Genomic DNA, 69,076 nt, shown 5'->3' on the forward strand with positions numbered 1-69,076 from the left:
TATCTATTCACTACTGTATATAATTAAAGCTAGTACCAGATGTTTTTTTTTATCAGCCTCAAAGCCTTAAACTATTGTCTGCAATGAAAATGTCCGTCATTATGAATGCATCAACTCTGCATTACTGTCAAGCAAAGACTGAAGTCAGAAATCTGAAGACTGGCAGTAACATAATACAATACTGCTCTCTATTGGTGGTCACTAATGATTACAATAACATGCAGAGTCTTACTTCAGATTCTATATATAAAGACCTTTTCTTGCCAAACATGTTTGGAAGATGTGACGTGAATACTGAACAACAACTGGGAAAGAGAAAATAGTTGAATTCAAGGGAATTTTAAAATAATGATTACAATTCAACTTATGGTTTTGCTGATTGTTGACAAATACTGTACATCTGCTTACAATTACATTAAAGTGTTAAACCATGTATTACATGTTTATGTAGTGCTGAAGATGGGGAGGTTAAATGAAAAAGTAAAGTGGGATTTCTTACCCATACCTCACTCTCTCCTGCAAACACTCACACACACACAAACACGCACGCATGCACGCACACACTCACACACCCTCTCACTCACCTGTAGGCCTCCTGCTGTCTGTAGATGTCTATGATGTTCTCCACCAGCAGGTTCCTCTGCAGCCCGAAGACCCCGTGGCGGTCCAGCACCACCTCATGGCGGCACGCCGGACAGCGGAAGCGAGTGCCACTGGAAGCCATGCTGGAGGAGCCGCGGGACTGCCACAGAGGGTTAGTTGACTGGAGAAAGAGAGGAAGGACTGTTTTCTTTCTACAATAGTTCCAACATCAAACATATGTTTTTGATTTTGGGGTGAACTGTCCCTTTAAGTAACATTTTGAATGTAGGACTTGGAGTACTTATAGACCATGGTATTTCTACTTTTACTTAGGTAAAGGATCGGAATACTTCATCCACCACTGGGTGAATGTTTGATACCAGAAAGATATTTTCTTGGACTATTCCATCCATTTAAAATGAATGTAAAACACCACCTGAATGAAGCTCGTAATTGAAAAATTGGTTGAGATGAAAATGGTCCAAAAAAATGAATTGTAACCCTCTAAGACGCCAGCCTCACCTGGAAGATGTCGTTGGCACACTTGCGGCAGAGGTTGTGCTGGCAGGGCAGGATGACCACGGGTTTGGAGAACATCTCCAGGCACACCGGGCAGATCAGCTGCTTTTCCAGGTTCTCCATCGTGGCTCCTCTGCCAGCGCCGGGCCCAGAACTGCCTGCTGATGGAGGCCTGAGAGCAAAGTTCATCCCCTCCAGGGAGCGGTGAGCAAAACCTCCACGAAGACAGAAGAGGGTAACAAGCAGTGAAACACAAGTTGGGGGTATATATTCTTGTTTTGTTGGTGTTTTTAAGTGATATTTTCTCTCCGTCTTCTGTTCTAACTTTTACAATGTCTCTTTCCCCAGCTGTCTATCCCTTTACTCCCTCTGCCAGCCTGTCTAACCCCTATGTAAAGACCCACCAATGCCCCCTGTCTCTGTCCCACAGCAGCCGGCTTGTTGACTGTTGGTATTTTTAGCTCTTCAGTTTGTTCTGGCTTGGGTTACTGTCTAAACTGTGTTCCCCAGTCGGATCACTGGAAAATATGGGCGTGGCAGAGGATCAGGACAGTGAATTGTACTGAACTGTATTTGTATAGTGCTTTTTCTAGTCTTAACGACTACTCAAAGCGCTTTTACATAGTACAAGAACCATTCACCATTCCATACAATGTGCCACCTACTCATCAGATAAACATTCACACACATTTACACTCCGATGGCACAGCATCGGGAGCAATTCGGGGATCAGTGTCTTGCCCAAGGACACTTCGACATAGGACTGCAGGGCACCAGGAATCGAAACCACCAACCTTCCGATTAGTAGGCGACCGCTCTATCACCCCCCCCCCCAAGACAGTGGTCTACCAGGGTTCAAATGATAATGTTTGTATGAAGTCTGATACTAAAGAGGGGATCCTGGTGACATAATGGAACCTCTGGCCGCCATGTTTGAGGTCATTAGCACTTTGGAATAAACAGCTCCATTTCCCAACTTAGACTTCTGTTTGTGACAACAGTACTCAGCACACGGAAGAACTGATACAACTTAGCCTATTGCATTGTTTGGCTTGCTAGAGTCATAGCCATAATAAAAGAATAATACCACACTGTAGAAGTATACTCTACAAGTACTACAAGCAAAATTCCTGCATTCAAAATCTTACACAATTAAAAGTACAAAAGTAAGCATAGAAAAATACTTCAAGTACCAAAAGTAAAAGTATATATTATATTATTGGATATTATTATTATTATTATTGGATTGATGCGTTCATGTGTTGTTGAACCAGGTAAAGGTGGAGCTCATTTTAATTTATTCATATTTATTTTGATATATATATATAATCGATACAATGTGATACGGTTGGCAGGTGTAGTTCAGTAGAAAGAAAATAGTTCCTACAGTATACGTGAAACAGCTCACAACCAGATCTGTGGATCTTGAATAACCGGGTCATGATTTCATGAAAGAGACATTGCTGTTGAGTTTACAAATTTATTTTTTTGCCGCTTTGAGCGCCACAAGCCGAGTGCCATCTAGTTCTATTATATTGACGAGAAGGCAGACATCTCTACGGTCGATATCTCCAACACTGGGCAACTCACACCTTAACTATCTAGACCGATAAATAGCCCTACAGGTAAGAGGGAAAATATGTATTTTTGATTTTGGGTTGAACTGTCCCTTTAAGTACAACTTTGAAGTACTTATACTGTACTTGAGTATTATTAATAAACAAATATGATCTATTATTATCGGTTAAGATAAAAGTTTATTGATCCCTGAGGGAAATTGATGAGCTAATAATAAAGTTGTATGAAGTAATTGTAATGAGCTCCACCTTTACCAGCTGCAACATTAAAGTGATGAACACATTAATGCATCAATAATTATAAGCCAATTATATATTATTCTGAAATGGGCCATGCATAATGGTACTTTTAGAATAGTTTGATACCAATGCTTGTGTATGTTTACATAGGTCCATTTTTTTAATGCAGGACTTGTAACAAAGTATTTCCACAGTGTTTACTTAACTAAAAGACCTAAGTACTTGTTCCACCACTCAATAATAATCTAATCCTATGTTGGTGACCCCTAAACTATTTGTGGTGAAACAAAAGACCAGCAAAAAAAAATTGATTCAGGAAATACTGTTTGGGACACGTTAGCCTATATTTACAACGTGAAGTGTGTTTGATTAAGTCATCGAGCCAGAAGAGAGAAAGAGAGCCTGTAGTAACTAGATCCTAATATAAAGCTGAGTTGAAATGCTGGCCAGGCTGGTGGTCTCAAAACAAACACAGCTCGTAACAAACATTCAACTACAATTCAGTAGTACAGGGAACATTTATTTGAATCAAGCACGCCATCTACTGTTTGACTCTCCAGACATCTTATCTCCACCAAGGTGGTTATGATTTTGGTTCGGTTTGTCGCTTTGTTTGTCAGCAGGATTACAGAAAAACTACTAGCCCTTGGTAGAAGGGTGTAGAATAGGCCAAGGAAGAACCCAGGGTCGGGGCTAGAAGGGCCCCCCCGAAATATGATTGGTTTTATTAAAGACAGACTGAGCCTATAGACAATATGTATTCTGATATACAATGTATTTAAAATAAAAACAAAGGAAACTAATAATGAATGTTTTATTAAGAATTACATTATGTTGTTCTATCCTATCCAATATTTCCTATATATATATATATTTTTTAACATATCTTTATTGAATTTCCAAGGGGCACATACAACATAAAGTAAGACAGTCACGGAGCAAAGAATAAAGCCCTCCTTTTAGCCCACCCGCAACCCCTTAAAAAACAACAAAGACAACAACAACAACAAAAAAGATTTGCACAATTGAGGCATACGCAACATAATTAGTCAAAATGGGTTACATTTGTATTGTATTTGTATATTGTGTGTCATCTGGAAATGTACTTTGAGATCTCAGACCATGCTAAACCATAGAGGCTACTCCGAAGGGTCCGTGCACCATCCTCCCCAATATAGTCCAAGAAGGGGTCCCAGATTTCGAAAAAAAGTGAAAAGGCATGTCTCTGAGCTAGAAGCTAATAGCTTCTAATGGGAGAAGCTCCATTAGAAGTTCCAACACAGTCCGAGTCCATTGTGAAATTGTGGGAACAGGGTCCAAGACCCATTGCCTTAGGATTTAACCCCAGAATACAGCCGACAGGAGTAAGAGCTAGTTTTTTCTTGAATATAACATCAATTTCTTTACATATTTTGACCCAGAAGTCATTAATAAAGGGGCATTCAAATATACAGTGGAAATATGTATCTTCAGAAATCTTACATTTATTACAAAATTTCAAGAGCAATGGGTTAAACCTATTGCGTTTCACCGGTGTGATTTGGAGCCTGTGTATGACCCTAAATTGCATCTCCCTGGCTTTGTTGGTAAATAAGCAACCTGCAGGGCCTGACCAAACCCCATCCCACACTTCGTCCAAGATAGTCTCCCCAAAATCTGCTTCGCAGAGAGAGCTCTGACATGAACCGTACAGTCACTGGTTGAAGTTGACAGGGCCTTGTAAAACCTGCTAATAAGTTTCCTGGAGTCAGGCTTCTGGAGAGCCTTCTCCACAACTGAGATGGAAAACCCATTAGGATACAACTTAGTATTAGAAAGAATGAAACTGCGTATTGACAAATACCTAAAAAAGTTATTCTGCGGAAGATTGTATTTCTCTCTGAGCTGATCAGGTGGGGTGAAGGATCCTCCAAGTGTCAATAAAATGTACATCCATGCAGCAGCCAAGTAGAGATCGACCTTGCCCCATATTAGACTGTACAGTTTTACTAGATCTGTCTAAGCACGGGTTTAGGCAACAGTTAAAGTCGCCAGCTATCACTGAGGACTCAACAATCCACTCAGAGAAGAAACTAAATACCTTGGTGTAGGGCTGGGCGATATGGAGAAAATCAAATATCACGATATTTTTGACCAAATACCTCGATATAGATACTGCAACCATATTGTAGTGTTGACTACTGGTGCTTTCACAAAATATTTACACAATGAGATTTTTGATAAATAATCATCAGTAATGTGGATATAATGACTAAGTGGGTAAAGAGTCTGGTAAGTTCAGAAAATGACATAACTTTACTGTAATGCAGCCTTTAAAACCAGGAAAAGACAACACTTATGCCATATTACGATATTACAATATCCAAAATCTAAGACGATATCTAGTCTCATATCACGATATCGATATAATATCAATATATTGCCCAGCTCTACCTTGGTGTAGAAATCAGAGGGACAAACCGGGGGAGCATACACATTTAAATAGGAGACAGCTCCCCCAAAGAGTGTCCCTTTAATCATTACATATGTACCCGATGTGTCAGCCCTAACTTCCACCTCCGTCAGAGGCAGAGATTTGAGAACTAGGATGGCTACACCCCTGCTATTACTTATGAAAAACGAATAGTAAATCTGGCCCACCCACTCTCTTTTTAACTTTAGATGTTCATTGTCATTTAGATGGGTCTCTTGTAGCAGTGCAATCTGTACTTTCTCTTTTTTTAAGTAATTAAGAATCTTTTTATTTTTACATCTTTAATAGGGCCCTGAATCCCGTGGACATTCCAAGAGCACAATTTCATTTCTGCACTATCAACCATGATCCCACCTTCCGATAAACATAATAACATAACTAAAAACAATGTGGCGAAAAGGAAGAGAGAAAAAGAAAAACAAAACAACCCAGCCCTACTTCCCAAAACGCTTCCCTGAACTAAGCGTCTACACCCTACATTATGCATCCTAACTGTGCATCAAACCAGTGCTCCACAAGTAACCATATATAGTTATAAACGTCTCTAAAACACGTTATAAAAACGCATTTAAACAGGACAAAGCATAAATAATATTCTGACTCACTACCTTCAGACACATTACTGGAATTGTTGGGTCTTTGTAAATTATAGTGTGGTCTAGACCTACTCTAGGCCTATCTGTAAAGTGTCCTGAGATAACTCTTGTTATGATTTGATACTATAAATACAATTGAATTGAATTGAATATAGAGAAGCCGTGTATAACAGAGGAACCTACATAATAAGTATCTGAGAAAGAAAAGAAAAAAGAGGAAACGGTCCTCCACCGTCAGTCAGAATGGTCAGCCTGTGTGCAGCTACAAAGAGACCGACATCAACAGATTAGTGAGCGCACTCTCCGGCGTGATGACGTGGCAGTGACGACAACATGTGTTAAAATTCCTGATTGAACCGAAAATAGACTATTTCCCTTTCAAATTAAAGTCCCACATGTATGCTAACTTTTTTTTTCTTTTTTACAGATTTTACATCACCTACACTTGGAGGCACCAAATCAACAAAAGTGGCTGTAGCAGGAATTACAATTGCTTATCATGTCCTATTAAAAGTAGTCTAATCTAAGTCTTGTCAAAATGGGATGAATGAGCTAAATTGATTGAGCTTTGTACAATGAACAGTTTTCCTGCGCACATTAAGGCCTACTGTAAAGATTCACTGTATATGAGTTCAAAATACACAAAAACAAATGCATGGCTTGCAAGGGTTGAACTGCACCTTAAAAACTGTCCTTTGTCTACTTCTTTGGTGCCGTTGTCAGGTAAAAAGTATCCATTACAGCCTGTAAAGAAACTGTGCAAAGGGCATAACGTGCATAGAAAGTGCAAACGTTTTCGGTCCATGTTGGACATTCCTCAGTGCTATGATAAGTCACCCTAGATGCACCTAGTCAATCATATCGGGGGTTGATTATGATTGCTTCACTCTCTGTACAGCCCTGTAATGTGTGTAATCTATGTTTGAGTACTCCCTTGCTGCACTACACAAAAAAATGTTTGAATTTTATATATCAAACTGAATAACCTGAAATGTAAACATAACTTAAAGTCCAAATTTGACTTCTGAATTCTTCACGTTTGGCAAGCACATGACATTACAGTTCTTATTTACAAATCAAATCAAGATTATTTGTCATGTACACAATCATACACAGTACAACGTGTGAAACTAATAGTTATATGTTATGTAGTCTACACATTTCTTATAGTGTCTTTTACATATTTGTTTTATTCTATATTTATGTTCTTAACTGTTAAAGTACTTTGCTCTTTTGTTTATTGTTCATTCCATTTCCATATGTTAATTGTATGCACCAACCACACCAAGGTAAATTCCAAGCAAGAGAAAACTTACAGTACTTTGGCAATACATCTCATTCTGATACTGCTTCATCAGTGTGGCTTTTATTTTGAAATGTCTCAACGGAAGTGCAGGGTGTTTCTGCGCCAAACTTAGCGGTCCAGGCTGTGGGCCGATTTCCACACTTCTAGCAACGTGTGTGGGACACTCACTTCCCCGTCCGACTAACCGGCAAATCATTTAACTAAACTCGCTTTTTTGTTTTATTGTGTACACATTTAAACTGGATTCACTAAGACGCGGGGATCTGCTCTAGGGTCAAATCTGGTCTCTATCTGTAGTGTTTGGGTCTCTTATTCTCCTGTTTTCCCCACGCGTCGTGAGTTTCACGTGGAGACCGTGGCTCGTCAGCATCACTATCGTAAACATCCAGCAATTTTCTGGTTACAGTAGTTAGCATTAGCTGTCTGAGACAAAAATGACGAAGATGGCGACACTGATTCTAGAAGACGGGGCGACGTTCAAAGGCCTCCTTTTTGGTGCAAATGTGTCAGTGTCGGGAGAAGTTGGTACGTCTTTTTTAAGCTAATTTATAACTTCAATGCATTACAGGTAACTTAGTTTAGCTCGGCTCGTACAAAGTCCACCTGCGATATGTGTTCGTTCTTTTAGACATTTGATGTTGGTTGCCCAAATGTGCCACGATGGTTGTTGGTCAGAGTTGTAAAGCGCCAACCCCCCCCCCCTTCCAATAACTCGACGTTACTTTCCCCTCTCCTCAAAGGAATGTGTTGCCAAACTCCATTTAAAAAATCTGTCAATTAAATGTTGAGTTAACTAACATCGTCATTAGGTATGCGTGTATATCACACGACATTTCCTGTCTTGTAAATGCCACTTACAGATACATCCTCATGCAGCATTTCATTTGAGTATCTTTACAACTCTAACGTTACTTGCTATTGTACAACCTGTGGTATGTTTTGGCTGACGAATGTGTAAATAAGAAGGTATGACAGGAACCACTTTCTGAAAGTTGAACTGTGTTGTAATAGATGCAGCTCAACGTGGTGCAAGCATGCCGAATTAAAGATGAGGCAATGTTGATTTTATACCAGGCCAGACTTTAGTCTATGGGTCGTGTAGGTGTGCCTATGAGCAAGGCAGCATTCAATTAATGGACTTTTCAGCGTAGTTTGTATCTCTGCTGGTAGTTAGTAGAGTTACTCACATATGTATGCCATAATTCATGCCCAGGTCAAAAATGAACATATGCAGACAATTACGGCCTTGAAATTAGGTATATGTTTATTTTGAGCAAATGATTTAGGATGTACTCAAACGCATGAAGACTGAATTTAGTTGTCAGTGACTTCTAAATACTTTTTGTGTTAAATGATTTTAGTGACACTGGAATATAACTGAATGTGTTGTGTGTTCAGTGTTTCAGACAGGCATGGTGGGCTACCCCGAGGCTCTTACTGACCCATCCTACCGCTGCCAGCTGCTGACCCTCACTTACCCTCTGGTGGGCAACTATGGTGTACCACAGGACGAAGAGGGAGAGTTTGGACTGAGCAAGGTGGGCTTAGGGTTTAAGCTTCTTTTTTTATGGTAACACTAAATCCTTTGGGTGTTTTTCTCTGTGATCATAGTGTTTATTTTCCTCATGCCACGATACATAGTGACGTGTTTCTCTGTATGTGTGTCGTCTTACTCAGTGGTTTGAGTCGTCAAAGATCCACGCTGCTGCTCTGATTATCGGAGAGCTGTCGGAGAGTCCCAGTCACTGGAGTTCAGTCAGGTCACTGGACCAGTGGCTCAAGGAGCAAGGTGTTCCTGGAATACAAGGTCAGGAAATCTATATAGACTAATATGTATAAATGAATGTGGAATTAAACTCATGATTTGATAGAACTGGAACGGGTGTTCAGGTTAAATCACAATTTGACACCTGAAATATAAGATTATGTGTAAAACAATCAGAGATACTTGCAAGCTTAACCACTTGTTTTAAATCTGTTGTTTACATGTATTTCAAGGCATTGACACCCGCCGTCTGACCAAAAAGATAAGAGAGAAGGGCACCATGTTGGGGAAGCTGGTGGTGGACGGTACTCCTCAGGACAGTATTCCATTTGATAACCCGGACAAGAGAAACCTGGTCCAGGAGGTCTCCATGAAGGTAACCCACCCAGATGCTTAAAAAACCTTTTTAAACCGAACCTGAACTTAGTAAGAACCCTGCAACTAAATCCTAAATTCTATGCTGTTCGTCTTTCTTTATATTAGCATCAAGTTATCTAAAAGTGTGTAGAAAGTAGACCCCAGACCGGTTTGTTTGATTACTTCCCGTTGGATTTGTCTCCAGGAGCCCAAAGTATTCAACCCGAGTGGTAGTTTGCGAATCACAGTGGTGGACTGCGGCATCAAATACAACCAGATCCGTTGCCTGGCTCAGAGGGGCGCCTGTGTTACTGTCGTACCCTGGGACCACCCACTGGACAGCACAGGTCTGTCACACACTTCCACTGCTAATAATGGACTTCATTTGGACTTCAGTGCCAGGCGTAGATCAGTAGTTGGTTGACTGGGGCATAAAAGTCAGTGACCACTATGTTTGAGGTGGTTTGCAAGATGTCAGTAATAATTATGGAAAGTTTTCACCATACCTTTTGCAGAACATATCACCAAAATATGGGACTATGCTTGTGTTTGTTTTAAGGAAACGCTCACACAAAAACAGTTATTTCTATAGTTGTGTTTTTTTTTTATAGTAGTTCTGCACCAGCACTAGAACGGTTTAAAACCCTTAACTAAGAACTGTCAGTTGTTGCAATGTGTTCTGAGAGATGAAGTAGTTTATTGCTGCAAAATTAAAAGTTCTATGCAACAAATTAAGTACCGGAAATGAGTTTATTTCCAGTCAGACACAGGCAATAAAAGGCTGTTATTGTTCACATATATTGACAGTGTGACATATTTGTCCAGTCTTCATCAGTGAGTGGTAGTGACAGGCATTATTTTTCTTCGTCTTTTTCTAGATTTTGATGGTTTGTTCATCAGTAACGGCCCCGGGGACCCCCAGCTCTGTCAGACCACCATCAACAACATGAGGAAGGTGGTGTGCGTGGACCGTCCCAAGCCGGTTTTCGGTATTTGCCTCGGACACCAGCTGCTCTCTTTACTCATTGGATCAAAGACCTACAAGATGAAGTTAGTACCCCAAATTAAATTCACCAAAAAGTAATGTATATACAAAAGGTTCCAGACAGAAGAAAAAAATCCCTTTTTTTAAAAGGCCAAAGTCGTCACAGGGTCAAATTTGATTTCTTTTTGAGCTTACTGCTGATATGCACTCACGTCTGGAGCTCAGTCAGTCTCTTGTCAAGCTTATAGAAGATTTCTGAAGCAGAAGAAATATATGTGCCCTCAGTGACCTGAACCAGGGAACCTCGGCAAAAAACCCTTTTACACTCTCTGGAAACACAAAATGTTTTTTTTTGGAGCGTTGTGATGTGAACTACAGATTTTTGCTGCTCTCAGCAGTCTGGCCTCTCCTGTATGAGCAGTGGAGTTGTTATGAGAAAGGCTAAACAAACAAGCCGACTCGCTCCTCACTGTCGAACTCCACAGCCACATCTGTGAGACGCCACTTGTGGCAGCTTTATCAGACTCCGTGTGAAGGTCACAGCGAATGTTCCCATTGCCCTGCTGGAATGTTATTGGCATCTCGACGGAGGAAAGGGATTGTGGGATTGCAGTACAATTCAAGTTACAGATACTGTAGTTCACAGGGTTTCCTTGTAAGAAACTAAAGGAAGTATATCAGTATTGGACCCCAGCACATGTTTTCTCTTCACCTGGACCTGGTAGTCCAACGCCCCATCTAAATGTACCTACATTTAAATTTGGGTTTGGTAAACAGTGAAATTGTGTTTTTCTGAGGCATACTTTGTTATCTCCTTGAAATTAAAAGGATTTTGAGGACTTTGATTTCCAGGAAGGTGCTTGTTACAGTTGTTTCCTGGTTGATTTCAGTGCTCTAAAATCTTTTTGTTTTCAAAAATGGATTGCAGAAACGTTGCATTGTTACAGTTAAGGATGAAAAGACAAACATCTCTTACTTTTATTACTTAAACGTAAAATTTGCACTGTTAAGGCTCTGACACACCAACCTGACGGCCGACCGTCGGCAGAATAGGCAGTCGGATCAGATCAGTCGGCTCCCGTCTCCCCGAGTTGGTCAAAAAAGTGCCTCAGAACACACTGAAGCGATCCCGACTTGAGCGTACGTTCTGCGCGTGCGCGAGACGTAAAACGTCTCCATAACAGCAGGCGGCGCTGATCTGTATTGTCACCCAAAAAAATGAAAACCGGAAATGACGGAACATCTCCCTAGACCTAGTAAACACAGAGCACGCTGCCGTCAGTCATTGTTTAAATCAGAGAGTGTTGATAGTAGTCAAGAAGGATCGTTGCTGTCATTACTCGCTGAACGGAAGAAAATACGATGGCTTGTCATAAGAAGATACTGGCGTTGTCAGCTCCGGTTTTCTCGTGCACTGATTCGCTAGTCAAGGGCTAGCACTCCACCAATCAGATTGGTCACTGAGTCCGACTTCCCACTGGCCGATTCAACAAGTCAAATCGGCCAAAATGAACGCTGACGGCTCCTCCGACTGACGACGGCACGGAACACGCCGAACAGACTCGAGTCACCGACCTCGCCAGACTGTGTCAGGGCCTTTAAGGGAAGCAGAACTCTCACAATGTTTTAGGATAATGGCAAAATAATGTTTTAGGTTTCTTTGAATGCATTTCGAAATGGAAAACGCAGGTAATCGTTTAAACCTAAAATAATTAATGGTTTGGCCAATATAGGTGTTTGTTGGCAGATGTTAATAAGAGTCACATCTACCAACTAAAATCAAAATCCCAGTGGATATGTTTTTCTTCTCACAGTGGAAAACCTCTGATAAGACACAAACAATTGGATACCCCATTAAAACCTAGAATGATATGACAACTACGGCTACTACCACAAATAATGTCTCATTAGAATCTGCAAGTTGAGAACACCAAATGGACCTGATACTATTTTGGTTTAAACGAACCAGCCTATAATCCCAAGGATTTTTTATTTTTCTTCTCTTGTCTTAGATACGGTAACCGTGGCCACAACCAGCCGTGCATCCACAAGGGAACAGATCGCTGCTTCATCACCAGTCAAAACCACGGCTTTGCTGTCGACCCGGACACCCTGCCAAAAGACTGGGACGTCCTCTTCACCAACGCCAATGATCATACTAACGAGGGCATCGTGCACAACACAAAACCCCTGTTCAGGTAACGGGCTCTGTGACACAGGGTGACGTGAAATTACATAGAAAGTCCTCGAATGGAACAAACTGTTTAATTTAATCCTTTTGTGATGCATTTTGTTTTCCAGTGTTCAGTTCCACCCAGAGCACATGGCCGGCCCCACAGACCTGGTCAGCCTGTTTGATGTCTTCCTTGAGACCGTGAAAGACCACAAGGAGGGCAATGTTACCAAATCTGGTAACAACAATTTTCAGTTTTAAAATTTTTTTTTAGTTTTTTTATTCTATTCTCATATTCTTATGTGAAACTTAAATTATGTGTTGTAATAGCATCATTATGAAATCTTATTAGCAATTTATTACTGAGAAATTCCCATTTGTCTGTCTATCTTTCGGTCTGTTTTTTTTATACAAAAGAAGGTTTTATGAATGCCCGGCTTGTGTGGAACCTTAATAACTTTAATTACAGTCCTTCCATAAAAATGCGGAGTTTTTTTGTGATTGTTGCGGGCAAAAATCCTTGATTATGCGGCACGTTTTCTTAAAAAATGCGATGGAATATGCGGGATATTTATGCAAAAACTTGCAAAAACTGCGGTTTCATCGTGACTTCATCGCGGGGTTTGCAGCTTTTCGATGATGTTCACGTCGCGTAATTACGTCACTTCATAACGTCACTTCATAACGTCACCACTTCATAACGTCACCACTTCATAACGTCACTTCATAACGTTCCCATGGCAACAGGGGAAAATGGCTGCTCTTGTGTGAAGTAAATGCAACATTTTTCTACTTTCTGCCAAGATATATGGGACTTTATTGCAACAAAAATGCGGGGATTATGAAATCTTGCAAGCCCCGACTATTTTGCGCGGAAATCAGCAATTTTTGCGGCGAAAGTGCGGCATATTTGGAAAAAATGCAGCCCCCGCATAAATATGTGGACTTTGGCTGATTATGCATTGAATTATGCAATCGCATAATCACCTTTTTCTGGAGGGACTGTAATTAGAATCAATTCAAGGCGTTTCATAGACGACCAGTTTGGTATTACATTGTTACACTGTAACACATTTGATGTTGTGGTGATCACTGCTCAGTATTGTTTTCTAGTTTACTGGTTGAAAAGAAGTGCGTTATAGTTATTCTATGAGTAGGACCAACAAAATGTGTGTGATTTTTATTTTTTTCTCCAGTGAAGCAGCGCCTCATGGACCATCTCACCTACACGGGTTCCCCGAAGCCTGAAGACGTATTCCGACCCAGGAAAGTCCTCATCCTGGGATCTGGAGGACTGTCCATCGGCCAGGCCGGGGAATTCGACTACTCCGGCTCCCAGGTCTGACAGGAATGCCTTCTGATAAATAGCAGTGCAGATATTCTGATGATGTTGTTGTAAAAACGACAAATGAGTTGTTTATGGATGCTGGGTAAATTAGTAGTCTGTGAGGGAGGATAAGTTGGTAATAATCAGGTATCGGCATTGGACTTCTAAAGGCTTACAGGCATTTCCCACTGGGCGTGTCTCTGTTGCGTTCCGGTTTTGTTTGGAAAAACTGTACCTTCCAATCCAAGCACTCCTGTAATTAAACTCCCTGTCTCTTTTCTGGCATTGTCCTGATAAAACGTATCTGTGATCTCGTATTATTTTCTCCCCCTCCAAGATGAATCTCTCGTTGTCCGTGGTGTTGTAGAGGAAACGTCTACGATACTGGGTGGGGTGTGTTTTGGTAAACTGACTGGATGCTCTCGCTGTTTCACTTCCTGTCTGGCTGACCGAACGGCCAACGGCTCGCGTGAAAATAGACCTGGAGTGTATCTACGCACGCTTCTGGGACACGCCATTCAAGCATTGACTTGAATGGCCCCGATTGCTCGCGGGGCCCTGCGGCGCCTCCGGAACGCAGCACAGACGCGCCCAGTGGAAAATGGTAACGGGTGCAACTTGCTACAAAGAACGTGTTCACGGTCACCTTTCGTTGTGGCTGCTGCACTTCCTTGAAGATTTTAACGCTGACAGCAAGATTTCACTGTTGCTATCACTAACATATGAAGTAGCCCATTAGGCTATTCTGATTCTATCTGATATCATTTTTGTTTTGTTTTCCAGGCTATTAAGGCTCTCAAGGAAGAGAATATCCAGACTGTGCTGATCAACCCCAACATTGCCACTGTCCAGACCTCCAAGGGCCTGGCTGACAAAGTCTACTTCCTGCCGATCACAGCGGAGTATGTCACTCAGGTAGGGATGAGCTCTTTTTGTCTGTAGTTGATTTAATGTTGTAACTGACACAGCGAAATTGGATGGTTGGAGCAGAGTTGTACTCAGTAAACGTAATACAACTTTGTTTCTGCCACATGGCATCGTTTTGTCATTGATTACATGCCACTTTGCAACACAGTAATACAACAGAGACCTTATTTATTGATATTGATTGATTTCAATATCGATCGATCCAACACCAAAGATTCTTTTGTACCTTAAAATAATTCATAGTTCATTAACTCATTCGAATGAGACCTAAGAATAATGGTAATGGTAACAGTAATGGACCATTCCGCTTCCAACCTGTAGGGGGACCGAAGAGGAGAAGTGCTTTGGTGCCTGCTGTAAAGGTGCTGGTTGACAGGTCGCTAATGCTAATGCTTGGTCTATAACGTTAGCTAATTCTCGTTCAACACGCTCAGTTGTTTTTAGTATGATTGTTTTGACCACGGTTAACAACTCTGGACTAACCCACGAATTCATCAGTAACGTCAACTGTATATATAGACGACTAATCTGATGGTAATTTAGGCAGCTAGCACACCCTGTCTGTCAGCCTCAGTCCCAGTTTACTGAACTGTCAGGAAACAGACCCAGGCACCCGGAGTCAGAACAGCGGCCATTCGTACACGTTACACCTCCGTTAGCGTTAGCGGTGTTAGTTTCCCCACCAGCTTTTAGCTGTCTTTATAGTTAACTAAATTTACCCTACAAAAGGGGGATAAGGCACCAAAACGACTAATACTAATAATAGTCATTTAAAGATGTGGTAGCATTGGATCTGGACGGGAAGGATAACTCTGGGAGTTGGAAGGGGTGTGTCGCGATTCTGCCTTCTCACTCCGCGACACACGTTCATGGATCTGAGTGTCGCGATTTCGGTTTCATATCACATATCATTACAGCCCTAGAAATTATAGTCAGTACATCAATAAAAGATGTTGGTGACTTTTTTCTTGTAGTACTTCTCTTCTAGATTCCATCTGACAAAAAGACAAATGTTGACACATTCAGGTTCTTCCAATAATTGTTTCCACTTTTTTGCTCTCAGGTGATAAAGAATGAACGTCCAGACGGCGTGCTGCTGACCTTCGGCGGTCAGACCGCTTTGAATTGCGGCGTGGAGCTGACCAAGCTGGGCGTCCTGGAGAAGTATAAAGTCAGGGTTCTGGGAACACCGGTGGCCTCCATCGAGATGACCGAAGACAGGAAGATCTTTGTGGAGAAGATGGAAGAGATCAACGAACACGTTGCTCCCAGTGAAGCCGCGTTGTCTGTGGAGCAGGTGAGGAGACACTACCTCCATTCTTTCAAAACACTCCTTGTGTTTCCGATGTCTACATGTGTCTTCTCAATATAACTCTTTCTAGGCAGTGGCAGCTGCAGAACGTCTAGGCTACCCTGTTCTGGTTCGTTCCGCTTTCGCTCTTGGTGGTCTGGGCTCGGGCTTTGCCAACAATAGAGAGGAGCTCACCTCTCTGGTGACATCAGCCTTCGCCCACACCTCCCAGGTACTGGTGGACAAATCCCTGAAAGGCTGGAAGGAGATCGAGTACGAGGTGGTCCGTGATGCCTATGACAACTGTATCACTGTGAGTAAAGAAGAGACAAATGATGTTTTGCTAGAAGCTTTTTACCGTTGATGCCCGGCTGCTAGCAATCACAGGCATAGGTCCATTGATAATTTTTTAAATATATATTTCTTTTATATATCTCTTGATATGGACCTACTTGTGAGTCTGAAATAAAGATGTTATTATCTGTAAAGTGTCCTGAGATAACTTCTGTTATGATTTGACACTATAAATAAAATTGAATTGAATTAAACGATGAGACGGGGATGGTTAGCTGACCAGGTTATGGTTCCCTGTATGTGGATATTACTACTTACTATATTACTACTTGGCCTAAACCTGTCCATAAAAGTAATTAAAAGTATGTAGTATGCCACAGACAGGACCCGATGATTAAAGCAGCAAAAAAACCACAGTATATTTTAAATTGTAATATTACTGAACTTAAAAGGGTAGTTTGGTAAACTAATGTCACTATTGTGTCAAAAGTGATGACATTTAGCGTAGCAGAGATAACGTATGGTACTTAACAGAATCCGTTCTTCTCGTTCAGGTGTGTAATATGGAGAATATTGATCCCCTGGGCATCCATACTGGAGAATCCATCGTGGTGGCGCCCAGTCAGACGCTCAACGACCATGAATACAACATGCTGAGGAACACGGCCATAAAAGTCATCAGACACCTCGGCATTGTAGGAGAGTGCAACATCCAGTACGCTCTTAACCCAGAGTCCGAACAGGTAAAACACTAAATAATGGTCTCCATTGTGCATACTTATACCAATACACACATGCTACTAGGACAGACGTACAAACACACAAAGATTCTGTTATAACCTGTGCATATTGATGTTTTGCAGTACTACATCATCGAGGTGAACGCCCGTCTGTCGCGGAGCTCGGCTCTGGCCAGTAAGGCGACAGGTTATCCTCTGGCATATGTAGCGGCTAAACTTGGTCTGGGGATCCCGCTGCCACTACTCAAGTACGTGTCTCTTCTTAAGGACTAGTACAGAGCCCGTTGAAAATGTGCCTGTTTGGAACGGGCCGATTGCTCGGCCTGTGGTATTGCTGCTTGTAGAATTCTCCAGAACCAAATTGTACCCCAAAATTACTTACAGAAGGACCCCGAACCACTTAATATGCAACTCCACTGTATAGCCTACTACTAACTTACAGTGTACTTCTACATCAGAGGAAGACACTGTGCTACTATATTTACCTGACCGTGCGAGCGTGCGGAAGCTCCAAGATTAGGTTATCTTCTGCCTCTGTTTAGAAGCGGGGAATTTACAGCTCACAACAACTTAATACCATATAGTGTCCGTCTTTTGTTTGATATTTAGTGTATGGTAAATGGCTTTTTATTGAGTTTCCTCTTACCGAAATAATGGACACGGAAAAGCCAGCGTTTTCGTAGCGCCTGTTTTCCCCAACCTTATTCAATACAACAGTTGCGATGTTCCCGTCAGCTGTCCGCTCGCGCTCCAGGTCAGGAACGTGAAGAAGTTTGCTTGTTATATCCAGCAATCATGTTACGTTGGAAGCTGCAAAAAGTGAACCGCCGCCCAAGCCGGTTAAACCCTCCCCCAACCCCACCCCCGCTGCTGTCCAGAGCGTGTCAAGAGCCTTTCTGCGTGCTGCACCAGCAGCTTATTGTTCGGCCGTTTTATTTTGAATATCCAACGCTGTCCAAATTGCTCCAAAATCCAATAGATTATCTTATTATTTACTTATTATTTTTTTTACTGCTCTTTAATGTTTTATGTAAAGCACTTTGAATTACCTCGTTACTAAAATGTGCAAGTAAAGCTGCCTGGCCATGCCTATATCTCTAATCGACGCATTTAATCAGTTAACATGGTTTTTTATGTTCCAGTTTTTCCTTTTCTTGATTTAATTGAAATCATTCCATAACTTAACGGAATTGTGTGGTTCAGTCATGGAAAAAAAACTGTAAATGTATTTTCCGTAGGAACTCTGTTACAAACTCCACGACGGCGAACTTTGAGCCTAGTTTGGACTACTGTGTGGTGAAGGTGCCTCGCTGGGATCTCAGCAAGTTCCTCCGAGTTTCCACCACGATTGGCAGCTCCATGAAGAGTGTTGGTAAGAGGAACTGAATATTATTATCCTTTTCAGTTCAATTAATTGGATGCTCTGGTGCTTGAAAGAAGAACCATCAGTCAGATATTTATAAAACCACATTAGCACAGATCAACAGTGGCAATAAGTAGATCTTCACCATCACTTTTTCTTGACAGGTGAGGTGATGGCTATTGGCCGCAGCTTTGAAGAGGCCTTCCAGAAAGCTCTGAGGATGGTGGATGAGAACTGTGTTGGCTTTGACCACACCATCAAGCCTGTCTCTGACGAGGTAAAAAAAAACAAAACGGCAGTTTGTACTTCCTCTCACTCTTTGTTTTTACTGTTGTGTTGCCACCGACGATACCCGTAATCCTTGCGTCCTTCAACCTGTGGTGAGTTGCTCAGTGTACATGATTTACATAATATCAAATCAACCATTAAATCATCACCAGTGTGTCAGGCCAGTAGGTTGGGGTAGAAACTGTCTGTTACAAGGACATTCTTCAATACATACTAGTTATTTGACATGTTGGAGAAAACCATTTTTAATGATTTTTTTTTTCTCATCTTTTTTAACCATACCTGCACTCAAAAACACATGCTGGGTAAGCCCTAACACACTGTAAATGAGAAAAAGATTCACATGCTGCTCCTTGATAACTGTTCTCTCTTTGACTTGTTGATCTCAGTTCCTAAAACATGTATATAAAGACTACATTTATGGGGTGAAATGCCCCAACATTTCCATCAGAAAAAGTCCCAGTGTCACTAGTCAGTCTATTGACGTGATGCAGCGGAACAACCATTGTTGTTGTTGCCAACAGATGGTGCTAATGGACTACTGAGCCAGTATACTGTCAGGTAGAGAATACATTTTAATTAGACTGTTTATGCAAGTAATACTGGGTCTTTGCCAATAGAGGAATCTTTCATTGTGTGTTAAAATTACTATCTTCTACTATTACTGAATATGTGGCTGCTGTAAAGGCCAAATGCTCAGAAGCTGACAAATGTCTAGCACCACGATAGTTGTAGTTGATCTCAATTAAAATACATACTCATGCCTTGCTTTCCCCCTTGTTCACCAGGAGTTGCAGACTCCTACGGATAAGCGTATCTTTGTTTTGGCGTCGGCGTTCAGAGGCGGCTACACGGTGGACCAGCTGTACGAGCTCACCAAGATCGACCGCTGGTTCCTGCACAAGATGAAGAACATCACCGACCACGAGCGGCTGCTGGAGACCTACAACCAGGTACGTTTGATCAAAGGGAACTGATGTGGGATAAATTAGCAGCAGTTGTCCTTGCTTCAATGTATTTTGTTGACATTGTTCTTCCTACCAGGATGAGGGTGTCATGCCTCCAGAGGTGATGCGAAAGGCCAAGCAGCTGGGTTTCTCAGACAAGCAGATAGCACAAGCTGTCCAGAGGTGAGTGGGAAACACAGTGTGGGCCTGAGGACACATTGCCCTCATAATTTTCAGGATATTTGTTGCAATCAGTCGGCATTACTAAGGCTGCGTGATATGAGGAAAATATCTAATTGCGATTATTTTGACTGATATTGCGATTGCAATATGATTCACAATATTGGAGGGAAGAATTAATTTTGTATCATTACTCTCATTTCCATTGGAATATATTAAAATCATAGTGATTTTTGCAAGCATCTATACCAAACAACGATTTGTAGGCTGTGCTACTCTGCAGCACCAGAATACTTAATTCGGAATGCTTTGACACATATTTTGCCTTTTGGAAAAAAAATATACAGTGTTTTTGTTCTCCTACAGCACAGAGCTTGTAGTAAGAAAGCTGCGTCACGATTGGTCCATCCTACCTGTGGTGAAGCAGATAGATACGGTGGCGGCTGAATGGCCCGCCCACACAAACTACCTGTACTTGACCTACCACGGCACAGAGGACGACCTGGGCTTCAATGATCAGCACGTCATGGTGATCGGCTCCGGTGTGTACCGCATCGGCAGCAGCGTGGAGTTTGATTGGTGTGCAGTCGGGTGCATCACCGAGCTCAGGAAGGTAAGTCACGATCTCCTAATGCTGCAGATTGTTGGTACTTTTTTTTTCAATTAACTTTTCTTTATTTTAATTGATTTCTTTGCATGTTAATGACTGAAATGGAAGTGAAGGGTCATTTTTTTTCTTTTCTTTTGCTGCTCTCACATCAGCTGTTGTGTATCACTGATATAATTAAACAATACACTGAAATATTTTTTTACAAGTAATTTACTTTATTTCATTTGCTAACATCTTCCTACCCCCCTCCATCTCTCTATTTTAAAATGTCTATTTTACCTATAGTTTAAAAACTCTACATCTTAGTAGAGCCCGACCGATAAAGGATTTTTGAGGCCAATATCGATACAAATATTTGGTGATTTAAAAATCCGATATTCCGATATATCGGTCGATATATATATATATATATATATATAAGAATCCAGAAACGCGTAACAAAACACAAACAGATTTCCCTAATATTAGTTATTTGTAGTTATTTATGAGTTCTCACTAAAATAATATGAATTTGATATTAGGATAATAATTGTTTTAATGTCACAACAGAACAGAGGAACATCAAAATATATTAAAGTTCTGATAAATAAAATGGATTAAAATTGTCAACGCGTTAACATTAATCGCATTAATCGCATGCCGGCATTTATTAATTTATTTTACACTTCACTCGGCTTTGCGTCGTGCCTGACAGGCTACTATTTTGACCCTTTGCAGCACCGTTACTTATCATCAAGCTGCCACTTCCTCGTAACACATCCTGCTGCTGCAGGCATGATGGAGGAAGACGGCAGCAACACAATCCTGAATGGCGCTTTTTATTTTCCAAAACTCCCGGACGGCTCCTAGACAAGTCGAAGCCATATGCACATTGTGTAAAGCCGAATTAAAATATCACCGAAGCACGTCCAGCTTGAGCCACCACCTACGGAGCTAAGCATAGTAGTACAGGTAACGTGATGCTACCCACTGAGGCAAAGCAGTATTTTGGAGAGTGCTACTTGCCGACCTGTGGATGTAACCAAATCCCCAAAAATTACTACAGCTCTTGCGAAAACGGGTGGCAACTAACTGCAGACCTGTCAGCATCGTAGAGGACTCGGGTCTTAAAGACGTACTACGGTTGGCATGTTCTGACCCGTCTTATACATTGCCGTCGACGGGGACAGCAGCCTCCCCACACACAGCCTGAACGACGCAGCCACACTGGAACTGCTGCAAGGTGCTGCAAACGCTGTCTCATTAACCGGTGATCACTGGACGTCAGTGAGTAATCAACATTATTTAGGAGTTACTAAACACTAGATTGACTCTGGTAAGGATAGGGATTTTTAGGTACTTGGAGGAATTGTGCAATAATGACAGATTCACACTTTTTTCTTTTGTTTACAGTAAATATTTAAAAAATTTAAAATCAAGTTCATAAAGTAACTTTCTTTGCATTAATTTGATTCCCAATAAAGATACACTGGTAAGAATTGCTTTTAATTGTTAATATGTACTTAAAAACTGTTCTGAAATGTAAAATAGAATTTTAATGTGATAAAACATGCGATTAATCGCGATTAACTATAGAAATTCAGCTATTAAAAAAAATAATCGTTTGACAGCCTAAATTAAAATACAAACTTAAGATATGAAACTTAAAGGGTTAAACACGAGTGTTGCCAACAGGGACGTTGTAGAGCGCCCTCTGGAGGACAAACTATGCAACGCCAATACTCAGAACATGGTTGAAGGGTGTTTCGTCCGGTTTTATTACATTTTGTATATGTTCATTTATCGGCCATCATAAATACCGATAGTTTGGAAAATGCCTAATATCGGCCCGCCGATGTATCGGTCGGGCTCTACATCTTGACTCGGCTCACAGCTCGCTGGACCTTAATTTATTTATTTTTTTTTAAAGATTATTTTTTCGGGCTTTTCCGCCTTTAATTTTTGACAGGACAGCTAGGTGAGAAAGGGGAGAGAGAGGGGGAAGACATGCAGGAAATTGTCACAGGTCGGATTTCGAACCCTGGACCTCTGCGTCGAGGCATAAACCTCTCAGTATATGTGCGCCTGCTCTACCACTGTACCAACCCGGCCACTCGCCGGACCTTAATTATGAAATACTGCGGCAGCCGGCTTTGTGAATTTGGCCTGATGAAGTCACGTGATTATTAAAACATGACCTGTGCAGCTTTAGATTTTTTTTTTTTTTTACTCGATTGCTGAATGTTGGATGATACCTAACCTTTTTATGTGACTGGCAGCTAGTTAACATGCATAAATATGGTTTTAATAACATTTGGTTGTCACATTGATTGCAGATGGGTTATAAGACCATAATGGTGAACTACAACCCAGAGACGGTCAGTACAGACTACGACATGTGTGACCGCCTCTACTTTGATGAGATCTCCTTTGAGGTAAGATTTAATTTAATAATTAATGACAGTAATACATATCTTAACTTTTGCAGCTTTAGTTTTTTTTGTCTGTATGTATATACAGTTCGTGGGTGTGTTTCACTGGATCTGTTCAACCGTACTTGAAACACATTGTGTGACATTTTTTTTCAGTTGAGTTTTCTAAGTGTCCTGTACATACCTCCAGGTCGTGATGGATATTTATGAGAGGGAAAACCCAGAGGGAGTGATTCTCTCTATGGGAGGCCAGCTGCCCAACAACATCGCCATGTCGCTGCACCGCCAGCAGTGCCGCATCCTGGGGACTTCACCGGAGTTCATCGACTGTGCCGAGAACAGGTTCAAGTTCTCCCGAATGCTGGACACGATCGGAATCAGCCAGCCACAGTGGAAGGAGCTCTCTGACACTGAGGTACAACCAACTGGGTTTATACCACAATATGTTTTAAGATATTGACTTTTTCAAAAACATGAAGTGATTATCTCTGCATATGTTTTTTTTTTTTTTTTTTTAAGGTATTGTGTAGGGTATTTTCCTGCATGCTGCATATTAAATGTAGGAAGACAACTAAGAAAATGCTCCTCATCTGTTTCCCATTTCTTTTTTCTCCAGTCTGCTTGGAAGTTCTGTGAGACGGTCGGTTATCCCTGCCTGGTCCGTCCCTCCTACGTTCTCAGTGGAGCGGCCATGAACGTCGCCTACAGTGACAGCGACCTCGAGAAATACCTGACCAACGCTGTAGCTGTGTCCAAGGAACACCCCGTTGTCATCTCCAAATTCATACAGGAGGCCAAGGTTAGAAAAACCAGGACATTGCGTTTTAAGATGATCTGCCAGAGAATATGAGCTTCATAAAGTCATGTTATCAAGGTCTGTGACATTTTTGCATTTTCAAGGAGATAGACGTGGACGCTGTAGCCTGTGACGGGATAGTGATGGCCATCGCAGTGTCTGAACACGTGGAGAACGCTGGCGTTCACTCTGGTGATGCCACACTGGTGACACCACCCCAGGATATCAATCAGAAGACCATGGAGAGGATCAAGATCATCGTCCACGCCATTGGCCTGGAGCTGCAGGTCACTGGACCTTTCAACCTGCAGCTGATTGCCAAGGTGAGAATCATCCTGGAAGGCTGTCGGTCCTAAAATGTTTCAGCCAGTGAATGACACATGATTTAAATTGTTGGTGGGTAATGTTTTTATTGGCATGGTTGCTAGATAGTACAAAAGCAAAAAAAACACTTAATGGCTTATCTTTTGGAGAGGAGCATACAGCTACAGACAGCAAAATTACCACAATTACTGTATGTTGATTATTGATACGAACTTGTGACGGACCTCTTAATCAACACCAACATCTTAGATTTGCGCAGAGATTCAAATCTCTGCACAAATATCTGGTGTTGTGGCCGTTGTCAGCTTTTTCTACCAGAAACAGTCTACCCATCACAGCTTTGTTAGGTGGCGTTAAGAATGGGGACTAGCTACATCCATGAAAAACGGCAGCAGAAAACAGAGCCTGTAGAGATTGTTGTAAGTCAACTTACACAAACAACAGCACTATATTTCTTCGATTGTTGTGGAAAAACTGCCAACAATTTGTCTGTTGGACTCAAAATGACATTTGGTGGGACAGACATGTCACTTACTGATTGCTTAGTGCAAAAAAAGCAAAACAAAATAACCCCCGTACAAACAATAAATAGTCCACCATGAACACAATGTCAGGCTGCTCGTGAATTATTATGAAGCTGCATCGACTTAATGTATCTACCACTCCGTCTTCCTTTAACAAATATTCCATTCCAGCGAACAAGTAACAGACACTCAGTCTGATGCAGTGCTTGAATTTGAAAGTATTTATTCAGTAACGGGTAAGGAAGTTAGCGTAAGGGTCAAAAACAACAGAGCAAGTGATTTAGTTTTCACTGTTAACAATTATCTAATGCTGTGCTTTTTTCCTTTTTTTTTTTTTCTTGCCAGGATGATCAACTGAAGGTGATCGAGTGCAACGTGCGAGTGTCTCGCTCCTTCCCCTTCATATCCAAGACACTGGGCGTGGACCTTGTTGCCCTGGCAACTCAGGCCATCGTGGGGGAGGACGTGCAGCCTGTGGGGCTAATGAGAGGAAAGGGGATTGTAGGAGTCAAGGTAACGAAGTCACTTGTAAGGGCTGTGTAGCAGCTTCTATGGGGGACCTTTTTTTTAATTATTTCTGAGAAAGCACCCATCAGTTATCATTTCACCGTCTGACCATGTGTCACACGTCCTCCAGGTCCCCCAGTTTTCGTTCTCTCGGCTGGCCGGAGCTGACGTGGTGCTCGGGGTGGAGATGACGAGCACAGGCGAGGTGGCCTGTTTTGGGGAGAACAGGTACGAGGCTTACCTCAAAGCCATGCTCTCCACGGGCTTCAAGATTCCCAAGAAGAACATCCTGCTCTCCATCGGCAGCTATAAGGTACTGACATCAACATTAAACTTGCTTTAAATACTGATGAATTTATCAAAGTCAAGAGTTGATCATTCGGCAGGTACATGTTCTGTTCAGCTGATCCAGCTGGCCGTTTAAGTTATGCATGTAGACCAATTTAGAAACGGTGGCACATTACAGTGGATTACAGAGTTACAGAGTTTTGCGTTTCGATTAAAGCAACACTATGTAACTTTTCCCGCTTCGGTCCCCCTACAGGTTGGAAGCGGAATTGTCCATTACATTACATTATGCAAGTTTGCCAGATCGAGTAGCGGATCTGTAGTTCGAATGAACTGGACAATGTAATGTAATGGACAATTCCGCTTCCAACCTGTAGGGGGACCGAAGCGGGAAAAGTTACATAGCGTTGCTTTAAGGTCACGTAATCATGTGAAAATAAATTGTAGCTTTTTTTTATTGTCAAAACAGATCTGTTACACGATAGAACTGAGACCACTTGAAACTTTCCTAGTGCTGATAACTAGCTAAAAATATTGTATTATCCATACTTTTGTTAATCCAAACCTAAGATGATATAACTCGTAACCATTTTGCTGACTACGTTTTGTGTGTTTACAGAACAAGAGTGAGCTGCTGCCCACCGTGCAGGCTCTGGAGTCTATGGGTTATGACCTGTACGCCAGTCTGGGTACTGCGGATTTCTACACAGAACATGGAGTCAAGGTAACCGAACTGAGCTGTTGTAAAATTAAACAAGACTATAAGGAAGTAAGTATCACAAAGCATCACAAATATCCTCTTGTTTTCCCTGTTTCAGGTGAAAGCAGTGGACTGGCCATTTGAGGAGGAGGACAGCGATTGTCCCACTAAAGAGAAGCAGCGCAGCATCATGAACTATTTGGAGGAAAACCACTTCGACCTGGTCATCAACCTCTCCATGAGGAACAGTGGAGGTCGCAGGCTCTCCTCTTTTGTCACCAAAGGCTACAGGACGAGACGCATGGCCATCGACTACTCTGTCCCGCTCATCATCGATATCAAGTGCACCAAGCTCTTTGTGCAGGTCAGATTTTCACTTGAATCATTATTGTACAAGGCATCGCGTGTATTTATTATATTTATTTACTTGTTACAACGCACTTTTAAATTGCCACCAGGGGACAAATAAAGTCATTTGAATTGAAATATATTAGTGTTTTTTTAATTCTTATTACTGCAAAAGCTTTTCTCGTTTGATGGCAACATAAATAATATGAACGGATGTGTTTTCAGGCTCTTCATCAGATTGGTCGGACTCCACCAGTTAAAACTCACATCGACTGCATGACATCTCAGACGCTGGTCCGTCTGCCTGGTGAGTTGCTGCAACCAGGAGGAGCAACTCTAGATGAATTGATTGATTGCTGTGTTGCTCTATTCTGACTGACTCTGGGTGCTTTGCGAAGCTCTGATCATTTGTAGGTAGCTGCAAAATGGAGAACAGACATTTTTGGTCTCGTCTTCTGGGAAACTACAAAAAATAGATAACCTTTCACGTAAAAGTCTGTCCAAATAAAGATGTACAAAAGAGTTTCAACAATATTAATAAATAACGCTAATAGTAACACTAGTAGGTAAACAAATATGTATATGTTTGAATACTACGAAAAAGATGTGGCAGCTGTTTTTCTTTCTTCGCTCTATAGTTAAAAGTGGACTTCTAGTATTAATGTTTTGATGTGTACACATGGCTATTAACTTTGTACCACAGTAATCGCCAATCACTGTGTGTTGAAATGCACTCTAGTATCCTAATTATTATAAGATTTATTATAAGTGTTTAGTTTCTTATTTTTTTTTAAAGATATTTTTGGGGCATTTTCGGCCTTTATTTGACAGGGCAGCTGAGGACATGAAAGGGGAATGGGGAGGGGGGGGAATGACATGCAGCAAAGGGCCGCAGGTCAGAATCGAACCCGGGCCCGCTGCGTCGAGGAGTAAACCTCTATATATGGGCGCCCTCTCTACCAACTGAGCTATCCGGGCGCCCTTAGTTTGTTTTTTTGTATCAAAACATCATATCCTGGTTCCAGAAACATGTATACTGTTAGAATGATTTGTAAAGTGATATGAATAACCAGGTTACTTTATGTTACGTGTAAATGTTATATCCCGCGACGAATCGACGATCAGGATGAGCGTTATCAATAGATATTAATATATTTGTGTGCATGGATTTTTACTTACTGTAACTTACAGCAAGTACAATTACTCACGGTTACACATATAATTTAAAAATTGCAACACATCTTTCTTTTGCGATTGATTCTTAGGTCTGATCGATGTGCATGTTCACCTGCGGGAGCCTGGTGCCACCCATAAGGAGGACTTCTCCTCTGGTACAGCAGCTGCTCTGGCAGGAGGAGTGACCATGGTGTGTGCAATGCCCAACACCTCCCCTGCCATTACTGACGCCAGCACTCTGGCCCTGGTACAGAAGGTACGGCCACATTTTCTTTGCAATTGAGAGAGAGAAATCAGCGTTAACTGAAGTAATATTCATTCAGTAAATCAATCTCGTGTTGGGTTGTGTCATCAGCTGGCCAAAGCGGGCTGCCGGTGTGACTACGCCCTGTATTTGGGCGCTGCTTCAGACAACGCTGCCGTCCTGCCGTCCATCGCTAGCCAGGCTGCCGGCCTGAAGATGTACCTAAACGACACATACTCCACCCTCAAGATGGACAACGTCTCTCTCTGGATGGAGGTAACTCTTTATACCTTTACCAAACCACCGTGGTTGAACCTTTTGTTTACTAGTTTAAATTCTTCTTAAAAAATGCAGTTAAAAACAGAGCTAAATGTGAAATGTGTTTTTTTAAGTTGGGTTGAGACACATTTTGTTTCCACTGACTTCTCTGTTGTGATATTTCTTGGAGCCAGCATCTAATCACCGTTATGGCACTTCACTGGCTCCTCTATTTGGCTGTCTCTGACTAAAGCCCAATTTATAGTCCTGTGGTAAATCTACGCCGTAGGTACGTACGTGTAGATACGGCGTAGCCTGACGTGCATCTCTCAAAAACTGTAACTACACGTCGCGGAGACGTAGACCACAACAACTGTGATTGGTCCGCTTGGCCGTGGCTTGGCAGCATCGCATTTCTCCCGACTCATTTCCAGGTTCTCCTTCTACATAAACAACATGAAATCCAGCATAGGGTTAGCTTTTCCTGCTACAGCTTCCCGACCGTGGTCAGAGAGCATTTTGTGGGGGAGACGCCTTGTTTCTCCCCCTAACTCGCTCTACCACACATTTCTCAGCATGCACACATGCTGGCTCTACTATTCTATTGAAGCGATACGCTAGAGCGACGCAGACACACCAGCGCACGAGTATAAACCTCAGGCCACTTGCGTTGTCTACGACGTAAGCTCTGCGTAGATCCTCCGTACAACCATAAATCTGCCTTCATGCTTGCAGAAGACCAATTGAAAGATTTGCCTCCATTGTCCCACATTGTACACCAAACTAACTGTCCTGTTCTGTACAAAGCACTTTGAGAAGTGGCCAAAGCAGATGCCCATCGTTGCTCACGCTGAGAAGCAGACGGTGGCTGCAATCCTCATGGTGGCCCAGCTCTACCAGCGGCCAGTTCACATCTGCCACATAGCCAAGAAGGAGGAGGTAAAATACATTTTTATTTTTTTATTTTATCTTTTAATTTTTGTTATTATAGAAATCAAATGGTGCAGAGACTTGTAATGCTACAGTATTTCAGCACTGTATTCATTGTCTAACATTGTGTGTGCCAAGCATACACAATAACCTTCAGACAATGAATGCCTCATAATGCTGTAACCATTACTTTATGGTACTTTCAATACCTTTACAGATGTATGTTTTATATTCTTCTCTGCAGAATAGAAATAAACATGTTATTAAAATTGTTACCTTTTTTCTTTTTCAGATCCTAATCATCCGAGCGGCGAAGCAGAAGGGCATCCAGGTCACCTGTGAGGTGGCACCTCATCACCTCTTCCTTTGTGAGGAAAACGTGGCAGAGATAGGCGACGGACGAGCGCAGGTCCGACCCATGCTGGGAACAAAGGAGGACATGGAGGCTCTGTGGGAAAACCTGGACATCATTGACTGCTTTGCCACAGATCACGGTCAGTAACACTGAAACCAGTCTGATGATGAAATAATGATTTACTCCTTAAGATGAGAGCATACGTTTGTGAATGGGAATGCATGTGAATGTGTTTTGCGTTGCTAGCTCCCCACTCTGTAGAGGAGAAGAACGGGGATCATCCCCCTCCAGGTTACCCCGGCCTGGAAACGATGCTGCCGCTGCTGCTGACTGCCGTCAGCAATGGACGTCTCACCATGGATGATATCATCAGGCGTCTTTACGACAACCCACGGAGGATCTTCAACCTGCCTGTCCAGGACAACACCTATGTGGAGGTACACACACACACACACACACACACACACGTACACACGTACGTTTTTTTATGCACTGGGGTCTACGTGTGTCTTGATTTTTGTGTTTCGCTTCTGCATTTGAGGCCAGAACCGACATGACGACGTGTGCTTCATACATAATCTGACAAATAATGCTCACACTTCTAGATTATTAATTACCTCATCATATTGTCTGTGCCTTTCAGGTGGACTTGGAGCAGGAGTGGGTTATTCCTCAGGCCATGCAGTTCACAAAGTCAAAGTGGACACCTTTTCAGGGTCTGAAGGTGAAGGGCAAAGTCCGCCGCGTGGTTCTACGAGGAGAGGTGGCCTACATCGACGGCCAGGTCAGCAATCACGCGCCTCTGTGTTCACACGTGACATATTAAAAAAAAAAGGCTGTATTAAACTATATGTTTATGAATTATGGGGAACTGGAATGACTATTGTTGCTGTTTGCTACAATTATTGTGGTAATACAGTTAGGAATTATAAAAACCTCAAATTAAAAAGCTATGAAAATATTGCCCATGGTTTTGTGGATTGTATACAGGAGCAGTGCATACTTTTAATTTTAAGTAATACTTGTACATATACGACCTACCTCAATAAAAGTTGAGGTACACAAAATATCACTTCATATACTGTATGTATTATGTAATTTGATTGCTCTTTGATGTGTCTCTCTCTCTCTCTCTCTCTCTCTCTCTCTCTCAGGTTTTGGTACCTCCAGGTTATGGTGAGGATGTGAAGACCTGGCCCACTGCTTCAATCCATCCCCCTGAACCTGTTAAAGAAAGTCCAAGGGTATTCATTGTACTATTCTTGCGCCCTCGTGTGCACTGTAAAAACCCAAACAAACTGGATTTTATATGCTAGCTAACTAGCCAGTGTGCTGGTTAATCACAGCAGGTATTAACGTGTAGTTAAATGGGTGGATTATGTCTGTATTTATTCTGAAATTGTGTATTTCCTGTGGTTTTAGACTCCAGAGCACCCACGTCCTACTCCTCCCCGGGAAGGCCCGGTCCGAACCCGAGCACCCAGCCCTCGACGATTGACATCCGAGAGCCGCTACCTGCTGCCTCCTCGCACCCACCGCTCTTCAGATCCTGGACTAATACCAGGTAATACAACTCCCAAAAGGCTGGGTATACATTAGGGCTGGGACAAAATATCAATACGGCAATATATCATTGTCCTCCGTCGTGTGATACGAGAAGCGATACGCTGGCGCCAAATATCGATATTTTAATGAATAAAATAGGGCGCTCTGAATAGATTTCCCTCCTCCCAGGGTCACTACTTCATGCCTCCTCGAGGTGGCGCTAAACACATGAATGAGGGAAACTTCAATATAAGTTAACTAGCCGAAAAGGAAGAGGTTTTCAACGGGATGGCGGACAGCAGTTTGAGGAAAATAACAGATGCCCCAGCCACGTTTAAGTCCAAAGTCTGCACCCATAGTTGTTCTGTACCATCTTTGCAAAGTTGTGGCTGTTCAGAGGTGGAAATAGCTTTAACCTACTTTCTTTTACCTTTTAAATGTATCATCTGCCTTCTATACACTGTATTACACTGTACTCCTGTATTTAACTGATTGTTTCACTGGGCTCTCTGCAGAGATGGTTATGCTTCCAGCAGCTGGAGCTGGGGACGGTTACAGCCACCCTCCTCCTCTGTCCAGGCTGCTGTCCCCTCAGTCAGCAGCCGGACAGCTACCTGCTGGACAGGTGTTCCACTTCCAGACCTCTCCTCTGCTGCACCCGCTGGTGGGCCAGCACATCCTGTCTGTCAGGCAGTTTAGCAAAGAGCAGGTACACCACACACACAAACAGAAAATAAAATGACATGGTTTAATATATGAGACTTGAGCGACATTTGGATGCACAGTTTTTTTTTCAGTTTGTGTGTTTTTTGTTTGTTTCAGATCTCACACCTTTTTAATGTTGCCCACACTTTGCGTTTGATGGTTCAGAAGGAACGAAGCCTGGATCTCCTGAAGGTACTGCATATAAGTACTTAGAGCATCTGCGTTTTATTCCGAAGTGTTTTTAAGTCGGTTTATTCCTTTTTGAAATTGTGTGAGGCAAATTCCTTGTAAGTGTTCCTTACTTGGCAATACATCCAGACATACTTCATGACTAATCAAGACTGTGAAAACACTGGAAACGGAGCATTCATCAGGGATTTGGGAACACCTACTTCTCAGTCCTCCTGCCTGAAAGTAGTTTAGTATTTGTTTGTCTGAAGCCCAGCGCAAAAGCTAGATCCTTGTGTCTTCACTGTCCAGGGTAAGGTGATGGCGTCCATGTTCTACGAGGTCAGCACTCGCACCAGCAGCTCCTTCGCGGCGGCCATGCATCGTCTGGGCGGCTCAGTCGTCCACTTCAGCGAATCCACCTCGTCAGTGCAAAAAGGTGAATCCCTGGCCGACTCCGTCCAGACCATGAGCTGCTACGCCGACGTTCTGGTGCTCCGACACCCAACACCTGGAGCTGTGGAGGTGGGTTTCAGCTTTGACTCAACCTTTTTTGTAAAGTCAAGCTGCATTTCATGTGCCTTTGCCACTTGTTGCTGTGTATAAAAGTCATAATATGACTGATTTAATTAATTAATAACTCATTTAATTTAGGTTCCGGATATATCAAAAATCTTACCCTTTTTTTAAAGTTCTATTGGGGGGAAAACTATATCTCATACATGATTCTAAAGCCTGTTCATGCTTGTCTGTTTCACGACAGATTTTAAGATACTGTAACTTGTTTATAAGTCTATTAATGTACTTGCATATGGTTATATCATTGATGTACCTCCAAGATATGACCCTGATAAAGCTCTCCGATCAACAAGCTGTGGATAGAAATATAATAATAATAATAATAATAATAATAATAATAATAATAATAATAAAATGGATATATAGTGGAACATTTTACAGTTGAAAAACTAACTTGTCAGTGCTCTCTGGTTGACAAACGTACAAATGTAATGGAGACACTTCAAAAGACTTATATCATTGACATTTCTGTACTGCAATTTTCTTATTTTTTTTGGCCAACATATATGCCATTACTGATATAGCTGTAGGGTTGGGTATCGTTTGTGTTTTTTCCGATACCGGTGCTAAATCGATACTTTTAAAACGGTGCCGGTGCCTGAACCGAAATATATATATATATATATATATAATGCATATAATATAAAAAAGGAGCACAAATTGACAGTTTGCGACATTAAAGAACGGTTTGTTTATTGCTAAGGCCATATGGTTGAAATTAAATGATTGATTAATAATGCAATGACAATAACGTATAACAATGACTTATTTCACCAGTAAATTGCTGGTAAACGACAAAAACAAGCACCAGATGGGAAAAGGGTATTTTACAATAACTTCAAATGCACCACAAGGCTGGCGAGTTTCAAGTGAACGCACCGTCTGTGTTGTTTTTCCGACAATGGCAGCTGCAGTCAGACTGTTACGTCCCGCTGTTGGAATCCTCTACAGGGAAATACAGTCCCACTTTACACCGCTTAACGTAAGCTGTCAGCATTTTAACCATTGTGTTTAATCCAGCTGCTAGCTAACGGTAACGTAGTGTCCCGTGCAGCGATGCTTCTGGAAAAAAAAAGAAAAAAGAGTAAGGCACTGAAATGAGGAACCGAAATTTTCGTTCTAATTCGGTCTCGTTACTAACGTTTACGTTGGAACCGGTGCCCTATTGGCACCGCGTTTCGGTTCCCAACCCTATATAGTTGCCTTTTGTATTTCTATGTTGTTCTATTTCATTAAATGTAGTTATGAAGACAGGTTTTTGTTTTTTACAAATGCTGTTAATGTACTGTAATTCTGTGTTTTCTTTGTTATGATCATATAGCTTAAATAACATTTCCAATGTTTTTGCTTTCTTGTTACCTGTCTGCAGACTGCATCGCGTCATTGCCGTAAGCCTGTGATCAATGCTGGAGACGGTGTCGGGGAGCACCCAACCCAGGCGCTGCTGGACGTCTTCACCATCAGAGAGGAGCTGGGGACGGTCAACGGCATGACTGTGAGGGATAGTGAAAGCATTTTAGACCAAGAAAAACGGTCCTTTACATTCAAATCCACAGTCATCCAACTTTTAGTTTTTATTGTTGTAGTCCAACTGCCACTGTAATCCATATTTTAATTTTGGTTAAAAAAAAAGAATCTTTATATGTCATGTTTTCTGTCAGATAACTATGGTTGGGGATCTGAAACACGGACGCACGGTTCATTCCCTCGCCAAACTGCTGACCCAGTACCGCATCACCCTGCGCTACGTGGCTCCCAAGAACCTCCACATGCCAGCAGAGATCATCAGCTACGTGGCCTCAAAGGGCATCAGACAGGTGGGAACTAAACGGCGTTCAAACAGAATTACAAGCCAAATGTGTGGCAATGTAATCAGATGTATTTCTATTTCACATAAGAATTTCTCAACCGTTTTGAAATATCTAAATAATAGGTTCTTTAAAGTGCTCATATTACGCTTTTTGGCTTTTTCCCTTTCCTTTATTGTGTTATATATCTTTCTGTGCACGTTATAGGTTTGCTATAAACAGCTCTATTGTAGTCCAGCCTTTACTTCAGAGACAAACGTGGTCACTTTGTAACACGTTATAATGCTCGCCTAGCTGCTAGCATGGCACGCCCTCATACTCTGCTTCTGACTGGCTAGTAGTCCTTACCTAGGTACTGTCAGGGCCCACCCTCATACTCTGCTTCTGACTGGCTAGTAGTCCTTACCTAGCTACTGCGCATGTGCGACTCCCAACAAAGATGGAACAGAAGTGCGATGTCTCACTCTGTAGCTAAAACAGAGAGCTCAACACACAGGGTGAAAAGAGGAGCTGCACGTACGACAAATATATGGTGTTTTTTGAAAATTAAACCACAAACCTATTCTGGTACAACCTCTAAATACAAGTATGAACCTGAAAATGAGCATAATGTGAGCACTTTAAATGGTGTTATGAGTTTGATAAATAAAAATGATGCTAACCTTTTTGTTGTATTTTCGCCTGTTTTCAGGAGGAGTTTGATAGTATCGAGGAAGCTCTGCCTGAGACAGACGTCCTCTACATGACGCGGATCCAGAAGGAGAGGTTTGCATCTGAGGAGGAGTACAAGGCAGTAAGTGAACTCATGTTTCATTTCATCAACTGTTCTTATTTCTAGAAAAAAATAGTCATAATGCCTCTTTAAATAAAAGTTGTAAAATGTAATCTTTAGCCTAACTTAACACTAAATCTACTAAAGCAAGAGACTTTCGTATATATCTCTTTCACCAAGTCACCTTTGTGTCTCTTTTTTTGTGTGTGTGTTTTTTCTCAGTGTTTTGGCCAGTTCGTCCTCACCCCTCACATCATGACTGTAGCCAAAAGGAAGATGGTGGTGATGCATCCGCTGCCCAGAGTCAATGAAATCAGGCAAGGCCCAATTAGCACCATTATACATTCTCACAGAGTTAGCAGAAACTCCCTGATCTGTCACCGTCTCCAAATCAAGTCGTATTTCAGTCCCTCCAGAAAAACGCGATTATGCGATCGCATAATTCAATGCATAATCAGCCAAAATCCACATATTTATGCAGGGGGGGGGGGCGCATTTTTTCAAATACGCCGCACTTTCACCGCATAAATTGCAGATTTCCGCACAAAATATGCAGGGCTTGCATGATTTCATAATCCCCGCATTTTGGTTGGAAAAAAAGTCCCATATATGTTAGCAGAAAGTTGAAAAATGTTGCGTTTACTTCACACAAGAGCAGCCATTTCCCCCTGTTGCCATGGGAACGTTATGAAGTGACGTAATGACGCGACGTGAACATCATCGAGAAGCTGCAAACCCCACGATGAAGCCATGATGAAACCACAGTTTTTGCAAGTTCCCACAATTTCATCGCATAAAATTGCATAAATATCCCGCATATTCCATCGCGTGCCGCATAATCAAGGATTTTTGCCCGCAACAATCATAAAAAAAAACTCCACATTTTCTGGAAGGACTGGTATTTGTCAGTTCAATACATTTGAAAATATAATGCATTCTGAGGAGAATGGTGGGTCCAAAGCATACCCAACATTTTATATTGATGGAAGTGTTTAATGTACTTTCCTACGAGCACTTGAATGCACCAAAAAGGAAACCGAACCCCGTCAAAAAGCCCAATATTCGTCCGAATCCTGGATTCCATGCATCCCTAGCTGTAATGAAGCCTGACGAGATGGATTTTCGTGTGATACGTGATCTCGCGATTCTCGTGTGATCTCGTAATATCGCAAGAATCCAGCTGCCGTGCAAGGAAAATAATACATGACTTCAGTAATTAATCGTTATGAGAATAGTTGCAGATGAATTTTCTGTCAATCGGCCAATCGATTAATCGACTAATCGTTGCAGCTGTAGTCGTGTGATGAGGAAGCTGTTTGAGAGCTTGGAAATATCATGTTGATGTAGTGATATTTGATCTGATCAGATTGATTCTTGAAAGCCACTGTCCAGAGGAAAACCATTTGAAATATAAAGAACAGATTTTATAAGTATTGCCTGTTGTTGTTATAGTACTACTACAGTATTGTAGTAGATAGTGCAGCACTTTAGTCTTGTTAAAGTCTAACTAAAACTTGTGTCTCCTTTGTATTTTTCTCTCAGTGCCGAGGTGGACACAGACCCAAGGGCAGCATATTTCCGTCAAGCAGAGAACGGCATGTACATCCGAATGGCCCTGCTGGCCACCGTACTGAGCAGATAGATCCGTATGCTGGCCATTCGTAGCCCAAATTGTGAAAACTTTTAGAATAATAACACCACCATTTTCTTTTCTGAAATCTGTGGATTTCTTGAATCCATTCCTTGAAGGGGTGTTGGTAGAGTTAAAGTTGCATCATGCGGTTACATGATACCGCTTTCCTTCAGTTTGACGGAGTACTACGTGTTATTCTTTTCATCCTTATGTCACCTGCAAAAATTTTTTTTTTTTATTGTGTTAAAATACAATATGTTATGCATAAAACTGCTTCCTAATGCAAAATAACTTAGATGATGTATTTGAACTAGTGAGCATTTCTTTGTTTTGTATGTTTTATGATGGTGAACAGACAGCAGTATTCGTGCATCAGTCAGCCGTAGTGACCTGGAGGAGCTGAGGAAGAAAAAAGGGATGTGGGCATCTAAATCATAATATTAAAGATACTATGATGTGTGATATTAATGAAATAAATGTTTTGGTAGCTGTGTGAAATGTACTCAACTGTAGGTACATTTAAAGTCCAGTTAAGATATTAACTGAAAATGGATACGCACAAATATTCTCTGAAATAGTGGTCTGTGATGGTTTAGGGTATTTCTTAAACTGTAGCAGTTTAGAAGTAAACTTTTATCCAAATGGGAGTTGGCGAATGACTTTGTATTATGCAGAGAAATAAATAATAATAAAAAACAATTTTCCTTTTTGCAGTTGACGTCATTATAATCCATCACATCAAGCAACGTAACCTCAAATATGGCACAAAGCTGTCACAAATGTAGTAACTGTTAGAACTCAGGCAAATCAAATGCGTGAAATGAAACGTTCTTTGTTTTAGTGGCAAGTTTGAGGTCCAGGTGGTTCAGCTGTAATGCAAAAAAGAATAGAATGTGCCACGTTACCTTTCTCCTGATGTAGTAAGTTACTTTCTCAATCTTTTTTTCTAGTGCTGTCAAACGATTAAAATATTTAATCGCATTAACGTCATAGTTAACTCGCAATTAATCGCACATTTTTATCTATTCTAAATGTCCCTAGATTTCTTTTTGTTAAATTATTTTTTTTCTCATTTTAATGCTCTTTTCAATAGGGAAATGTGGATCGGCTTGCTTTATGCTTTTGTCGCCTGGCTTTGACGAGGGGGTGGAGAATTAGCATCAGCTGTATGCTTGGCCATCAGCTGTGTGCTTGGCCATCAACTGTGTGTTTGGCCATCAGCTGTGTGCTTGGCCATCAACTGTATGTTTGGCCATCAGCTGTGTGCTTGGCCATCAACCGTGCTTGGCCATCAGCTGTATGTTTGGCCATCAGCTGTGTGTTTGGCCATCAGCTGTGTGCTTGGCCATCAGCTGTATGTTTGGCCATCAGCTGTGTGCTTGGCCATCAGCTGTGTGCTTGGCCATCAGCTGTGTGCTTGGCCATCAGCTGTGTGTTTGGCCATCAGCTGTGTGCTTGGCCATCAGCTGTATGTTTGGCCATCAGCTGTGTGTTTGGCCATCAGCTGTGTGTGGCCATCAAGTGGTATTTCAGACTGGACGTGCTGCGATGATAGCTCAGTTCACAACGACAAAACACACAGATCACTTTGGTCTTGTCAATGGAACCATTTGGCAACTTTTTAAAAGTAAACTTTCCATTCAGAATCTTATTGGCATCCATTTCGGCGTCTCGCGCTCGCCATCCACTCACGTGACGTTAGCCTACTACTCACTCACTTTCACTGCTAGCATGTGAAAAAAAAACTAAAAAGTTTGCTATGCAAAAAAGAACGTTAATCTTGCGATTAAAAAAAGAATTGACGCCGTTAAAATGGGTTTGCGTTAACGCATTTAACTGACAGCACTACTTTTTTCATTTCTGCTTATTTAACACACTTAACACACTGCTTGAGCCTTTAATTTAACTACATATTATGGCTCATCAGTAGGGTTGGGTATCGTTTGGATTTTTACAATTCCGATGCCGAACGGGTACTTTTAACGATTCAGATTCCTGGATTCTTGATAAACTGAAAAATATAAAATATATGTTTACTAGCGATCATGTGCAGTGAATGGTTATATGCTTTTACGTCCATTTTGGTGAGCCCAGAGGGAGACTGTGGCATTTTAAAAGTAGCCTACGTTTAAGGTAGCTAGCTAACGGTAGACTACAGAGAAAGTGTGATATTTTTATATATATATATATATATATAAAATATATATTTCAGTCGACGCATTAAGTGGAACCGAAATGAGGAACCGAAATTTGCGTTCTAATCCGGTCCGATTCCTACCGCTTGCGTAGGAACCGGTTCCGTAGTGGAACCGGGTCTATCGTGAGAATACTGTCACTCTATCAAATGAATACGTCATTTTGTGGTTGCAAATGCTTTTGTCGACTCATTGCAGTGATTGTGATTCCAAATATCAGAGCTGAATCTCTGATCTCTATTCTACCACAAATAAAATGCTGTAAGATGATTAAACACGAATCATCATTTAACACCAAAGGAAGTAAATGAACAAAGGAAAATAGACAAAATTCAGTGTATTTTTTTTGTTTTTACCTTTGAAATAGTGTAACTGTAATTAAATATACTAGAGCTGCAAAGGGTAATTGATTAGCTAACTACTAAATTAATCTGCAACTATTTTTGATAATCGAGTAATCTGTTTTAGCCATTTTTTTTTTTTTTTTTAAATAAAAGTGAATATTTTCTAGTTTCTTCAATCCTCTGTGATAGTAAACTGAATATCTTTGAGTTGTGGATACAATTAAAATGTTCTCTATTTTCTGACACCTTATAGACCAAACAACTAATCAATTACTCGAGAAAATAATCGACAGATTAAACAAGAACAAAAAATAACAATACAAATGTGCATAGATGGTAGGGATGAGAAAAAGTCAAAGCATGTGATTTAAAAAAAAATGTGGGGTTACAATAAATGCTACATTCAAGAACTGTCAGAGATATTTAAATTCAATCTAATTCACTAGGGTGCATGAATGACTCAGCAACGTTTTAAATATTAAGGCAAACTACAATGAGATTACAAGAACAAATAAATACGCAGTATAAAGTTTGGCTCCTGTTTGATACGGGAACTGCTGAGATGTGTACGGATGCGCTTCATGGCTCTTAATTCCCTGTACTTTCATGTTGTTGTCTGACATCCTACGGAAACGCGTGTTTCTGTATTTATTATTTAATCTTTCATTTATATGGATATTTGCAGACACACACATATCCTTTTGAAAGTACTGAAATATACAGCTTTTGGTGAATTATTCACTTAACAAACCGTAATTACAACATCCTGAATGCCCTTTTGTCCATCTGTATCCTTCGGCTGTAGCACATAAGCTCCGTGAGGATTAATATGTGAAATAAATAAACATCAGATTTTATTACTAGTTTATGTGCTTGAAAGCTGGATTTTGGAAGACACCATGAAAGCAACATCCTATCTGTCTTCATTTCCTGGAAGGAGGAATCAACCAATCACAGCGCATGTCCTCTTGCGGAGAGAACCATACACGGCGACCCGGCGGCCACAGCAGGCTAGCGCTTCTCTGCCACCGGGCTAATATGAGCCTTTAATTGAGAGTTAAGACATTAAACCGGATGCCTCTATGATCCAGCTAACCTTACAGCGAGATATACAGTGTTCAGTTTTCACAAGGTAAGGCATTTCGGCGGTAATAAATCTGATAGCATGAGGTTAGCTAACCGTGGATAGCTGTCATGGTCACGAACGGCAAACTCCATTCAGAAATCTGGCATTTTAAGGTTGACTTGCTTCTTAACAAAGGTAGCATAACTTGAGTAACGTAAACATATAAACTAGTTCTAAACATCTTATTAAACGTTAAGATGCACTTTCAGTTCGGTAATCTGTCCAAACACCATATAAAACGTATTTCCACAAATGTAACACTACAAATTTGGATGGCGGTGGCAGTGTACAATTGTGAAGGACTGCCCGTGAGGATTTGTAACGTTAACGTCGCATAAATGCTGAATGCATGCATGCGTTCGGTGTACGCTGAATCGTAGCTTATGCACAGAAAACCTGTAGCCAAGTTTACAATGTTTATGCTGCGCCTGTAACGTAAGGTGATGATGCGTGAAATTGCCAGAATTTTAAATGCAGTTTGGTTTATCTTTGTCTTCACGCTACATCGATGTCGGGGCTGCTTCTGGCTAGCAGGTAGCTTAATATAACGGGCCACGAGTAACGTTACTATCTGACATTATTATTCATTTATAGACCATTTCACAGTTGTTAACATAAACATTCTAACTGGCCCCAAGTTGATTTACTGTAGCTATGTGAATGACATCAACTTACAAGAAGTTAACAAGGCGCCAGGTTATTGCCTAGCAATGGAATTACATTGAAAAGGTCTTGAATTCTTGCCTTAGCTAAAATACGTTTAGTGGTGACATGTCTTTCGTCCATCCAGTAGTTTAGCTGACAGTCATCACATTGGCCAGTATGAGTTTATTTGGATGATTAAGAAAGCCAGAGAAATAACTTAACAGAAAAAATTGTACAAATGTTCCCTGTAACGTTTATTTATGAATGACTGTGTGTAACATAGAAAGTAGTGCTCCATGTGCAGGGAGATTAGCAAAGGATTAGGGCTCCACAAGGACAAATAGACGACAATCACGCGTCATTCCTTCTCCCGTCATACCACGTTTGTCCCAAAACATCAGCCCTCATCTCCCAGATTCAGAACATAATAACTTCATCAAATTTTTTTTTTTAAGCTAGTATTGAGTTAAAGATAGGAAGGAAATGTCACATCTTAGCTGGTAAAAACCTGAGGAATACCACAACATTGTCCCAACAGCAGTGCTGGAAGAAGTAACCTACACTTAAGTAAAAGTAGCAATACTACAGTGTATAAATACGCTGTTATCTGAATCTGCAAAGTAACTTATAACTGAATTTTTAAAACAAATAAGTACAATATTTTCCTAAAAAAGTTTGTGGAGTAGAAGTATACAATGGCAACACTCAAGCAAAGTACCAGTACGTCAACTTTGTATTTAAGTACAGTACTTGAGTAAATGTACTTAGTTACATTTCACCAATGCTTGCCAGAATCAGGTTCCTCTATCGCAGGTTGTATGTGTACATTAAGCCAGATGTAATGACCTAATTATGGAAGTCAAGACTTTTATTTCGCTGTGATTTGTTGTCTCTAATGCTGCTCTTTTTCCAGCCTGGGCTGCCTTCCAACAGCTTCTGTCAATCCGATCATTTAGGGTATAAAAGACACTGTTACCCAGCTATAAATCAGAAGTTGGGAATTCCTATTTCTCATTAGAAAAGACTAAAATAAAATGAACCTGTATGTCAGAGATCCATAGGTCCTTAGGATATTTGGTATTTTTCCTGACATGACATCAAATGAACGGATGCTGGACCGGTAGATTGTATATGAAGTGAATATTTTACTACAGATAATTTGTAAATTGTGACCAAGACACATACTAAATGGTACATTTTACAACTGGAAAATCAACTTCTCAGTGCCTACATGACGTCAAACATAGCCTACATGTACTGGTCCGCAATTACTTGTTACTTAGTGGTCCGACTTGAACACTGATTCCAATATATCTACAATCATTTATCGGGCTAGCTTTTCGTCTCACTATATTCCCATATATATATATATATATATATATATATATAGTAATGCTTGTTGGCTGCGGTGTCCGCATTGACTTGCACTCGACTCTCTTCGGACGTAATGTTAAAGGTCCCTAAGCTAATGGTCACAATTTCTGTCATTCTAGACAGTTTGGCTCGGCATTTTAAGGTTTTGTTATGCTACAGTGCAGTAATCAGATATGAGTATGAAATAATTGTTAAACTGTCTGGCTGAGCTATTTTATATGGACGTTTTGGGATGCTTGGCCTGACTTCAAAGTTAACATGTAACATGTCACACAGCTTAGCAAGCTACTGTTATTTTTAACAATAAAGAAAGCTATTTTAAGAGAAACGAACAGTCTCTTAAGAATATTCTCAATGTTGCCCTCAGTCCTCACATGATTTTGCTTATTTGTAGATTTTGACAAGCACCTTTTGTCTCAAGCAATTAAACATGTCTTGAATGTGTTTTGTTCTAATAATAGCCTTTTCAAAAATGGGTATTTGAATACTTCTAAATATGGACCTGAGTAGTAGAATACGTTGTTTATGTCTATGCCCACAAATGTGTTTCGGCTGGTTGATATTGGTTTGGAAATGCCGTATAATATATGTATGTATCTACAGTCATACCATTGCTAATGGAGGCCTTTTAAATAAAGGGCGTCTTCTAATAGTGATTTTGATAACGTTTCTTCTAGGGCTGTAAGAAAAAAACAATACACTTGAGTATCGCGATATTTTATTTTAACAATACTGTATCGATTTTCAAAAACGCAATATCGATTTTTTTTTTTTTTTTTTAGTTATGTGCAAAAATATTCATGTAAGACAGTGGTTCACGTTTATGTTGTGTTTAAACCCCGTACTGCTAGGTGGCTATGCTGAGACACACCACTAGTGTCCTCGCCTAATAGAGGAGACACACCAAGCCGATAATCGGCCTTCGGACCGTCTGGCGAGGTCGCTGACTCGAGTCTGTTCGGTGTGTCCGGTGCCGTCGTCCGTCGGAGGAGCCGTCGGCCTTCATTTGGGCTGACCCGACATGTTCAGTCGGGAGACAGGGCAGTCGGGACTCGCCCGGAAATGGCGAGCGGATGAGCCGCTCAAAATCTGACAAAAATCTTTTAAACTGACCTTTGTCGATCTGAAATGAAGACAGATTCAGCAACTGCACGGCCTATTTCTCGCTTAAAATGTTTTCAGAATCACGTTTCAGTGAACTATTTTAGTACAATATGAGATCGTATTCTGAACGAGCCGCCATGACAGTCTGGCTGTGAATTTCCGGAGAAAAAAGAACAACGTCACGTGTTCGTCCAGTCAGCTGCCGGTTTTCATTTTCTGGGAAACAATCGGACTGTTAATGGAAACAATACAGAGCAGCGCTGCCTGCTGCTATGGAGACGTATTACGTTTCGCGCACGAGCAGAGCGTACGCTCAAGTCGGCGTCTCTTTGGTGTGTTTTGAGGCACTTTTTGGACCTCGGGGACCCGACTGATCAGTCCGACTGCCTTTTCTGCCGACGGTCAGCCATCTTTTTGGTGTGTCAGCACCTTTACAGTGCCTAACAGTGCCTGACTTCTTGCTAGAAGCTAACAATGTAGCTATGGCTGAACTTTGGTCTACTTTAGCATATACAAATTAGCTCGCTAAGAACCTGTGAACCACAATCCCAAACTGGCAGTTTGATTTTCTGTGTCCTGAATTGTTTACCTAAAGTAAACTTCTTTGACTTTTATGCACATCATGTCTTTTTTTAAATATTAGTTTTTCTAAAAGTTAACTTTAAAAAAAATCCCAATATATCGCCTTACGTACAGTATCGAAATATGTTGAATCGTGACCCATGTATCATGATACGTATCGTATCGCCAGATTCTTGCCAATACACAGCCCCTGTTTCTTCTATGCAGTTCTTTTAGTTGACACAGACAGTCTTACTATTATTTATTGTAAGACTGGAGTGATGTTGAACAGATATCTTGTTGCGAGTCTTCCAGTCAGTATTGGGGAGGGCCCATTTGTGACCACCCTTCCTTTTTGCTAATGCCGTTATTCCCAGATTTGTGAACCTTTTCCTTTTGCCACATTTGGGTTATGTGTGATTAAGCAAGCTGGAAGTTTGAGCATGACATACTTTTACCATTTTTAAATAACTACAAAACATGTATATACAAATCATGATCAATTGCAAACCAGTTTATTTCTATTAAGACTATATAAACAGTTTATATATCGGTTTTGTTACTACAAACCTATCAGTGTTTTTCATACACGCATGCATGTACTTTCCCTCCCTCATTTTCTGCTTTTGTCTCTCAGCTGACAGCCTTCCAGCTAAAAATTCATGCTGAATAGAGGCTAAAGTTAGATTTATATCGGCACTTCATAAAACTTGGAGTACAAAAGAGTCACAGTCACATTTTTGTAAAGGGAGACAAAAGATTCCTCTGTGTGTGTCTCTCTCTTTCTCTGTCTCTAGACTTAGAGGCTGTACTGGGGCTACTTCATTTTCATACCATCAGTCCTGTTAGTGTGATAAATGAGCACCATTTGCATGGGCAGTTTTTTTTTTAAAGTCTGCACCACAACGACTGCAGTTAGCTAATTAACCTAACAGACCTGGCTCAGTGACACTCATCGATCGCTCCAGTATGAGCTGCAGGGTGGCAGATTGATCAGTGCAGACCTTTTATTGCCTGGTGGTCTTGAAGGTTTATGTACAGTATAGAGCAAAGGCCTCTTCTTTAGGGAAGTACTCTCTCCTGACAGACTGACCCACAGTTTGCACAGCATGCTTGGAGAATATTGACATCAGCTTTCTTGGCTTCAACAGGCATGCCATCTGGGCCTGCAGCATGTCCATCGTGGAGAATAATACTGGCCTTTTTGATCTCATCTTTGCAGGCTGATTCCAACCAAGAGCCTGACCGTGTTGTTTTGTGCACTTCACGCAATCATTTAGGTATAGACGGCAACTAACGATTATTGTCATTATTGATTATTTTGCTAATTATTTTCTCTATTACTCAAATAATCATTTGGTCTTTGAAAACGTTGATATAGGGGATATAATTTAAAGTGCTCATATGATGCTCATTTTCAGGTTCATAATTGTGTTAAGAGGTTGTACCAGAATAGGTTTATGTGGTTTAATTTTCAGAAAACACCATATTTTTGTTGTACTGCACATTGCTGCAGCTCCTCTTTTCACCCTGTGTGTTGAGCTCTCTGTTTTAGCTACAAAGTGAGGCATCTCACTTCTGTACCATCTTTGTTGGGAGTCGCACACGTGCAGTAAGTACTGGTCAGTACTAGTCAGTTGCAGAGTATGAGGGAGTGCCATGCTAGCAGCTAGGCAAGCATTATAACGTGTGTTACAAAGTGACGCACATTCGGAAGTAAAGGCTGGACTACAATAGAGCTGTTTGGTGCAGTTTGTGAACAGTGTGTTCTGTTGGAGATGGTAAGTCCCTTTGAGGTGGACTTTGGGCTTTTTCACTTTGTAAACCTATAATGTGCACAAAAAGATATATATAACACAATAAAGGAAAGGGAAAAAGCCAAAAATGCATAATATGAGCACTTTAAGGCAAGGAAAAGCAGTCAATCTTTACATTAAGTTTGGAGGTTTCCAATGTTTTTGAGAGTTCAGTATCAATCTTTCAGTTCTAGTTGCTGCATGACTATTTTGTGAATGGAAAAGCTTTTTACAGACTATATCAACTAAAGGTACAACCTAATTGTTTTCCCTCATGTGAATACACTCAAATGTGAGTTCAAATCTGTAGCTGCCATTTTGCCAAAACCACTGTAGTTATCAGAAAAAGTTATCTAAACCTTTTCTTGGCAAGAGAATAAAATAGTGCTAACTTTCAGTACCATCTTTGAAAATGATGTAAGCAGTGTGAAGCTTAAGTTTTGTTTTCACAACAGGAGGCTCTTAACTTTATTGGATTAGTGACAATGGAAGTAAAGCTGCCTTCTATTGCGCTGGTGCAGCGATGGAGAATTTTCTCATTGAAAGCAAAGAGAAGGGTGCATATCAGCTATCTGACCACCCATGAATGTTGGCAAAGTTTCTTCTAAAGGTGCCCTCAGGATGGGGATCTTGTTTTAGCAAATTAAAAATAGTTTGGATGTGAACAAAGTGAAGTACTGTTTGTGTACTGATTTCTGAGTACACAACAAATAATGTGAGTTTGCTTTTGCTGTCAACGAAACAGCCTATAACGCTCTGTAATTTAGAGCTTTTATAACAAAATCTAATATACAAGATGTACAAAGTACACGTAAGCTAAAGGCAGCACTGTTGTTTGATACAAAAACTTGCTAATGTTTGCTGTGATCTTTCCCTCGTCCTTATACACCTTAGACCACTGATCGTCTATATCCACGACGTTCCACTTCCGGGATTGCTCCGTTGCCACTGAAAATTCCGAAAATGTCCCTCTTTTTGGCCGGATGTCCGTTTCCTTGAGCTTTCTTTGTGGTGGATTTCTGAGGACTATGGTTAACTGCTCCTCAGATCTCTGCAGGGTAAATCCAGACAGCTAGCTAGACTATCTGTCCAATCGGAGTTTTCTGTTAATGTTTGAACGTACACATGTTCCACCAAAACAAGTTCCTTCCCGAGGCTATTTTGCAGAGGCACTGGGGCTCTGTGCGGCGCTCTGACGATTGTGATTGGTTTAAAGAAAATGCGTTTTTCTCCCATCCCGGAATGCTGTGTGGACTAGCCAGACCCTCCTCTGCTGCGTTGTGGAGGAAGGTCTAGCAAAGCGAGACTAGACCCCTGAGAACCCCTTAAGTTAACAATATCACTATCAGATCTCACGCCCCATAACTGATGTTAGGGGCTTCATGTAACTGATTATTTTGAAGTTATTCATGAGGGCGAGGATCGGAAAGGCCAGGACAGCTTTTCTTAAAATGAAGAATATATGGAGCTCAAGGGCCTTGTCCACCAAAACAAAGATCAGGATCTTCAAAACCAATGTGAAGTCAGTCCTTCTCAATGGCGCTGAAACTTGGAGATCCACCATCACCACCACCAAAAAGATCCAGACATTTATCAACACATGTCTGCGATGCATCCTCCAGATCTGTTGGCCTGATACCATCAGCAACCAGGAACTCTGGCAACGCACAAACCAACTGCCAGCAGACGACGAGATCATCCAACGACGCTGGAGATGGTTAGGGCATACCCTCTGCAAACCGGCTTCCAATATCACCAGACGGTCCCTTTCATTGAATCCCTAAGGGAAAAGGAAGAGAGGTTGACCCAGGAACAGCTGGCAGCGAGACCTGGACGCCGATGTCAAGAGGACATGCCACACTTGGAGACAGCTGGAGAATCCTTGTAGGCGGGCTATGCCCCAGTAGGGGAAAATAGTCAGAAGAAGAGATGTGATCCAAAACAATTAGTCAACTAATCACTTAGCTGTATAGCTCTCCTCAACTAAAGGAATTCTTAGTCGATTAACCTTCCTGGGATTTTGTCAACTAATCGATTTGATCAATTTCTCCACAAAGAAACATGCAAAGGCACAACTTTAAATGTGTTTACCAGAGGTGTGCCCATACGTTTTCTTGAATATAAGTCATTTAGCATGAAAAAAGCATAAAAAAAGGACTAATCAACTAAAGAAGTCTTAAGGCGCTGACACTCCAACCCGATTATCGGCCGTCAGACAATCTGGCGAGGTCGGTGACTCGAGTCTGTTCGGCGTGTTCCGTGCCGTCGTCAGTCGGAGGAGCCGTCAGCGTTCAGTTTGGCCGATTTGACTTGTTGAATCGGCCAGTGGGCAGTCGGACTCAGTGACCGATTTGATTGGTGGAGTGCTGGCCCTTGACTAGCGACTCGGTGCACGAGCTGCCAACGCCATTATCTTCTTATTACTACCCATCGTATTTTCTTCTGTTCAGCGAGTAATGACAGCAACAATCCTTCTTGACTACTATCAACACTCTCTGATGAAAACAATGACTGACGACCGCGTGCTCTGTGTTTACTAGGTCTAGAGAGATGTTCCGTCATTTCCGGTTTTCATTTTTTGGGCGACAATACAGATTAGCACCTCCTGCTGTTATGGGGACGTATTACGTCTTGCGCAGAACGTACGCTCAAGTCGGCGTTGTTTCGGTGTGTTCCGAAGCACTTTTTTGACCAACTCGGGGAGACAGGAGCCGACTGATCTGCCCGACTGCCTTTTCTGCCGACGGTCGGCCGTCAGGTTGGTGTGTCAGAGTGTTTAGTCCACTAAGACCAAAACGGCAAATTGGGCGACGAATCGACTAAAAGGAGGCAGCCCTACCTAGCTGATAAGCAAAAAATTCAATGTTGTATAATTGATCAACAACCTATTCTTAATTACTTATTCTTAAATGGCAAAGATGTTTGGATCTGTCCAACTAAAAGTCCACAACACGCAATTTGAAGACGTTGCCTACAGCTACAGCTCTTGGAAATTGTAAAAAGCATTTCACAATTTGTTGGCATTTTATAGACTCATTGATTTCTAAGTGAGGTTGGACCTGGAGGTGAAGTTCTAACAAAAATCATTTTTGGCTTCAGCCCTAAACCCACGCTCTCCTCTTCCAATCCAACTGAAATCTACTTTCACGAACTAAGAACATTATCTCAAAAAGACACAAGAAAAAACAGTTCAATGAGGGAAACAGTGGCCTGGATTGATGCTCTTGTCCTACTATTTTGTGAATATCGGAATTTACATTTTGACAAAGGGAGCAGATGATGGTATGGCATAATGGTTAGTTGAAATAACAAAAGCTTTGTTCTCACACAGCTCTAGCGTTAGCTGGGGATTTGTAATAATTGCAAAGGTCATCTGAGTTTTAAATACCGTGCAAATCTCCCCACTTTGTAATATCTAAAGTAAAAAAACAAACATCCAAAGCAAAAGGCCTACCATATGCCAGAAAGCATGTCTGATAAGATTAGTCCTGTGTGAATAGACATAGATTTTCTGTGCTTTTTTTCTATGTTTACATCTAACGGAGGCTGCAGGGGAAATGCTTAATGAAAGCACTGGCCTGATTTAAAGCTGCTGTACAGTATGATTCCCTCTGTCTGTCTATGCTTTTTTTTTTTCATCCCATACTGTATTAAAAACAATAACATAGATCTATTGTTTAGTTTGCTGTATGTGTGCGCTTGCAGGGCTGTCTAGTCACAGTCTGACCAGGTCGTTGACACTCTCTGACATGGACTCGGACGGGTAATCTGCAAGATCAGCAAATTGTAATCTTCTTTAGCCAACGACCCAAACAGCATTATTTGTGTGGCTGAGTAAGAGTCAGTGAGAGTGTGTGTGTGTACAGTAGCTATAGTTTAATTTTTTGTTTACTGTAATTGTGAAGCACTAAACTAACATGTACTTCAAGTCATTATCGCTAGTTATGATACAATGGTGAGGGTGGATATAATTAAAGGAGTTTGTACGCCTAAACCCAAGAACTCGATTCTTCACTTCTGGGACCCCCAAGTCAATACTGGGTGTGAAGTGTAGTTTAAAGACAATTAAAGCACAAAAGATGGAGACATAAAACCTGCATTGTGCACTTGGATTTAAAGGGGAACTATACAGTTTTTTAGCTTAATTTATCTTAACTGAACAGCTTTGAAGTCATTGGAATGGTTATATGACTTTTTTCGAGTTGAATGGTGGTCGTCTCGCTACCCCCTAGCGCCTGTGAGCGGAAAAACCACCCTTGCAACTTTCTCAGCGTCAGGAAGTATCTCATGATATCAGGTCTGGTGATGTAACGAATTATGTCACAACACTGCACACATAAGCCCATTCAGGAACCGGCTAACAAGATAGCGATGGAGTTTTTCACACTATCGTCATGGCTGAGCTGGCAAAAAAGAAGCAGAAAGCTAGGAAAGCATTGTCGGAGGAACAGAGAAAGAGGAAACGGCAGACTGACCGAGGGAGGAGTCAGACACAAGTAAACATAGGAGCTGCCAAATATCTATTCTGAAGCTGTAGGGGCTTTATAGAGAAACCTGCAAGCAAAAAGCAAAACAATGGCCAAAACCGCATAAGCGCCCCTTTAAAGATGGACGTGATGAAAACTAACTGAAAACTGGCATCTAATTTTGCTAAAAATATAAAAACAAATCAACTTACACAAATGAGAACGAGCTCTAATTCTACCTGCTCACAGACTAAAAGCATATATCACATCCTAGTCTCGCTTTGCCAGACCCAAGCGCACGGGAGGAGATTCTGGTTACTCCACATAGCATTCAGGGATGGGAGGAAAACGTGCTATGGTTTATTGGCATTTCTTTAAACCAATCAGAATTGCCTTGGGCGGTGCTAAGCCCCGGAGAAAAGCCATGGTGCCGCTGCAAAATAGGCTCGGAAGGAACTTGTTTTTAGTGGAACGTTTATGTTTAAAAGTTGGACAGATAGTCTAGCTAGCTGTCTGGGTTTACCCTGCAGAGATCTGAGGAGCAGTTAACCATAGTCCTCATGAATCCACCTGAGTTTAAAACGCCAACACAAAGGAAGCCCAAAGCAACGGATATCCGGCCTAAATGAGTGAAAGCCGGCGGATTTTCCAGCGGCAACGGAGCAATCCCGGAAGTGGAACGTCAAGGATATAGACTACTCACATCCTAACCTCTGACATTTCCCTCGTCTTCACTCTACAACTTCTTAAACCTTGACTTATCTGAAGGCCAATTGTAGCACCTTTGAATGTAATTAAAGGATGACATGTTGTGCCGTGTCATGTATTTTAGTAGTAAAACAGTAAAATATATATGATGATGATATATTTATCAGCCACAATTTTGATAATTGATTGTTTAAGTGTCCAATATTTGCTAATTTACACTTGCCAAATTTGAAGTTTGCTGCTTTTCTCTGTCTTAGATCATTTTAAACTGAATATTTGTAAGAAAAAGAGACATTTGAAGATGTTGGCTTTAGCTTGTTTCTTTCAATATATATATATATATATATATATATATATATATATATATATATATATATATATATATATATATATATATATATATATATATATATACGCGCATATGTAATTTGATTTAATATACTAAATGATTAATAAATCAGTTGGGGGAAAAAAACTGTAGACCCTGCTGTGGTTTTTAATAAATAAAAAGCTGACATTAGATTACCTTGATCAGACTTACTACCAAACAGTAAAATATTAACCTTGTCGGAATATCTTCTTGTGTTATATCAACAGATTTGCTCTGTCGTAGGGTTTTATTTTCTCTGCTGTGTCCTGTCATTAGTTTGCGGCTGCAGAAACATCTAATACTTAAGTTTTCACCAAATGTTAATTGATGTCTTTCTTTTCTGAGTAAATAAATCCTGACTTCATATCATCAACTGTCGTTGTAGCTCTATGTACATTTCTAAAAACCCTATCCTCTGAACTGACTAGCTAGGCTGCTCCTTTGGCTGGGAAGTAAAAAAAAAAAAAAAGTATTTTTGGGTTGGCTTTGCTGAATATTGCAACATGGCAATGAACTGCAATATTTAATAATATGTCATCATAATTTTTTTACTCTGGGATGTTTTTTTCTCCTAATAATAACAGAGGTGAGCCATGGCTGAACCAAACGCCTCCCGCCCCCAAAGGAAGATGTCCACCGCTGGGGAGAGTGTGTACAAGGTGCTAGGCCTGGAGAAAGGAGCGACAGCTGAGGATATCAAGAAAGCATACAGGTAAGATTCAAGATTGTTTATGTGCCATTTGTGCACACACCAAAACAGTCCACATAAAACAAAGATTAAAACTTAAGGGCCCTATCTTGCACCTGGTGCAGCGCAAAGCCCGACGCAAGTGTCTTTGCTAGTTTAAGACAGACGCAGTTGTGAATTTCCCGTCCAGCGCCCACGTCGATTAAATATCAAATGCACCTGCGCCCATCTGTGCGCCCATGGGCGTGCTGGTCTTACAGGGAGGTGTGTTCAGGCGTATTGCTGTCTTGAGGCAGCGGGAAGTGATCGCGCCATTGACCAACAAAAACCTGGTCTAAAGTCAATAACGCAGCATTTCGTTGTCATTTTAACAGCGCATTAGTAAAATGCACCTTGGCTCATGCACAGCGTGCGCACACAATGCTTGTTACACACACAGGGACGCGCAGCAGCACACAAACATGCAGAAGAATAAAAATATTAATTACGGTGCAAATCCGCCATCATAATGGCAATTACAAAGCTAATTAAGACTATCAGCTCCAAACAACTCTCTCTGTATTTCTCAGTATGACTATATTCAGAAGATTGTGTCGTCCGGTGACTTTCACACGCAGAAAATCGAGTGAAGATAATGACCTTTTCTGAAGAGTCATCATGTTTTTTTAATCCTCCGTGTCCTCCTTGGCTACTAGCAGCTGCATAGAGGAGGGGTGGGGGTGGTGCGCGGTCACGGAAGGCTTGTATCATGTGGACGCGCCGACAGTTTTGTTGTCATTACTTAGAATTCCTCATGGAGGCGACCGAAATGACGCACTATAGCTTTAAAGTAGCCATATTATGCTCATTTTCAGGGTCATAATTGTAATTTGAGGTTGTATCAGAATAGGTTTACATGGTTTAATTTTCAAAAAACACCATATTTTTGTTCTACTGCACATTGCTGCAGATCCTCTTTTCACACGCTGTCAGGTCTCTGTTTTAGCTACAGAGTGAGACCATCTCTGTTGTCAGTCGCACATGCACAGTAGCTAGGTAAGGATTACATGAGCTAGCTCCAACTTCGGCCTGTACAAGGCAGGGTTAGCCGGGAGACTTCTTCTAAACGAGGGCGCACTTTCAACTTTGCGTGGAATACCTGCAGAACAGGGACATGTAAGTAGTTCTATATAATTTATTTTGTAGATTAGGGTGAATTTGTGTGTTGTAGCAGTGTTTTGCCATTGAGAACAAGCTAGCATGCTAACGGTTAGCCCCCTAGGCCCCTCGTCTCGGCTAGTGACGTAGAAAGCCGTGCAGATTTTGAACAGCTCACCCGGAGACTGAAAGCAGGACACATTCAGAAACCGTATCTCACTCAAAACAGCATGGGTGTTGTTTTTCAAAGTTTGTATGTGTGTGGAAGCACCAGAGACCCAAAATAACACCCCAAATCCCAGAAAGTGTTTTTTTTCATAATATTGTCACTTTAACTAATTGTTTATAATTGTATCTATTGTACTATACTTCATATTTATTCTATATTTATACATATTTATATTATATTATACCATACTATTAATCACACCACTGCCCCTTTTACCTTGTAATGTCTTTTATTGCATATTTAATAGTTATTTTTATTTCTATTATTTTAGTTTTATACACCTGTTATTTTTTTTACTTTCTCTATTTATCTATACTTATTTGTGTCATAGGAATTATTGTGCATGCTCTTTTGAGTCAAGTACAAAGAGTTAAGTTAAAAAAAAACTTGGATACTATACTAAAGAGATACACTATGTAATATAATATAATAATAATATAATAAACTATGAATACCGTAACTGGAGTATGAGCACTCCTGTAAACCAGGGGCTTGTAAACATAGAGGAGAAGTAATGTAAGGCAACCTGAATCTGAATTATTACTCTAGTTAAGATGTCTCCTCAGAAAGGATTAGTTTCTCCAGAGTAGGCAGGCTATCTACATTGTAATGATGACTTTAGGTATTTCCTAAATCCTTAAATGCTTAAATTTGGGTAATTATGCTCCTGACGGTGTTGGCAAATTCCCCCTGTGTGGTCAGTGAGTGTTCAGATTCCTCCAGGACACTCCTCCACTAGTCCTATTGCTAAAGAGCATATTTCTGCCTGCACAAGTGGAGACAAGCCGACACGAAAGCATGCCAATTAGCAACTAATGAGTATTCATTATTTGATCATTCTTTTCTAATCTATCAAGGTGGATTTTCTTCCGATTTAAGAAATGAATCTACTAATGTCCATCACAAGTTCTCAGAACCTAAACTGCCCTGTTCACATCGCATTGACACTTTTATAGTTGAGAATTGGGTTAGTGGAATTGGGAAATGTTTGACATTTCTGCTTGATAGAAGTTAAGTCATTCATCAATTATCACAATTGTAATTTGGGCTGCGATTTAATCCGGTGATTATTTCCATAATACCATGATTATGCCCATCAGAATCTCCTCAAATTGCTCATTTTTTTTTCCAACCAACGGTCCAAATATTTTCACATTACTGTCACATAAAGATCAACTAATCGTTTATAATTTCATCTATTGTACTATACTTAATATTTATTATATATTGTATTATACCATACTATTAATCACACCACTGTCACTTTTGCCTTTTGTTGTAATAATTATAATAATTGCTATATTAAATAGTTTGACTCTATTCTTATTTTAGTTTTATATACCTCTTATTGTTTTTACTTTCTCTATTTATCTATACTTATATATGTCTGTGTGCTGCTGCACAACCTGAATTTCCCCTCTGGGTAACAATAAATACCTTATCTTAATTGTAATGTTGTTGAATTGACTGTCACTCAGCTAATCAATAGGGATGGGAATCCCCAGAGGCCTCACGATATGATATTATTGCGATTTTAGACATTGCAATATCCTGCGAAATATTTGTCAACATCGGTTTTATCTAAAAAGATCAATCTCACTTCACTTTTATTACTGGAAAATGGGATTGTCAAACAGACAAACTGACCAACACACACACACACACACACACACACACACACACACATATACATATATATAATAGATCGATACTCGGCGTCTTTGTATCGATACGGTATTGCCACTGAAAATATCGCGATACTATGCTGTATTGTTTTTTTCCCCCCCACCCCTACTAATCGATTACTCATCTAGTTATTTCCGTTCAACAATAACTTTCTAACTTTTAACTGGTTGTCCATGTACTCCTTTTGTTTGTTTTTTTACTCAAACGCACTTATTCTCCTTTTTTGAATAGAGTAAACATGACTTTAGGTAAACATGACTTGAGTTAACATTTCATTTTCTGCTGTCCATCAATAAACTGAAGCTCAAAATAGCCTAAAATGAATTCAATCCCAACCCGATCCCTCCTTCCTTGACCTAAAAACCCTCCCACCTCTGCTTCACTTTGCATTATTTGACGTCCTGTGTGCCCTTCTTCTCTCCTGTCAGGAAACTAGCCTTGAAGTACCACCCGGATAAGAACCCAGACAACCCTGACGCAGCGGAGAAGTTTAAGGAGATTAACAACGCCAACTCTATTTTAAATGATGAGACCAAGAGGAAGATCTATGACGAGTATGGCTCCATGGGCCTGTACGTGTCTGAACAGTTCGGAGAGGAGAGCGTCAAATATTACTTCCTCATGTCCAAATGGTGGTTTAAGGTTTGTGCTTTGGTTTGTTTACAACCTACATGGATTTTTAAAATCGCTACTTATGCATATAGGCGACATTTGACTTTTTTGAGGGCTTGTTTCAGTAAAGTCACTTTGCTTTTTGTATACAACCAGGCTAATATTGATCAATACTTTAAAGATAGAAAGAGGGGGGTGATGACATGCAGCAAAGGGCCGCAGGTCGGAGTCGAACCCTCATTTTCAATGTCATCGTGTCAGATTACAAATACAAATACAGAACAACAACACAGGAAGTACAATCATATGAAGTATAGAAAGGCAATAAAACATTCAGAATTGGAAAATGATTTGATAAATACATTAGGAAAATAGGGATGCAATAGAAAATACAATCTAATGTTATCTAATGCAGTAAGCCACCAATAAATGCTACCTTTTTATGAAGCTTATAATGTGTCAGAAATCATCGTATCTCCTTTCTGATCCTGTGTCACAAACTGATATAAATTTAAGATTATAAAGTACCATCCACGTTTTTCTGTATAGCTCTCACACATGCATTAGCACTAAAATATGCCAGCACAATTCAGTGTACAAAAGGATTAAATAAAGTGTTTCATAATTTGAGTTGTCCCAGTGTTAATAATTTGGAGATAAAGACAGTTCTAGAGCCTCCTGTTTGCTCTCATATGGCTGAAAATGGTTTTAAAAGTGGTTCCGTTTTGCGTGTTGTTTCCTGCAGAGTCTGGTACTGTGCTGCACGATGTTCACCTGCTGCTGCTGTTGCTGCTGCTGCTGTTTCTGCTGTGGGAAGTGTAAACCACCTGACGATGATGACCACTACCAGTATGTCGACCCTGAAGACCTGGAGGCCCAAATCAAAGCAGAGCAGGACGGAGGTGAGAGGGCGATTCACATAGTTATGGTTTAGGTTCTCAGGTCTATAGAACGCTGATGTTGTAAATATTCTTTCTTCCTGGGTATTTTTTCTTTTCTTTTCTTTTTTTTTTTCTAGGTTGATGCTGTACATCCAAGAGACAATACAGGCTCCCACAAGTAGTGCATTTAACGCACCTTATACAATACTTGTACCACTATGCGATTAGGCCTGTAAAAATTCTTACATAATTGTCTAATTGTCCATTTTTTCCAAGTGTTATTACGTTATCTGGGTCACATAATGGTGATATAACCAAAAGATGTATCCTGGAATTCATTCAAAACTTTAATTTGTTTAAAAAAAGTCATGAATATTTTTAAATTTGACCGAAAGAGACAATTATTTAGTTAATCTGAGACAATTAGTTTTACAGCAACATTTGGAATGGTTACAGCTCTATGTGCAGTCGTCAATTATACATTATAATACATGTATAATATACATTACTTGAAATACTAACTTTTTTTAATTAAAGGTTCACTATGAGTTGACGACGGAGCTGATACTAAAAAAAGGTACCTGTTGGCAGGTACCAGGGACTTTTTTTCATAATGGAAAACCCAAAAATGCGAGTAGTGGAGTCGAGCAGGTACCATGTAATGGAAAAACGCCATTAGTCATGACAGTTACGGAAACATGGGGGGAGGGGCGAGCTGGCTCTGTTTTGTTTAAAATGTACTTGGAACGTCAACAGAAGTGACCACGCAGGAACTCATAGTGCACCTTTACACTGTAAACCTTACTTTATGTGAACTGATGAGTTCAGGTGTAAGTCTGAATCGTTTGCCACTTTTTTCCCTGACAAAATCACGGAAAGTTAAACATTTCAGTTGTGCAGATGTTTCCACAGCTCAAGTAAAGACAGGACAAATGTTGTGCTTCATGCTGTTGCAATTAAAACGGCTGTAATCTTGTTTTTTTTCTTAACTCAACTTCTTCCTTCCTTCAGGCACTTAACGGAGTCTAGAGTGAGGTGGCGGATAGATTTCGATCCGTCTGTTGGTCTTGTTCTTCCACTCTTGTGTTTGTTGACTGGAGTCTTTGGGGGTTTCTTGCAAGAAAAGTACACATTCATTTCCTCCGGATTAAAAATGGGTCCTCTGGTCAACTATGTTAAAAATCTCTGAGCCGTTAAACGCCAGAAGCATTTTGCACGCACGTCTGTCGCTGTTTTTAAATTTGAGAAGAGACTGAGATATACTGAGGCAGCTTTTGCAGGAGGTCCTTTTGAAGATAAAATAAATAACAATCTTGCTTTAAATCCGGTAACACGTCAGTATCTTGAAAAACTTCATGTCTGTTAATGTGAAAACGGCATCTGTAGAAAAATCTGTGTTGAAAGTAAAACCAACCCTAAAGGCTTTCTGTGACCTCACTAGTGAATTCAACATGCTCTCTCGCTACAGGATTTGTGTTTTCATGCTCCCATCCCCCCCCACCAGGTTACACAGTAATCATAGGCCAGCCCAAATCGAACCTGGGTCCAGAAAGCCCAGAAGGCCAGAGTCAGCCCATCCCCCTGCCACTGCCCATGGCCCCACCTGAGCCCCAGTCGCCGACCCCAGCCAGTCCAGCAGGGGAAGAGAACCCCGGAGAGACTCTACCAGAGTCTAAATGACTCGTAAGAGCCGCCTCGTCTGAATTTATGTGTCGCATATCGTCGTTGCCTTCATCCTTGGTGTTACTCGTCCATGCTTGTTAGCTGCCTGTCTGGCTTGTACGTGGCTCATCGCTGCTTCTTCACTCATCCATAACAAAACCGTTCCATCTGTCTAATTCCCACTGCACTGTCGCATTCATCATGTCACTCAAGTCATCTTGTACCTGCATGTTGTTTCCGTATGCCTGTCGTCAGTGTTGCATTAAGTCACTGTACCGTTTGCTTGTATTGCTGCCAGAAGATGAGCATGGCTGAATGAATTACTGTAGCTTTTAGGGCTGCACAATATGAGGAAAAGATGCGATAACTTTGTTGAATATTGCGACATTACTTGCGATTAAATGGACAGATATTAAAGCTTACTGAGTTCTGCTGCTTTTCAGTGTTCTGCTAAAATACAACAAGTTGCTTGTTGTATTGAAAACAAACCAAGGGAAATAATTTACAACATTCTTTTATTGAACAAATTGAATATTAAAGGCAGCACTAAAAAGAAGAATGACATTTACATTATACATTTCAAAGTGCTGTTTTCTACTGATATTTTCTTTCAACTAACCTGAAGAATCTCCGAGTGTCTTTTGCGATGTGGTCCTTGCGCCAGTTGATATTGCGATGTCGATACAAAAACGATATATTGTGCAGCCCTAGTAGCTTTAAACTTTTGTACTGTTATGTCACTGTTGTAACTGCATCGTCTTGTGTTTGACACGTAGACTGTATGTGAGGAAATTCTAAGCTTAAAGCACTAAAGAAGCCTGTTATATCAGTTATTATATTAGGGTTGTAATCGTCAGATATTTTATGCAAAAAATTAAGTTTCTTTGCCCTGCATGTCCACTTTTGGTTTAATACAGACCTGTGTTGTCTAATTAGGATCTGTCTGTTTGTGGGTTTTAATAATCAAATTAACTTACTGTGTTTTGGTTCTTTTTTTATTTATTTTTTTATGCCAATTTACAGTTTAAAACCTCAGCTCTTTATCAGAAATATTCCGGTTTTCACAGCTTTTATATTTTGGTTTAAACTGTAAAGGGTTTGAAGTTAAACATTTTGAAACCTGCAGACAACCTGTATGATAAACAGGATTTTGTCCAAAGATATTCAAAGGAGAAATTTGCCGTAATGGAGTGTATGATACCGGGGTAACATGGGTCTCTTCCTCTCCTCCCACAGGAAAGTGACGCAACGGATGAGCCTCAACTAGTGAAAGCAGGTAGGTGAGATTATCAGTCCACATGCAGGGTAACGCATCACACAGGTAGACGGAGCTCTACAAAGAGCAACTGTTGTTATATGTATATTTTGTTTGTGGACAACCAAGAGACCGTTTTGTGAAGCTGTATGTTAGGAATAAGTGTCAGTCTTTTTGCGTCTGGATCAAGTTGCTGTTGAATATCTCAGTTTGACTTCCACTTCTCTCCCTCTTTAGCCTCTCGAGCCCCTTCTATGATCCAGCCACATTCACCCGCTGCCAGAGATCAACCAGCCCAAAGCCACCAGCCACCCCAGGCCCACATCTTAATCCTGGCCCCTTAACCCACCTGATTTACCCACTGGACAACACCTGTAAGGTGGGCACCTAAAGGCTCTTGTCCCCCCCGCACCCCTCCTTTCCACGGAAATAAAGTTATGGAGGAGTATTGATGCTCTGAAAATGCTAAGACCCTCACTGAAAATTTGATCCCATTTCTCCTTCTAACTTGCCACAGACTTTAGCCTAGCCTGGGCTAGATATGATCCAACAGTTTCCGTCATCCAGGGCTAGGCTTGGCAACATGCCTGGACTCCTCACTAATCTCTTCTTGTCATCCCATTACAACCAGCAAGGATGTGACGCTGGACGATGGCATAAACGGGGAGATAAGAGGGCAAACGACATCATGGAAAGGTGATCCTCATTATTTATTTGCAATCCAGACCAGGATTGAAATGATGTCTGTCACAACCTCCCCTCCGTCTCCCTCCAATGTGGACGTTTGTGACCAACAGGATCAGTCCACATGCAGGGTAACGCATCACACAGGTAGACGGAGCTCTACAAAGAGCAACTGTTGTTATATGTATATTTTGTTTGTGGACAACCAAGAGACCGTTTTGTGAAGCTGTATGTTAGGAATAAGTGTCAGTCTTTTTGCGTCTGGATCAAGTTGCTGTTGAATATCTCAGTTTGACTTCCACTTCTCTCCCTCTTTAGCCTCTCGAGCCCCTTCTATGATCCAGCCACATTCACCCGCTGCCAGAGATCAACCAGCCCAAAGCCACCAGCCACCCCAGGCCCACATCTTAATCCTGGCCCCTTAACCCACCTGATTTACCCACTGGACAACACCTGTAAGGTGGGCACCTAAAGGCTCTTGTCCCCCCCCCCCCGCACACCCCCTTTCCACGGAAATAAAGTTATGGAGGAGTATTGATGCTCTGAAAATGCTAAGACCCTCACTGAAAATTTGATCCCATTTCTCCTTCTAGCTTGCCACAGACTTTAGCCTAGCCTGGGCTAGATATGATCCAACAGTTTCCGTCATCCAGGGCTAGGCTTGGCAACATGCCTGGACTCCTCACTAATCTCTTCTTGTCATCCCATTACAACCAGCAAGGATGTGACGCTGGACGATGGCATAAACGGGGAGATAAGAGGGCAAACGACATCATGGAAAGGTGATCCTCATTATTTATTTGCAATCCAGACCAGGATTGAAATGATGTCTGTCACAACCTCCCCTCCGTCTCCCTCCAATGTGGACGTTTGTGACCAACAGGAGCACTTTTTTTTTTTTTTTTTACATTCCTCCCCCTTTAACTTGTTTTGGAGTTGATTCTCCAGCTAAAAAAAGGAAAGGGTTTTTGGTCAAATAACTCCAGTATGGAATTGGATGCCACTTGTGACGTGTACACGTCATCAGAAGCCAGCAGCATGAGGATGTGGGTGTGGAGGACCTTTTTTTTTTGTGTTTGCTCTTCCTTCAGTCCTGTTTTACCGAACAATCCCATTCAGTTAAATGTTGCATTAACACACTCTAATGTTCATCTCTGTAAACAAGCTCTTGATGCCATGTGTTGGTGGTAAAAAAATAATCTTCTCGAAAGAAGGACTAACGCTACACACGTTTTTTTAAATCGGGACGCTACTACATTTCACATGAACGCTGAAATGTGGGGAGGTGGGAACAGAAGAGACATGACGCAGCAGAAGTGACTGACAGATTTAAGTCTTTGATGTTAAATGTCTGAGCCAAAACCTGGAGCAGAAGATTTAGAGCATGGATCAGGAGCAGAGTCCAGGCTTTTCCTCCCCAATGTGCATGCATTTTTCCCGGATGCATGCCCCCCCCTACTGTACAGCACTGGAATACAGTCCACAGCCCGAAACACAAAAGATGAAAAATCTGCCTATTCTAACCTTACAGACATGCAGTCTCTAGTTATACACACATATACACACACACACTATACACTTGTACCAGCCCGTATGTCATCGTGTGCCACCCTCAGCTAAACACTACAACCCCCAGCGAAATCTATTTAATGAAATGAACAAAGACAGATGCCATATCATGGAAAAGAAACCCATTTTTATTCATGTTTTGTCCGATTATTGCACTCCTTTTTGTGTTGCAGTTACACTTTTTTTCGCAGACCAAAGCCAACAGCTCCATGTAGCCAGCCAACCCATAATGACTCTCGTCGAGGCCGATAGTCTCTGGAAACGCCATTTGCTCTGTAAGCCACAGTTCAGTTTGTCAAATTTGTTTCTACAATATGCATTTGGGTCTATGCACCTTGTGGAGCGCGTCCGTTGCCATGTGAAATGGTTATCTTTTTTTTTTTCTTCTTTGGTGTAAACCTTTTTATGTTACCTCTCACTTTCAGAAGAACAGAAACCTTCAACTTTTAAGTCATTTGATGATCCATAAACGCAGGTCCAGATTCACTAAGACTGCATTGTAAGGGCAATCTTATGATTCACGATGATCACATCCATGCTGTTTGAGTGAGATACGGTTTCTGAATGTGTCCTGCCTTCAGTCTCCGGGTGAGCTGTTCAAAATCTGCACGGCTTTCTACGTCACTAGCCGAAACGAAGGGGCTAACCGTAACATGTTCTAGCTCGTTCTGAATGGCAAAACACTGTTACAACACACACTAGTTGACCATAATCTACAAAAGAACTACTTACATGTCCCTGTTCTGCAGGTATTCCACGCAAAGATGGAAGTGCGCCCTCGTTTAGAAGAAGTCTCCCGGCTAATCCTGCCTTGTAACTGACCGAAGTTGGAGAAACCGCTAGCTAGCTGATGTAATCCTTACCTAGCTACTGCGCATGTGCAACTGCCAACAAAGATGTTACAGCAGTGAGGTGTCTCACTCTGTAGCTAAAACAGAGACCTGAACACAGGGTGAAAAGAGGAGATGCAGTACAACAAAATTACGGTGTTTTTTGAAAATTAAACCATGTAAACCTATTCTGGTACAACCTCGAAATACAATTATGAACCTGAAAATGAGCATAATATGGGCGCTTTAAATGTTCCAATATAGAAAAGCCCTCCTCCTGCTTCCTGACTTAATGGTGACAGTGATGTGCCTTGAACAATAATTGCAGCAGTGACTGAACAGACCACTCCTGGATGCAACATTTTGAGGAGTATTTTGTAGCTGTTGATGTCTTGTTTAACATGAAATCACCTGTAAATATAGCGTGGAGAAAAACAGATCAGATGTACATACAGGTACATGACCATGACTGGTGAGAGGAGGCTTATTGCTCCTCCCTGTGTTTTAATGAATCTGGATCAGTTTTGTTTCAGCTTCCTGGTGACAACAGCCACCCGAAATATTTTGAGATGATCCTGACATAAGCAAAAAGTTGTATACATTTGGTCTAAAACAATCACATTTTCGCTAAGTTTTTTTTCTCGTCGCGTTCTCTCCAGGTTTTAGATCACTTTTTTTTTGAAATTTTCCCATTCAATCTTTGTCTAGTTAGAAAGGAGCATTCACCCATCATTCACAGGTACTTTTTTTAGGAGCAGTGTTGTCTGCGTGGTCGACGTTTAGAGCCGCAGCTAACAATCATTTTCTTGATTTATCGCTTTGTCTGTACAATACAGTGTCGGACAGCGGTGAAAAATGGCCATCACAGTTTCCCAGAGCCCGAGTTAACATCTTTAAATGTCTGCTGATGTCCAACAAACGGTTCAAAACGCAAAGAGATTTAGTTTACTGTCATTTACGACAAAATCAGCAGTCTGCACACTCGAGAAGCTGGAATCAGAGTGTTTGGCATTTTTGCTTGATAAGTGACAACGATTAATCGATTATCAAAATTGTTGCTGTTTATTTTTCTGTCGATCGATTTATGTTATTGCCACAATTTACAACAGCTGTTATTAGGATTTAAGTTGGTGCAGCACAGTACTGAATATTTAAGATTACTGATCTGTATATAGGGCTATAAAGAGAGATGACACAAAACTCATGTTTTCCCCCCTCAGTTTGAACTCAGTCTTATTAGTTAGGTACTCTTAATTTATCATGACTGTGTTCCGTGTGAAGTCAAAAGTCAACTTCTGTACTGGTCACCATGACTGGTCACCATGCCAACAATCAATAAATGCTATTGAGTAATATTTACTCTTATCTGGTACAGTACATACTATAGGTGCAAGTTCCTATCAAAGTTGAACCTAGGGGTTAATAACACATTTGTACCAAGTCGACCGTTCTCTGGGATGTGTTGAACAGTCGGAACGACGAACGCCGTGCAACCAGTAACACAGCTCAAGCACGGCGTTCGTGGTTTGACTGGTCATGACTGTTTTCCCAAGATGGCGCCCACCTGTATGTACCTGTCTGTACACTTACAAAGTTCTCAGTGCTTCGGTTTACATGTAGGGACCCTCATTACGCTACCGTTGAAGTGTGGTGCTATTTTGAGCCTTGTTAGTGGTATAGAAATAGCGATTTCTTTTTACTTTACCCGTGCCCCTGACGACTAGCGTTATAAGCTAATTAGCGGTTTGCGCTAAAACTGGTTACATTCAGTTAGCATGAAAAGCATATCCCAGAGAACAGTCGACTCTGTACAAATGTGTTATTAAACCCCTAGATTCATTTTACGCCGGAATTGTCCTTTTAAGCCAAATCTTCCTGTCCAAGGGTATTTTTTAAAGGAACAGTTTGACATTTTCTGGGAAATATGCTCATTTACTGTCTGTACGAGAGTCACTGCTCCTGGCTGAGAAATAGTCCGGACATATTCCCCGGTAAAACCACAGCTTGTTTTTTTTACATTTTGGTTTTCGTACAGATTAAACAAACACAATATAACATGTTAATTAGTCAGGGTTAGCACAGGCTAGCTGTTTCCAGTCTTTGTGCTAAGCTAAGCTAACCATATACTAGCTGTAGAGGTATATTAACTGCACAGACATGAGAGTGGGATCAATCTTCTATAACTCAGCAGGAAAGCAAAAAAAGTGTATTTCCTAAAAATGTTGAACTGTTCCTTTAAATGAGACTTATTTGAATAGATCATAACGTTTTTTTTTTATTGTTTCTTAAAACAAGGTCTTCTCCGACAAACATTTTGTTGTCTATTTTAGGTCTATATTAATAGGGTTGGGTATTGTTTGGATTTTAACGATTCCGATGCCGAACCAGTACTTTTAAAATGATTCCGATTCCTAAACCGATTCTTAAAAAAACTGAAAAATGACATCAAAGAAAGGCTTTTACGTTTACATTTTGGTGAGCCCAGAGGCAAAATATAGCATTTTAAAAGTAGCCTGCATTAACGGTAGCTAGCTAACTGTAGACTACAGAGAAAGTGTGATATTTTTACGTCCGTTTCGGAGCGAAAAGAGGGAAAATATTTCAGTCGACACATTAAGTGGAACCGAAATTTGCGTTCTAATCCGGTCCGATTCCTACCGGTTGCGTAGGAACCGGTTCCATAGTGGAACCGGGTTTCGGTACCCAACCCTATATATTAATAACATTGAAACCTTTAAGATTGTTTACTTGTCATTTGGGTGTCATTAGTTGATGTGCTGTTGACTATTGTCAAGTGCGGCGTACTGTTGCTTGTTGGTGAATTTTTATATTTTTTAAACAAAACCTTCTCGCTTTCTAGTGGCGGGGGGGGGGATTTGAAGGGCATTCCTTTGTTTTTCTCCCCCAACAAATAAAGGCCACAGTGTGTCTGTGTCTCAAGCTAAAGTTAAAGGCATCTCTCAACTTCTAAAACTCCTCAATATTAATATTGCCTAGTGCACTGCGATTCTCTAATGTAGAACTTTGTATAGGACCAGCAACCTAGCTGATTGTTTTATTTTGTGAATTATAAACTGTTCATAAACCAGCTCAGACAAATGGTTCCATCGCTTTATTTTTGGCTCGGTCTTTGATGGATTACATATCAGCTTGTATTTATCAGCGGAGCTCTGCAGACTCGAAGGCCATCCGTTTTTAACATTTAAAACCTGTAACTCCAAGTGACCCGTAACATTTCAGGAATCATTTTTTTTTCTTTAGATCTTCTCACATTAAAAGTGTAAAATCAACGAGGCCATAGAGCACTGAAAGAAGACATTATTTATTATTTTTGTAATTGTAAATAACTCATAAAACAGCAAAATAACTGACATAATCCCTTATTGTGAATGTTTTTTGAATTAATGTCTGTGTACATACATTTTTAATTTTGTTTTTTATTTGTGACATAGAAATACCATAATTTAAATGTAATATCACTACAATGGGGTTCAACTTGTTGCTCAATTTGGGTGTTAAATGATGGGCGCAGACTCTAAAGTCATTTGTGTGTCGACTTTAAATACTGGGTTGAATGCTTTGTGCTAACCTGATAGCATACGTTGTATTAGTGTATGCAAACTCCATGTTAATGTATGCTAAAAGAAGTTAGCATGGAGCTAACGTTCCCTCCAAGGACAGGTGATTTTGGATCTGTGTTCTCATTACTCGATTGACAATTGGGACAATCTACCAAAATTGCTGTATTTGTCTTAAGAGTGGCAAGAAAATGTTAAATTGAGTAAACCACATGACGAAGACATTTTTATCAATGTAGATGAAGTTTTATTTTGGCGGGGGGGGTGTTAATGTCACTCACTGTTGTGGTTCCCTGTGGACGATCTGTATATGAGTAACTATGAAATTCAACCGAAATAAAAAAGGGGGATTTTATAATTTCCTGTCTCTTAGTTTGTCTTTAATTTGCAATTGCGTGTAAAGTTTTGTCAAACTTTATTTTAATTTTAAATTTTTATTTGCAACAAATCCAAAGAAAACCCCAAAACCAGCAATGTTTCAGTCTGTGTGGCACTCAGCCCAAAGCCCATTTATTCCTACAGATGACTTAAATCGGTAACACTTGAAGGTATCGACATAATCGTGACAGGACACTGTCATAACTATGACATGACACTGTCATGTACGTGTCATAAACATTATAAACAAGTCAAACGCTTATCACTTCTGTCATTAAATGTCATTCGGTTTTTGTCATGACAAGTTGACATTGTTTGGGTTGTCTTGATTATGACAACTTGACATTAATCAAAGTGATATTACCAGAAGTTGTCTTGGTCATGACAAGTTGACATTAAATTTGCTTGGGATGTCTTTGTCATGACAACTTGACATTAACCAGGATGACATTACCAGAGGATGGATTTGTCATGACAACTTGACATTAAATGTCTTTGGAGTGTCTGACAACTTGACATTGAACAGGATGACATTATGTCAAGTTGTCATGACAAATCCATCCTCTGGTAATGTCATCCTGGTTAATGTCAAGTTGTCATGACAAAGACATCCCAAACAAATGTAATGTCAACTTGTAACCAAGACAGCTTCTGGTAATGTCACTTTTATTAATGTCAAGTTGTCATAATCAAGACAACCAAAACAATGTCAACTTGTCGTGACAAAAACCGACTGACACTTGATGACAGAAGTCATAAATGTTTATGACTTGTTTAGGACACGTTCATGACAGTGTCATGTCACTCTTATGTACATACCTTCGAGTAAAGTGTAACCAATCTTTCAAAACACATATGTCACACATATATAGTTAATCTTTTAAAGGCTCCGTAATCTCTTAAAACAGGTGGCCAGTGTAGTTTTTAGCAAGTTTTCTAAAACAGGAAGAAATAGTGTATTTGTTGGGCTATTTCCAACAGAGGATCAGTTGTCGTTTTGTGCTCCAGTGAGTATTTGTGGCAGCATGACACGTCTGTGGGATTTATGTTATTTTATTGTTTTTGGCCAACAATGAGGTTCTACAGCACAGAGGACAAAGATATATCCGGCTTTGATACACAGGTAATTATTGTTAATAGACGCATTCAGTGTTGATTTTGGGATCTTCGTGGGATTTTTTTTTTTTTATAGTAATGAGAAAAATGTAGAATAGAATGTCTTTGATGCACAATCTTTACCTGAAACTGCAAAAAGAAGCTAGTAGTAGAGATGCATGTATAGCTGTTTGTATAGTTAGCTTACTCTGCAGCAGCCCTCCTCTCCCGAGCCTATAAATAGTCTCGTAATCCCATTAATAGCTTAGTCTACTTAGCCAACTCCATTCTCTGGATTAGAAAATACCTCCTGGGTTTGGTCGCTAGGAACTGACCGCGCTGCCAGTTACTCGCTTATCAGAAAGCTGACAAAGGTTAGAGGGCAGGGACCATTGGCGATTTTAGACCCTTTTTAGGGAGGCTCAAGCCCCCCTCAATTTCATCTCAGCCCCCCTAAAAATTATAATAAAACAATCTAATTTTTATTTATTTTTTTAATCAGTTTTAATGCTTCAAGTAAGAGTTTGCGAACTTGTCTGTAAGGGACAGAGGACAAACAATTACAAGTTCAAAGGGCTTGAAACAGGTTTAATATCCTGTGTCGCTGTCGCCAATGCTTTGCACCTGTAACCCAGTCAAGGAAAGGTGTATTTTTTATTTATTTATTGTTTACACCTCATTATTTCATTTGATTAGTCCATAAAGGGACTTTCGTAGTTTTGTCATACGTTCAATGTTTTGCATTTATCCTCTGTTATAATAGTAAATGCATATATTCATTGTTATTCAGTGAAATTACTGATTTAACACTTTTACAAGGCACTGTATCCGTGTCACATTCTCATTAGGGGCTGAGCCCCCCTAAAGGTCTGATCATAGAATAGCCCCTGGCAGGGACAGGAGGGGAAAGTGTCTCTGGGTCATATTGTGGAGATGATACTTTTGAACTAATGTTTTTTTCAACTAGAATCTGGTTTAGCCTGATAGGATGGCTATAATTCATGTTTAATTACATATTTATTGTGTTTTTTTCCCCCCTTATTTGTCTAGGATGACATTTTGTTTTCATTACTTCTATTTATATCTGCCCTGAATCAATAAAACATGCCATTAGTTCATGAATCCATTCATTCATTAATCCATTCATAAGGTTTGTCATTTCACATTTTTTTGTCATTGGAGGCTGACTCCTAATGCTTTTGCTGTTGCACGAACCCGGGGGGAAATTTTTTACCGCTTCATTTATGCTGGGTAACTTAAGTAAGTACTTTGGCTACAAACTATCCAGCTATGTCATCGTCCCCAAATCGATATGAAGATTTTCACGAACAAATGATACGCCATGTGTACTGTCGGCTGCAGCCTGAAGTAGGGATCTGGACAGCGAACCAGACGAGAGATGGTCGCTGTGAAACAAAGTCAGAGTGGCAGTAGGACTTCTTGCGGCTTGTGTGTTAGCGCCATCCTGTGGTGTTCATGGGACGAGGCACTG

General features: G+C 40.8%; 3 protein-coding genes across 4 annotated transcripts in view; 2 read left to right on the plus strand and 1 right to left on the minus strand.

The window, feature by feature from the left end:
• The window catches only part of trim54 (tripartite motif containing 54), an 11,019-nt gene extending 9,729 nt beyond the window's left edge, over window positions 1-1,290 (minus strand). The window contains exons 1-2 of the mRNA XM_078274774.1: window positions 1,105-1,290; window positions 585-763 (exon numbers count right to left, since the gene is read on the minus strand). Coding sequence (XP_078130900.1) covers window positions 585-763; window positions 1,105-1,290 — 365 coding nt within the window. The remainder of the gene's footprint in view (window positions 1-584; window positions 764-1,104) is intronic.
• A 6,116-nt stretch (window positions 1,291-7,406) lies between these two features.
• cad (carbamoyl-phosphate synthetase 2, aspartate transcarbamylase, and dihydroorotase) lies at window positions 7,407-37,324 on the plus strand. Its single transcript, XM_078274346.1, has 44 exons — window positions 7,407-7,818; window positions 8,692-8,831; window positions 8,971-9,100; window positions 9,292-9,434; window positions 9,621-9,762; window positions 10,294-10,465; window positions 12,413-12,598; window positions 12,702-12,811; window positions 13,770-13,912; window positions 14,684-14,815; window positions 15,891-16,124; window positions 16,210-16,431; window positions 16,967-17,155; window positions 17,276-17,400; window positions 18,391-18,524; window positions 18,680-18,792; window positions 19,592-19,756; window positions 19,848-19,933; window positions 20,297-20,543; window positions 22,856-22,954; window positions 23,142-23,366; window positions 23,568-23,750; window positions 23,852-24,070; window positions 24,941-25,108; window positions 25,233-25,415; window positions 26,010-26,114; window positions 26,209-26,454; window positions 26,664-26,745; window positions 27,704-27,870; window positions 27,970-28,134; window positions 28,924-29,055; window positions 29,339-29,540; window positions 29,648-29,838; window positions 30,045-30,185; window positions 30,556-30,645; window positions 30,824-30,965; window positions 31,462-31,655; window positions 31,769-31,843; window positions 32,132-32,344; window positions 33,768-33,893; window positions 34,060-34,215; window positions 34,898-34,999; window positions 35,201-35,295; window positions 36,521-37,324. Exons 1-44 carry the CDS (start codon window positions 7,728-7,730, stop codon window positions 36,618-36,620), a joined length of 6,705 nt encoding a protein of 2,234 aa, XP_078130472.1. The 5' UTR covers window positions 7,407-7,727; the 3' UTR covers window positions 36,621-37,324.
• A 2,792-nt stretch (window positions 37,325-40,116) lies between these two features.
• dnajc5ga (DnaJ (Hsp40) homolog, subfamily C, member 5 gamma a) lies at window positions 40,117-60,246 on the plus strand. Of its 2 annotated transcripts, XM_078274267.1 has the most exons (7): window positions 40,117-40,282; window positions 51,885-52,012; window positions 55,469-55,682; window positions 56,398-56,554; window positions 58,038-58,216; window positions 59,432-59,471; window positions 59,688-60,246. In XM_078274267.1, exons 2-5 carry the CDS (start codon window positions 51,894-51,896, stop codon window positions 58,211-58,213), a joined length of 666 nt encoding a protein of 221 aa, XP_078130393.1. In that variant the 5' UTR covers window positions 40,117-40,282; window positions 51,885-51,893; the 3' UTR covers window positions 58,214-58,216; window positions 59,432-59,471; window positions 59,688-60,246. The 2 variants fall into 2 exon arrangements, with proteins under 2 accessions (XP_078130393.1, XP_078130394.1); XM_078274268.1 differs by lacking the exon at window positions 58,038-58,216.
• The last annotated feature ends 8,830 nt before the right edge of the window (window positions 60,247-69,076 follow it).

Source organism: Sander vitreus, chromosome 18 (assembly GCF_031162955.1).
Source record: "Sander vitreus isolate 19-12246 chromosome 18, sanVit1, whole genome shotgun sequence".
In the NCBI taxonomy this organism is placed as follows: domain Eukaryota; kingdom Metazoa; phylum Chordata; class Actinopteri; order Perciformes; family Percidae; genus Sander; species Sander vitreus.

Bases quoted from the DNA above. Each gene is read 5' to 3' on its own strand.
- cad (XM_078274346.1), top strand. From the start codon at position 7,728: ATGACGAAGATGGCGACACTGATTCTAGAAGACGGGGCGACGTTCAAA. The intron at 9,763-10,293 runs GTCTGTCACACA...GTCTTTTTCTAG, and splicing joins CCACCCACTGGACAGCACAG to ATTTTGATGGTTTGTTCATC. The intron at 16,125-16,209 runs GTGAGGAGACAC...AACTCTTTCTAG, and splicing joins CCGCGTTGTCTGTGGAGCAG to GCAGTGGCAGCTGCAGAACG.
- dnajc5ga (XM_078274267.1), top strand. From the start codon at position 51,894: ATGGCTGAACCAAACGCCTCCCGCCCCCAAAGGAAGATGTCCACCGCT. The intron at 55,683-56,397 runs GTTTGTGCTTTG...TGTTTCCTGCAG, and splicing joins TGTCCAAATGGTGGTTTAAG to AGTCTGGTACTGTGCTGCAC. The intron at 56,555-58,037 runs GTGAGAGGGCGA...CCCCCCCACCAG, and splicing joins CAAAGCAGAGCAGGACGGAG to GTTACACAGTAATCATAGGC.